The sequence below is a fragment of the Phalacrocorax carbo genome, chromosome 3 (assembly GCF_963921805.1).
Source record: "Phalacrocorax carbo chromosome 3, bPhaCar2.1, whole genome shotgun sequence".
NCBI lineage: Eukaryota > Metazoa > Chordata > Aves > Suliformes > Phalacrocoracidae > Phalacrocorax > Phalacrocorax carbo.
In genome coordinates, this window is record NC_087515.1 from 63118433 (window position 1) to 63190521 (window position 72089).

The 72089-nt window shown below is 40.5% G+C and overlaps 1 protein-coding gene across 1 annotated transcript; it reads left to right on the forward strand.

Annotated features, from left to right (window-relative positions):
- The first annotated feature begins 1249 nt into the window (after positions 1 to 1249).
- On the forward strand, positions 1250 to 23996 carry NMBR (neuromedin B receptor). Its single transcript, XM_009505518.2, has 3 exons — positions 1250 to 2010; positions 16811 to 17159; positions 20205 to 23996. The coding sequence occupies exons 1-3, from the start codon at positions 1595 to 1597 to the stop codon at positions 20604 to 20606; spliced, it is 1167 nt and encodes a 388-aa protein (XP_009503813.1). The 5' UTR covers positions 1250 to 1594; the 3' UTR covers positions 20607 to 23996.
- Positions 23997 to 72089: the final 48093 nt, after the last annotated feature.

Sequence of the window (72089 nt, forward strand, 5' to 3'; positions counted from 1 at the left end):
CCCACTTCAGCAAGTCCCCTGTGCGTTCATTTGCTTTCTCCATACACCTATCACAAACCCATAGGGCTTCAAGAGGTATGTTGTAAAGTATGAACAAGCAAGTTCACTGCAAGCTGCAAGCTCATACATCTTCCTTTTTGAGAAGAGGAAGAGAAAGAATCAGGCTGCAGAAAATGTTACTGGCAAATGCTGTTATTCCTCTGCCTTAGTTCTTTCTCTTGAAAACTTCAGTCCAGCAGGTCTGCCTCTCTTTCAGCATATTTGCACTGCTACCTACATTCATGGCTTCTGCTGGAAACAGATGTTTGGAAAGCCTATACATGTGCAGACACTAGGAAGTAAGCGATAACTACCTCACTGAAAAGCAAGAAACACTGGGGAGAAATGCTGCGCTTTGAAGAGGCAAACAACGTTTATTCTCCACTGTGTCATACCATTTGCATAGTAAGTCATGGATGAAACACATCACCTGCCCCCATTTCCACAGTCAAGACTAATGCGAAATGCAACTTTGCAAATCAGACCCTAAAACTTTAAAGGCGGTGGACGTCTTTGAGTAGGGTCTATTCTCAGAATCACAGGATCACAGAATCACAGAATGGCAGGGGTTGGAAGGGACCTCTGGAGATCATGTTGTCCAACCCCCCCCCCCCCCCCCCCCCCCGCTTGAGCAGGGACACCCAGAGCAGGGGACCTATTCAGAACCTAGAACGTATTCAGAACCTACGGCTGGATGACAGGAATAAAACCTCTTCGTCTCCAAGTCCCTCCCTCACTCCCCGTCACCCTGTATGTCAAAGCGCCGAGGTTTCACCTGAGTAAGAAGATGCTGGAAGACGGCTTTCCGTAGGCGATCCCACCTTCCGCGCGACGTGGCGGACAGCTCTGCGGTTTGCCGGGAGTGCCTCTCGGGGGGCTGCTTGCGGAGGGCGGCGGAGGAGGGAGAGGACCCCCTCGTCCCCCCTCCCTCCCAACGGTCCCCATGGCGCTCAGGGACCGGGACCCCGCGGGACGGCGGCGGCCCCACGCTGCGCGTCTCCCCTCCTCCCGCCCCGCCGCCGCGGGGCTGGGGCGAGGGCACAGGCGCTTGCGGGAGGAGGGGCGGGCCGGCTCCTCCCAGCACCAGGTATAAATCGGGGCTCCGGCTCCGGCGCCAGCGGCCGCGGGGCGGGCAGCACCGGCGCCGCTGGACAGCGCCACCCGCGGGCCCGCCACCCGTGGGCGCCCTCCGCGGGCGCGGGAGGCGGCGGCGGAGCCCCGAGGTGGCTCCCGAGGGCGAGGACGGGCTGCTGCCCTGATGGCGGTCGCCGCTCTCCAGGCTCAGGACGTCGCCCTTCCGCGCCCCCGGGAGAGGGTTTGCCCGAATTGCTGAAAGGGAGCGGCGGGGTTTTTTTTACACCCCGCCACACCTCCCCACCTGCGCCGGCGGACGGTGCTTCCTCGCATTCCTGCGGGAAGAAAACTCGGCTGAGAAAAAGGGGGAGGAAGAAAGGCAGGAGGGGAGAAAGTTTGTTGACTTGCAGAGAGGTGAAGCTTCCCAGTGATTCCCACCACACTTTGCACTGAAGACCTCCGGTCTGCCTGAAGGTGGAGGATGGAGGCAGAGCTGCCACCCGAGCTCACGGCAATGCCCCTCGGGGGGAATGGGAGCGCCCAGCTGGTGCCAGATACAGCCCTGCTGTCCCCAGCTCAGGGCACAGCCATGTTCACCGTCCGCTGCGTGATCCCTTCGCTCTACCTGCTCATCATCACTGTGGGCTTGCTGGGCAACATCACCCTCATGAAGATCTTCATCTCCAACAGTGCCATGAGGAGTGTGCCCAACATCTTCATCTCCAGCCTTGCTGCTGGTGATCTGCTGCTGCTGGTGACCTGTGTGCCTGTGGATGCCTCTCGGTACTTCTCTGAAGAGTGGCTCTTTGGGGAGGTGGGCTGCAAACTCATCCCTGCCATCCAGCTCACCTCCGTTGGCGTCTCTGTCTTCACCCTCACAGCCCTCAGTGCTGACAGGTAGGAAAGCTTGGCTGCCCCTTCTCAGCCCTCAGCAGCTTGGGCTAAGGCTAGCTGGAGCTGGTGTGAAAAATAAAGCACCCCTCTGATAAGGTATCCCTGGTTTGCAGTCCTGTCATTCCAACTTGTGAGGTGCCCATACTTCTTCCCTCACTGATGGCAAGGATGGTACTAACTTAAGTTAGTAATAAGTACCTTAAGTACCAGGTTTCTGGAAATGGGTGCACCTGGGCCTCCAAATTCCAGGGTGCCAGCTGCAAGAACTGGTTTTAGTCCTGCCTTCTGCACCTCTGGGATGGTCCTGTAACAGCCCAGATATTAAAATCTTATTAATTATAGGAAGGTTTTAGACCCTAAGGATAATCCATGACAAGCCACGGTGATATGTTGACAGGCAGTGAACGGCTCAAACCAAGTCAAGCACAGAAGTATTTTTAATAGATTTGTTTCTTTCTGCTGAGAAAGTCTGTGTGTGTGTATTTGTGCCCTAATAGAAGAGCAAGTTACCAGAGGTGACTGCCAGAACTAGTTCAGCTCTGGGAATTTGGAGGCATCAAACTGTTCTATTGTAATTGTCAGTCTTAAACTTTTGGTTCAAACTATTAATTTTGGCTTCTTCTGAACTTATAGAAAAGGAAAAAAAAAAGAAAGTCCTCCAAAAAAAACCTAGAAAGTAACACTTCCATCTCTGGTACTTGTCAAATTAGGAAGAAACAAAGAGCTGGATCCCAAGTTTTTCCTCCCAGTTAATGTAAATGGGTACTTCAGGGATTTATATCAACTGGGTGTCTGTTGGACTGTGCTTCAGGCTCTGAAAGACAAAATCTTGCAGTGTAATTGGCAATCTGAAATTAAATGAAACTATTGCTCTTTTCTTTTTAGCCAGAAATGCAAATGTTTAATTCCTTCTCTGTGGGAATTACCCCATTTTCTTTTGTTAGATTTTAAGCCAAACAAATGCATTACATTGGTGCATGATGTAAAGGCTTGAGTTTAGTAGTCTGTCTTCACACTTAAAGTTTCTTTAAAACTTGTAATCCTTTTTTTAATAGAGTATAACTCTAATTTATTTCTTGTATGTAGCCAGTTCAGTAAATCATTTGATTCCACCTGAGAGTAGCCTTCAGTGGCCATCAATTTCAGTGGTGTTTGAATCAGGACCTAAATAAAATACTTGTGTATAAAGACTTTGTAACTTATGAAAATTGATAATATTTTTTGAAGAAGAGCTTGCAAAACATACCTTAAAGTGAACATCTCTAACTGTCTGATTATCTCAGTCAAAGAGTATGTCAAAAATTGTCCTGGGAGAGCCAAGCAAACCTTGCAGTTTTGCTGCTTTATTTCCATTCTATCTTATTTGAAAAGGGAGCAAGTTATTTGCAAAGGAGATCCTATCTTTAGTGAAATGTAATGTGAGGGAATGATTGTGTCTTCATGTTGAAGAATTCATGCATTTACTTTATATATAACCTTTGGAACATTCATTGTTTGCTTTTCCATATAACTTTATATCCTTCTTTTAATATCAGTAAAGACTGAAGAAGTAATAATGCCGAATCTGTTTACACTGAATACGTTTAGAGTTACGCATCCTAGAAACTGGCTACAGATGGTGTGCTGTGACCATATAAGCTCATAATAAACACGTTCATCCAGCATTTTGGAGTCCACAGTATGTACAGATATCAGAAATGTTTATGCTAAGAATTTAACAACCTTGTTTCTTTAACCTCTGCAGTTACATTTTCAGTTACTGTGAACAAAACCCATTTCTTTTTCAGTCAGAAGAACAGCTACTGATTTCAGAAACTTATCTCCTAGGGGCCCAGGTCACCTCTGAGTGAAGCTGGCTAGACTGCCAATGGAGTTTGGGGTGGAGTCAGGTCTACTTTTTTGTACGACAGACACTTGTGTTGAACTAAAGGGGAGGCACTGGTGTGGAGCGGGGTTTTGTCGCACTAGTTTGTAGCCAGATTCTAACGTCTGTCATCTTGACTAGATTTGGTTATGGGGAAACTGTGTGTATAATTATGTTGGCAGATCAGAAGTGGTGGCAGCATCCTGCACCAAAGAGGTGATGAGGAGGCGAGGCCTGGCTAGGGGCAGTGTTATCTCCAGATACGCAAATCTATCATAGGATATTAGCAGTTTGGAAGCCGTGATGTCACTAAAAAGGCTCCATTATAATCCAGTACATATTTGGTCTGGTATACAATGTCTTCTCAGTGACCCCTTCTTTCACAGATAATGCTCAAAGTACATTTTAATTTATGATCATTTAAGCCTTTCCTGCTTTTTATTCCCTATTACCATAGGACTGTTAGAACTGCAGACATTGATTACACTAGGAGCAGATTTATAAATATTTAGAGTTCTGTCACAGTGTGCCTGCGTGAATTAGGATAAGGGAGGTTGTCTTGGTTTCCACAGTGTGATTAGCACTTATTGTTTACGTGGAAATTCTGCATGGCAAGTTGCATGTATGTGATACATTTAACAACAACAGCTACAGAAGCAGTAAACTCTGAATGATCATTACCTACAAACTGAAGCTGTAAGGAAGAAAAAGTAGTATTCATTGCATATATATCTTTTCTAGACTTCCTTTATTTCATATGGCTTTTTGTCTCAGAAGTGTCTCTCAGCCTCACTTTGTGCTTTCAGTATGGCAAATGTGCACCTTCTATCTGGAAGCTTCATTATTTAGTAGTGAGATTATCTGGGGTTTGCTTTGGGGTTTTTTGCGTACAAACATGATATGTAATTTGTAACTGTGCTTCCCAGACTTCCCTAGAGCACACTTTCAGATTGAAATTGGCAGCATCCAGCTGATCTGCCCAAGGTTGCCCATTCCCATCCCAGGAATAACAGCTGGTCCCATCAACAGCCCTTCCCATCCTTGAGCTCCTGTGGGTCTCCTGCCAGGGTGGGTGGTGGTGCCCTGCTGTGGCCCCACATATTTTGGGGTGGCGGGGTGTGGGAGGTCAGCAGCAGTGGTGGGGATGGTAGCAGCAGAGACAATGCAGTGGTGGCACTGGCAGTGGTGGTGCCAGAGGAGGGTGCAGTCTCCCTTTCCTCTGGGGTGCAGAAGGCAGCACAGAAGCAGTGCTGCTGAGCCAGCTCTCCCCTCTCACTGCTGCACAGGAGATGTTCAGGGACAGCACCCCTGCCCTGCATGGCCACTGCTCCTGTTGATTTTCCTCTATTGTGAAGAAACCAGACCACCTCTAGAAACCTTAATATTTATCTGGTTAAAAAAAAAAACCACAACACCACAAAAAAACAACAACAAAAAAGAAAAAAACAGAGGGTGGATTACAGAAAGAGAAAACCTAATATAATTACAGTGGATGACAAATGGAAAAAAAGAAGGAAGGGGATTAAGGGACAATGTACAAATAAAAAAAAAAAAGGGAACTGAAGGGGCCATAGGGAAGACGACCTCCAATAGCACTCAGCATACCCTGAGAGTTCCCACAGAGATGGTACATGATGGCCAGGGGTCCATTTGCTAGAAATGTAGATGGACAAGGAAATAAAAATGGGTCCCCTGTCTAGCTTGCTTCTCCAGGGTCCATGGACTGCAGTTTTGGCCAGGGCTAATGGATGTTGATGTGAAAGTCCCAGGACTCGGTGTGGTCTTGGATGAGTAGGGTAAAAATAAAGAGGTGAGAGGTGTAGCCAGAGGGAATGCAGCATTGCACACATGAAGAAAAGTTGTGCCAGCATCTCCTGACTGCAAAAAAGATAAGCCAGGGATGAACCTGGCTTGACCTGTGGCTGACTTGAACCATCCCATGAACTTGTTCACTGCTTCAGGGAGTGCTTTTCAAATTTATGTCCATGGTGGGCCATGCAGTTGGCCCAGAGTGCAAACTGGGGCCATGGGGCTCCTTACTCTCTTCTCAGGGCTGTTTTGCGCCTGGGAAGTTCTCTAGGGTAAGGAAGCGGAGCACAAGTACAGAAAGATGTTTCCAGGATGCCTTTCAGAGCTAGAGAGCTGGGTGACGAGTAAGCCTCGGTGTGGAGAGGTGGCTGGAGAAACTCAGGGGCAGTGGATTAAGACTGAGTGCTACAGTGTGCACCTCTGGCCATCACTGCATTATTGTGTATGCTGATGAAAAGCAGTTGTATCCAAAAAATGCCAAGAGACCTGGGGTGAATAGACTTTGAAGGAATGAGTGGCAGCTCCTTACAACAGCTTTAGATTTGTCCCACATAGTCTTTCCTTTTCTCTTTGGCTGTCATTTATGCCTCATTTTTTATGTGATCTGTAAAAATAAGATTAAATTTAATTCTGCTACTTTTTCTAGATTGAATTTTCTTTCTAATGAAGGGTTTAAATGTGTTAGCTCAAATACAGTCCTGCTGCACTTTAATGGAGTGAAGCTGAACAGTGGAGCAACTGGCCCTACTGCAATTGAAATAGCATCTTCTTTGTAGTCTTCCTAAAAAATGTGACAGAAAGACACCTTTAATGAGACACATATTTGATTAGCCAGTTAACAAAGTTATTTTTCAATAGTGCCGTGACTCCTTTCCCATATCTTATTTACAAAGGAGTTTGAAAATTTAAATTCACACATAAATAACAAAACAGTGCCTGACTGAGATGCTTAAAATGTATCCTATAGATTTGAATAGCTAAACTATTTGATCCTTTTTGTTTATTTGTTTTATTTCTTTATTTGTTTAATTTTTGGAAGACTGAAATCTGTATTTTTAAAAGCGTAAAGAGACTCAAAAATGTTTTGTGCAAGTTTAGTCTCTAGGTGCTGACTTCTGACAAAAGCCATTCTGGCTCAGTTTGCATGCCTACTGTCTCCTACTTTTTGGAGGACTCAGGCAATATTTTGAAGACATTCAGAAGTGTGAAAAGGTACCCTAGTAACTACTTTAGGATTTTTCATTAGTAAAATCATTCTTAATAAAAATTTATTTTTACTCTTCAGAATTTATTTAAAGTTTCTTCTTTTGTTATGTCAGGTGCTGATTCAGGCTGAAATATAGTGATTTGAGACCTCTAAAATCGTAATTTCTTATTACATATAGTGAGCAGTTCTGAGCTCTAATAGTTGACGTTCAGGGACAAAAGAGCCTTGACAAGGAAAGTATTAAATGACACCCTGAAAATTATCTATAATTAACCAAAGAATAAAGAAAAAATAATCAACTGTAAAATGAAAGCCTGTCTGTACAAGAGAAAAACAATGCCTTGACTGTATATAGTAGATGGGAAAACAAAACTATGTGGGACCAGTAGAACTATAACATCTATAAGTACATCTTGTAGAAACCCTAAGACTTGAGGTAAATGTATTGAATGAAAGACTTACTGAAGCACGTTAAAAGAAATGATGGTCCAGATACTCCTCTCACTGTAGGCTGTAGCAGTGTGGTTATAATTATGTGATAACAGGCAAAGCAAAAGAAATTTAAGAGAGATTTGGCAAGCTTTGTCTCTCACATTTTTTCAGCTCACCCTTTAGTTTATATGTGCAAACTTGACTGACAAAATAAAGCTCGCCAGAACATCATTGAGGAAATTCTGACATTTTTTTGTCAAGTTAAACAGTGAAGCCAGTCCTCACCTACCCCCACCTCAAAATGTTTTAGTTAATCGATATCCTTTCTGTACAGCTAAAGGGAATATGAAGGAAAATATTCCAGAAAGAAAAAAGGGATGGGGAAAAAAATCCACACAACAATGCAGGAGAAATTTTATATCCAGAGTAGATTAGGGAATTACCTTTTTTAGGGTAAGTTTGTCCAAGTCAGGCAATTCAAGTCAGCTGTTGGAGAAGTTCCTCTTGTGACCATCTTTACACAGCTGAAAAATCACTTCTCAGCAAATAATATTTTCCTCCCAAGTTAGGCAATTTTTTCTCAAGCTTCATACAGACACACACATCTGTTAAACTCCTGCCTTTCTGCCTGTGTCCTGTGTGTGCTCTTCAGCTAATACGGAAACTGCTTAGTCCTGAGGATGGCAAAGTGAGGAACGGCTGTGGTGTTTACCCTTGTCACTGATCAATGCAGTGCCTGTGTTGTGCTGGCGGCAGCCAATTTTGCTTTGATTAATGCAAATGCCAGTGTCCGATAGCCTTTTGTACGTTGCAGCCTAAACCCTGAGAAGGTGTTACGAACCCATTGTTTAATGGTTTGACAGTTACAAAGCTGTTTCCTGTTTCTTCGATCAGTTCAGTAAAAGCCTGTGCCTTTGGCAGACAAAATAGCTGCTGAACGGCAGATCTAGCTGAATTCCTACCAAGCAGGCCTGAATGTAAATCTTCATACATTTATTTCATTGTTTCTCCCCATAACATGGTACACAATTCCCTTATACGTTACATTGCAATGGGTTTATCCGAATTGGACTGTTGGAATCCTCAAGTCTGCATTCAGCAGGTCCTCAGAAGTAGTGTCAAAGGTCAAATATGCTCTACTAATGCTCTCTCTGGGGGAAAAGATTTCACGTTTTCTGTTATGATAATTTTGTTAGAGAATAAATAATAAGTATCTTTTATATATGTGCAGAGTGATGGATCTCTCAAATATTCTTCCTAAAAGGGACAATTTCACTGAATGCTGATTTTAAATAGTTTAATTATAGAAGAACTGGTATATTTCTCATATAGGTTTTGCTGCAGGACCATTCTTCCAGACTATATATTCCTAGCGCTAGGTTCTTTTTGTCTTTTTATATGTACTAATGAAACAAGGCATATGCAGTGACAATCTCTGTGTACCTCCACTAGTAACTACTAAACCCATGCCGAGATTCAGCTCAATTTGATAGCGTGATTACAAATAGCAGGTAAGTTCTGACAAGTTCATGAAATTTGTGGAAGGTAAGAGGAAACCTACTTTGGTGTCCATTGAAGAGAAGCGTGTTTTGGAATTAACTTGGCACAACTTGTTAGATGTCGGAGAGAACAATACGTACAAACCTTGGCATAATTAGATCAGCTGCATGTAGATTTAATTGTATATTTCCAGCTTTGTATGAGCATATGTACAAATAAAATTGTGGTCTGTGTATGAGTATGAAAGAAATTAATTATTCTGATATGTTATCATTCTGTCTCATATGACTGTCTTTTGTCCTTCACATGACTATCCAAATATTGTTTCATTTTTTTCCAACTTATTTTCACAATATTTTTTTTAACATAGTGTCATGTTTGTGCTTTGGCTCTAAGTTTGTTTGATTGTTTGTATTTTAAGATGCTACATTAACTTTTTCCTCTGTGGTTTTTTAATGTTTCTTTTTTTTTACTGTGGTGAGTAATTGTTTCTTTTTCCGTCTACATTGATTTACATGTAAAGTTACAACAGAAGTTGCAAATGAAATTTAACTGGAATCAAGTTTAAAAGTGACAGAGTGGAGCCTTCCAAATTATGATAATGGAGCAAATAAATTAAGTTGCAGCTTTCTGAATTTAGAAATTAGAGATTTGGTGTCTAGGTTCTCAAATGGTAAGATCTAAGTCTGTTCCAAAAACATTAATAGAGGTCTGGTTATTAATTCTTCCTGGCTTCTAACATTTCTGAAAATCATCTGACCATGTAATGTTCTCCTCAATAGTTATGTTGTCTGCCATGGCGTGGACTATTACAGAACTCATCATGGAAATGGGAGGAATGATTTTGTAACAGCAACAATTTTACGAAGGTAAACAGGCACTGAGCATATTTACACTAGGGATTTCTGCTTCCAGGCATTTTAGTTTCTGTAACTGATATTTTTATTGACCTTCTGCTCCAGCGGTGATGATGTTATGAGATCTTTATTCAAGTATGTGTGAATATCATTGATGGGAGTCATGCAGTAAGCATATGGTAGATATGCAGATAAGCATGCATCTCATGTCATCAATCTAAAGGCAGGGGTAGCAATGGGGTTTGGGTGAAGCCCATTTGGCAAAATGTTTCTCTTTCCTCAAACTCCTTTGACCCTTCAAGATTCAGAATATAAACTCTGAAAGAATAAGATGAGGTTAGGTATGGTTTTCTAAGATTATTTTTTCTTACAATAGATTATATTGAGGAAAAATGTGATATGACTAGATGGAGAACAGAGCACTAGGGGACAAAGCCAATCAGTATGTAAGCTTGTCTGGGCTAATATTGCAATGCCTACTCTCTAACCTAACTGTTGATCTTCCCCTCCTCCTGTCCAACCCTTGTGAGCAGCATCCAAAATCCATAATTCCAAATTAGTGTTGGAATGAGGTAAATGCTCCAGAAAGTCAATAAATGCCAAGAGAATACACACGCTAAGCTGTCTTGTACTTCCCAGTTGGAAATGCTAAGTCCAGGGGTTTGTGTGATACAGTCTGGTAAGAATAAGGTTCTGTTGTCATTGGGAAAATGTTAATTTTGAGCCACTGTCTAGCAGGCCTGAGTAAAGACTCCTGGGCACCCTGGCTGAATGAATGCTCTATTTTGTTCTTGGAGAGGCAGGTACCAGAGCTGCCTTTGCCACAGCTATTTTGTGAAGCCTAATGACTTCAATGTACTCCAGCCATTATTTAGACCCAACTTTGAGATCAGACTCCTCAGCTTTACTGTGCTTAGTTTCAGGATCCTAGTGATGCTTAGATGCAAACCGAGTGGGTCTGGTCAGGGGAGTTCCTGGCATGCGCAGCAGGGGAAGTACAGCTACTTGCATAATTTGAAAGTCAAGAAAGGAGTGCCATGGCAGGCTGGGGCAGGCCAGCCATCATGCGAGGCTTCTGGGTGGTGTTCTTGGGACTAGGCACCTGAAAGTGTGTGTTTTCGCTATGTGCATATGTTTGTATGCAAAGATATATGTGTGTATATATTAATATATATATAGATATATATGCACAAAAACATGTTCAACAGTGCCAAAACATAGGCCTGAGCACTGGAAGTCAACTGCTTGTCAAACTGCTAGAGTAGCCCATGGTGTGGTTTTGACCTGGGTCAATCAATATTCTCCTAAACATTTCCTAGGCATGATTCAGGATTAAACACAAGCCCAGGGGTCATTTCCAACAGAACTGTAAACTGCCTATCTTGTTTGGATGTGGTGGTCTCATATTGGGAGATTAAAGAGTTTAATGGAATGGTCACGTGTGTCCAGCCAATGCCACGTGGCCTCCGAGAATTGGCTCTGCCACTCTTTAGTTTGCTAATGTAGATGTAGCATAAGTTTTTGTTATATATGGCTTCTGGTTGCCCTCTCCTCTCCTCTCCTCTCCTCTCCTCTCCTCTCCTCTCCTCTCCTCTCCTCTCCTCTCCTCTCCTCTCCTCTCCTCTCCTCTCCTCTCCTCTCCTCTCCTCTCCTCTCCTCTCCTCTCCTCTCCTCTCCTCTCCTCTCCTCTCCTCTCCTCTCCTCTCCTCTCCTCTCCTCTCCTCTCCTCTCCTCTCCTCTCCTCTCCTCTCCTCTCCTCTCCTTTTTTCACAATAGAAACTTATAAAAACTGCAACTCTGCTGAAGAAGTATTTGTCTATCTTAATATATGTAAAAATATATTCATCCGTGACTTGGCAGTATCAAACCTAAATATAAATCTATTGGGAATATAGACATATGTGACCTCTTCTGAATAATAGTCAGTGTAACAATTTACTATTACTGCTCTGGGGAGGAGACTTGAACAAATCACTAATGGTACTTTTAACTAGTGCAGTTATATGTAAATGGGCTTAGACAAGTAAGACCAAAAAGCCAGACTGCAGGCAGTGAGCTAGCATTGCAAGGTTTGTACTAGCTTGTAAGAAATATATTTAGCTAATGTGAGGGGAATAACAAGAGAAAGAAGTGGCAAGAGAAGAAAAAATGAAAAGGAAAAAGAAAATTTATCCTCTGAAATGCTGAGTGGAAAGGACAGGTAATATATTTCATGCAGAAAAAAAAAGCCCAACCTGGGAAACTTTTATTTTGATTCTTTTCAGGGTGGAGAAATCATCATCCAAAAGACTGAATCAGACTTTGTTGTTGAAGCATTATTGATAGTTTTTGGCTCAATAGAGCATATTTCTCTAGAGGGGAAAACTTTTCCCACTTAGGAAAATCTTGGGATTTTCCTCCTGAGAAACACAGAACGCATGCCACTGACATTCATTTGAACTGTGTTTACACATGGTCTGCTAGTCTTCATTTCAAACACTATTCATTATATTCAGCTATCAGACCTCTGAGATCCTCATTGCTGGTCAATGCAGTTCTCTGCACTTAGATAAAATCAGAACAAAAATATTAGCACTAACTATAAAAAACTTTAAGAAATCTACTTTAAATTGCAAGGTTTTAAGAGAATTAAATCACATAAATGCAAACCTCAGACTGTGCATTGTGAAAGAAGTTCCTATGACACTGGACTTCAAATGATTCCACGTTATCTTTAGCTAGATAAATTATTCTCCTCTTAATGATGCAACTGGAGTTGAGACAGCAGAACTTCCCACACAAGGAAAAGGGATTTGGCCTCATCTAAAATTTCATTCTACTTTAGTGGAGCGGACTACAACTGAACATGACGTTTTCAACAAATATTGAACTATTCAGATATATTTATATCCTTTTATATTGTTAGGCTAAATGCTGTCTTTTTGCATTTGAAATCTTCATGCAATGACACAATCAAATGCTAACTTAGAAAGGTTTTGGTAAACAACGAACAGAGTTTTCAGGAAATGCAATACTATGACACAGCAACATCACTTAAAACAGAAGCTATATAATAAAGCCGATGATACCAACCCCTCCAGCTCCAGGATTAAAATGGAAATTAAATCAAAGTAGTATGGATCTGCCCTGCCTGAATTAGGTTTCTGCTTGGTTTATGACACTTCATTATTATATTTATTTATTTGCATTGGGATGGTTTGTAGGAAACTGCACGATAAATTAGGGTCCTGTTTGTGGTAGGTGCTATATGAACAGGAACAAGAAGGAAGTCTCTGACTTGAAGGGTTTTTAAGTAGCGACAACACAAGATAGAGAAACAAAAGGGCAAGGAAGTACTGAGGCATTTCTGGTTAGAATGGTAGGCTTTAATCACAGTCCCATGGCTGCCTAAATATTGTCCTTTTTTTTTGTTTTTCTTTTTAACTTGTTTTTGAAGGGGATCACAACAAAGCACTCTAGAAAGATGGGTGGCACTGCAATGGAGGGACAGTTTAGGACTAGTCATGAAGCAGCTTCTTTTGAAGTCAAATGTGTGGGAGGGGAATAGCATTGTGGACACAGCAGAGACAGGAATAGAGCTTCCCATACTAATTGGGAGCTGAGAAATACCTTTGTGAAGGCCTTTGAAAACAAAAATGGGGAGGAATAGATAAGCTATGCTGGAGTTTAGAAGGTAGCAATATGTTTTAACTCTGGAGGAAGAGGTTATTCTTTCTTTCACCAATTTTTTGTGGGTTGTGTGGAAGGGAGGAGATTGCTTTATAATGAAAATAACACTATACAAACAAAACCAGTAGCTGCAGAATGGGCGAGTTAGTGCTTGTGTCTGTTGGCAGAAACCACAGCTCCAAAGAAAGGAAGCTTATTATAAAAGTATTTCCTGAGTTGGAATGCCTTTGTCAGCAGTGATAATGATAGAGGATGTAGGAAGACAGAATTTACATGACGGCTTTTAATTAAAACCAAATGCATATTTATAATTATTTCCTGAACTTCGTGGCAACCTATGATTTTCTTTTTTCATCAGCGAAGTAAAGGGAAAGATGGATTTTGCTTACTAATGTGACTAGATAATTGGCACCCTTACCCTGATTTACTAGTGTTGTTTTATCGATAGAAGATATGAACTTTGTAATTTGAATGGATGGTGGTATGTTTTAGACTTACACTGGTTTTACACAAAGGAAAAGGCTAGGTATTCATTTTGGGAACACTTCTAATTTCTCTCAGTTTATATTTGATTTTATCTGTAACCTGTCTCTTTCTACTCTATGTCTTTTCAGAGATATAAACAAGATGACAGATTTTTTAAAGCACTTAGTGCCTTTTCCTTCCCATTGACACTGACTAACTGTGCAGGGCTGAGTCCTGGGAAGAAGAGTGCCATCTTCAGCTGAAGGAGCAAGCAGAATTTTGATAGGATTAAAGAGGAAGCTTTTTGGGCTGAACCCAGCTGTTTTTGTGAAAAGCGGTGCTCTCCTCCAATGCCTTCCAACTTGGAGTCAGTTGTTCCTCAGGGAAAGGCATGCTATTCGCTGAAGCAGCAATATATGTCAAGGCACAAATGTATGCCACATTTTCTGCTAATGTAAAGGCTTCCAAAGAGGTTTCCTGTTTAGATATTAACCAGACCAAATGCTGCTAAAACAATTAATTGTACACGGTCACTGTCTTGGGGACAGGACTGTGGTCAAAATAGTTGCAATAGGAGAGGAGAGGAAAAAAACCCCTGCAGTATGAAACATGATTTTTATCCAACATCCTCCCCCCTACAAAGTCCCCAAGCTAGCTCTTCCCCAGCAATGTAAAATTTTAAAGAAATGAGCAGATGTAAGGACTTGACGTCACCTCAGTTGAATGAAATGAAACAGAAGGTCTGTCTTTATGTAATTAAATCAAGGCAAACAGCAAGAGGAAGGAAATTATTGAATAATAAGGTCACAATTTGTACTGGAGAGCATTAATGCTTTGTGCAGAAGCTTCTGTCCTTCCCGTGGCAGTATAAAGGATTTCTTTACACCTTGGTGTCCAGGGAGTTTCTCATTGTGTGTTAGAAGAAATGGTAAACATGAATTAACAGACACAGTTTACTGAGTTTGATTTTCTATTCCATAATAAGGCTGAAGACGTAGTAGAAATCTGCATTTTGAATTCAGAGAGGATACGGACATAAATAGCCGCTATTTGTGATCATTTAGTGATAAGTCAATTTATCACAGTCCTGAGAAAGAGGAATCCAAAGCACATTTTGACTCATATATTCTCTGAAGAAAAAATTTGCTAGGGTACCAAGATAGTACTCTGCTGCAGACATTTTCATGGCATAGCCATTTCCACTGTTGGTTTCCAGCAAGATCACAGCTTGCTGCATGGGGGTAACTTTTATCTGCAGTTCCTCAAACACCTGCTCAAGGTTTTGAGGGGTTATGACATACCTGTCAGGACCTGCAAATCAGCCATAAAGGGTATTTGGGATCATAACTGCATTTCTCAGCATTCCCTTCAGCAACTGTTATATTTAGCCATAACCTGACCCAGGGTGTGTATTTAGACACCTGTTCCTACCCATACATATTTATATTTCTATATGCATGTATATGTATCTACATGCACAGATAAGGAGCTTTATCACCACGTAGAGATATCTAAGTTACAGTTCTTCTCACTCTTAGCTATAAAATGAGCTTGGAGGGAGAAGGTGATTCAATGCACCTAACCCTGATTCACCCTTTGAAAGTACATCTCCACTCACTAGAACGACCTTAACATGAGTAAAGTTATGTACCTAGAGTATGAAGCTCTCCCGCGTTCCTTCTACCTGTTAAACTTTGATTTAGATGTTAAAGAAAAATAATTTTTCCATTTCTCAAAACACCTGCAATTTCAAAAATAACCCTCACCCATCCCAAATCAAAATGAGAAACAAAAAATTGAAGAAACAAAAAAAATCAGATAAAGCAAGCTTCCAAACTACAACTGCTTAGACAAACTGAAATGTTTTGTTCAATGCTCAGTTTTTAATAAAAACATTAATCTATAATTTGCTTATATTTTGAAAAGAATTGTTTTCAAAATAAATGTTTGGAAAATAAATGTTTTCAAAATAAATTAAAAATCTGAGCAAAGCGTTAAGGTATCCTTGAAATATTTTCCTCAAAGTACATTTGGCCTTCTAAACCTGACCTTTTTTTGTGGTAAGTTTCAATCTATATCACCTTCAGCAATGAGTTTTTTTTAAGAAACGAATTCCTGACCAGAGTCTACTTCTATTCGTTTATTTTACTTTGCTGTAGTGTGATATTTTCATTCTCTGCAATAGTTTCTCTTTTCATTGTAATGTTTATGAAATTATCAATTCTGCAAAGGTTTATGTGTAATCATATATTGTGAGACAGTTTCCCAAAACGTGGTATAGAGCAGCAGCCTCCAATTTTTTATGTGGAAATGTTTACTTTCTTCAAGAGTTTAATACTTCTGCACGGGCCGTTGGGAGTCATTCCTGCCTGACTTTATGAAGATGCTTATATTCCAGGCATTACAGTCAGGACAGTATATCTGTGTGCAGAAAGGTGCGGTGCTGGGGTGGAAAGGCGAGAGCCACCACAGCAGCGGTTGTTGCTGGTCTGGCAAGAGGTGGTGAACGCTGATTATTGTCCGGCGCTCTCAAGGGAGCTGGTGGAGTCCGAGAGTGGGAAAGCTGTGGTGGCAGACAGGAGGGAGTCCTGGGCTGCGGGAGCTGAGGAAGGAAACAAACTGCAGTGTGCATGAGCTGGTACGAGAGCGAGGTGGAAGTATGGAGGGAGGTAGGCTGTGCATTTGTGGGTTTGCTGAGAGGATGCGGCCAAAGAAAGAGCAGAGGCATGGCTGCTTCCGCGCTTTCACCAGGCTGGCACAGAATGGGCATCTACAGCCACAGGTTGTATCCAGGGGTCCTTTTGCCACTTCTGGTGGGCTTCTGATGAAGCTGGAGGTTTAGAGAATGCAAATTCAAGAAAGATTACAAACCCATTGACATTATAAATAAGACCAAAACATAGCATTATTTTAATCAAAGGTATAAAGTAGCCTTATGAATCACACGTTGAATTTAAAACAATAACTTGTAATTTGCATCTGCATTTTGATCAATTTCAGGTACAAAGCAATTGTAAATCCCATGGACATCCAGACCTCCAGTGCAGTGCTATGGACCTGTGTTAAAGCCATTGCCATCTGGGTAATCTCCATGCTCCTTGCAGTTCCTGAAGTGGTGTTCTCTGAACTGGCCCACATCAATGACACGAATAATGCCACTTTCACAGCATGCATACCATACCCCATGACAGATGATACACACCCAAAGATCCATTCTGTGCTGATTTTCCTTGTGTATTTCCTTATCCCTCTTGCCATTATTAGTATCTACTACTATCATATTGCAAGGAGTTTAATAAAAAGTGCTCACAACATCCCTGGAGAATACAGTGAGCATTCCAAAAGACAGGTAAGCAATTTACTTTTTACAACCCGATGAAAGATTTTTGTGCTGTATACACTTATAAATTAATGTACCGGAACTATAACATCCAAACTGTTGGATTTCACAGATTATTAGTTCAATTTCCACATGCAGGCACTCACTAAGCTGAGGATTATCTGAAAAATCTCCTTGTTTTTACAACGACTCAGTGTTAAGCCCAGTATATAAATGAATATGAGCAAGGAAAAATATGAGTTCAATGTCATCAACGCACATTCATAACAAGAAATAGGATTCAGATACGTGTTCGTATGTGGTGTTAGTGTAACAGTTACTTGTGTCCTTACTGAGGAACAATGTGTTTGTAGTTAATGCTAGTGGCTTTGATATCCTGAAGAAAACGGAACTTTTGGAATTTTCCGCTAAGCCATAACAATGAACTCTGCCAGCCTGGCAAAACAGAAGTTGAAGGCCAGAGCCAGGAACTGAGAGACAGGGAAGCACTTGTTCTATGACTCTATCCTTGAGGAGAGCCGAGAGACTGATCAAAGCAAACATCCCGCCTCAGGAGCCACTGAGAATGGGGTGATAAAGTGTATAGTCAAGGAGAACAACTAATTGGGATGTTGATAAGAACTAAAACAAAGTGCCCAGTAGGGGAAATATCCTCATTAGAAGATTAAAAATCAGGCCCATAGGCCAGGAACCACCCCCCCCCCAGCAATAAGTCCCTTACTCTCTGAGCATGCATGGTAAATTAGAAGTGATCTGTACTGTTACATCCAAGTGAGAAAGAAATTAACCAATTATTAGCTGAGGCGTATGAATATTAGCTGTGACCGACATGTTTAACTGTATAAATGCCTTGTAGTTTGTCAGTGAGGTGTGCTGGCTTTGTGGGGGTTACCACCTAGCACCAGCCTTTGCACAAAAATGAATTAAATAAAATGCCTCCACTCTGTGTGCTGTTTGGCATTTTGCACACAGGGCGAATGAACCCACTTTTCAGGATAACAGCTTCACCTATTTCTATGGGCAGCCATTTTGGGAAAAAATCTTATATGAACTTTTTGAAAATTCTCCCAGATTTATTTGTGCTTGGAAATGAAAAAACTGACATAGGTGGGGAAAATTTTTCTTAGGGGATCTAAGGTTCTTCTCAGTCCAAGGAGTGCTGAAAGTATGAACACAGGGAATGAACTGATCCTTTTTTGGCTTTCTTAGTAGATCTTTCTTGGATACAATCCTGAACCCGCACTTTTCTAATACCCTTTCTATTATAGATGCCATAAAATTTTCAGTATAGGTTCTTTATACCTTTGAGACAAAGCATTTTAAAATGCTGGACAAAGCCAACTTCCCTGTAAGTCACGGGAAGCAATAAGATAGCAACAGTCTGTTCATTAGGAGGAACATTTATATATACAAACAGCTTTTGCAGTGAAAATGCCTCAACCACTTTACAAAAGCATTAGTATTGATAGAGAAAAATACTTATGCCCATTAAAACAATTTGGATGGGTTTTCTCTGCCAATATTTTAGAAAATACCTTTATACTCACTGAAATATCTTTGCATATATAGCATATACATATTCTTTTAAAAAAAAAGACCACATTCCCTTATGTCCTTTTTGCTCAGCATTTCATTTCTACTATAGCCTGTTTCTTGTCAAAAATACATACATATTAGCACTTCATGTATTATTTTATTTCCCTGAGAAATGTAGAGAGCCTTTTGGCTGAACCCTCAGGATGGAAACAATATTTAATTTATATCACATTTCTGAACCCACATGTATTTTCAAAGTAAGAACATATTTTTTCATTCTACTTAGGTTTTTTATTTTTTTGTTAATCTATGACACTCAGAAGAACTGAAAATTCTGGTGTACTTGCATATCTCCCAGCAAGAGGAAGTACATTCAGACTATTGATATCAACTCACGTTTCTTTAGGCCATAACACAGAAATGTAATATTCACCCTATACCTCTGTACCTTTTAGTCTGCCTTTGCAAGCTGTCTGAGTGCAAATCCTACCAAACTGGAATGGTAGACTTTTCCTGTCTTTTGTGAATTCCCCACTGGTTTTGGTTTAGACAGAGCCAAGAATACTACTTAGAGATTTATTTCACAGATTTTGAAACACTGTTAAAATAAATTCACTTGAATTTTTCAGGTTGCAGTTGATAGAAAATTGAGCAAAGCCAGAAAACTTTTCTGTCTCTGCAAAACTTTGGTATCTGGCATACATAATAGATCTTTTATGAGGAATATGTAGAAAGTTGCTGCCTCCCTTTGGTGCCTTTTACCTGGCCAGTTTCCGTCCCTCTCTTAGCTTGGAACCACTGTGTAGGCTCATTTTCTGTCAACTTTTCAGCCACTTTTAATATCTGTCTTGTAACCCAGTTATACTTCAGCACTGCAATTAAGGTACATTAAGGTACATTTCTTTCATGTTATTATTGAAGGTTAACTGAACCTTTCACCTTACCCTGGAATTAAGGTGCTTCAGGCTGTGCAATGCAGTTTTGGTGGTTTGCCTAGGAGAGAGGTGCAAGCTGAGGCATTTCAGGCAAAATAATGGGATGCAAGTGCCATCATACAGTTAACAACCTAGCAATGTCTCTACGTTTAGTTCACAACGTCTCTACGTTTCAAAGCCAATTGTTTCTAAATAACTTTTTAACTAAAGCTAAGTTTCAAGCCAAGCACTGAGATCTCATCAGAAAAAGGTTATGTTTCATGACATCCTTTGGTGCGTGCTTTCAGTCTAAAAGCCAATGTTTACTCGGATCATGAATCACTCTTGCTGTGTGTATCATATAGAAAGAGCAACCTTCTGTAACTGCAAACAGCTCAGGTCTGTCACTGAAAGTAAACTGAAAGTGAAAAAGGAAAGTAAATGAGATAGAAGAAGTAAATCAGCCCCTGAAAGAAGCATTTTTACTGGCCTTATTATAATTGTTAAAGTTAATATAAAGCAAAATGCTACCTGTTTTAATTAAGTTTGTTATGTGGAGTAGTTCTATTCGTTGTTGTTCATTGGTTTCTCTTCATCTTTTTAGATGGAAACTCGGAAACGTCTGGCAAAAATTGTCCTAGTTTTTGTTGGCTTCTTTGCTATCTGCTGGTTTCCTAACCACGTGCTATACATGTACCGATCTTTTAATTACAATGAGATTGATCCATCGACAGGACATATGGTTGTTACCTTAGTGGCTCGAGTGCTAAGCTTCTGCAACTCTTGTGTCAACCCATTTGCACTGTATTTTCTCAGTGAGAGCTTTAGAAGACATTTCAACAACCAGCTTCGCTGCAGGAGGAAAGCTCAGCAAGAGAGATCCGCCAGCTACTTGCGCAACTCTTCTGCCATTCAAATGACTTCCCTGAAAAGCAATACCAGGAACACAGTGACTAGCATGACACAGTTGAATGGGCACAACTTGAAACAAGAAATGTCATTATGATTTAATAGGTGTGATTTTTGACTGTGGAACAAACTTGAACTTTTTCTTTGCAGTTTGTAACTTACTTTTGGCTCTCATATGCTTAGACTGTCTGAGTCCTCAGCAGAGAGGATCTGTTGAAGTCTGGCCAACCTGAGGTTATTTCACACCTAGTCTTACTTTTAGATAGAAGTGAAGAGTATGTTTTATTGAGAAAACAAAACTGACTGGCTTCATATTGTACTTTAAAGGAGATGCTATATGTTTAACCTGTAAGAAAAGAAAATAATATTAATGTAGCTGATCTAACATTGCTTTAAAAAGTATAGATTTTGTGATCTGAAAAGTATGTATTTTTAAATGAATATTGATCCAAGCTTATGTCTTACTGTAATAGATTTTGCATGATTTTAGCTGTGCTGTGTGTACAAGCATTGCTCATTAAGACTGGTAGGCATTTTTTTTAACCAATTAAGGAGCCACTGCAATGCATAGGCTCTAGTTTCAGATTAAAAAAATATTCAAGTATCTAGTGCCAGATCTTTATCTCATTTAAAACTGCCTTGTTTTTTCACTCTGGCAGACATAAAGATGAGAATTTACTTTTTTGGGGTTCTGTTTGCGGTTGAGGTTAGAAGTTTATCTGCTAAAATTACATTCCTTTTGAGATTTTCATCTCAAAAGAAAAATGTGTGTGCAACATGCAGATTTTCTAGAACTCAGTGTCTGAAAGCTCATTTCTTTGATTTGTTAAGTCATTGGTTTAGAGTGTCTACATGCGTTATATTTGCTACTACTATCTGATCTTGCTGATATCAGTACATAGCTAAGAAGGACACTAAATGTAATGGGATGGCTGAACATTCAAAGAGGTAAAGTTCTGAGTGGGCTTTTCCAAGAGGGTCTGTGGCAAGGATTCCTACACCTCAGAGCAGTCTCAGAGTGCAGAACCCAGTTTACTAGCAGACAAAACCAAACTGATGTGTGCCCTACAGGAACACACCTAACATACGCTGGTCACTAATGGTTGTCCAGCCCATGGGACCAGACAAGTTCTAGTCTGAAATAACCCCCAAGTGATGAAACATGGGTAGCTGGCATTGGTTTCTCAATACCAGCTGGTTGCTGTCTCCTCCTGCACACAGCTTACTAGTCTAAACATAGCCTAATTACTGTTGAAAATCTCAGCTTTAAAAGACGCTTTTTCTTTTCCTGAAAGCCCTTGTGCATAAATTGTCAATGCACTTCTGAAAATCATAGCAGGGCTGCCTAAAAGAAGGATTTTCAAGTGGTTTTTTGTGAGTCATCCCAGTGCCATGGACAGTGCACAGGTATTTGTCAGTATTCCCAGGAGGAAATATTCAAGGTACATGATCAGTGCAGATCTGGGATTAAACCAGCTGGAACGGTGGGTGAGGCTGTAGTTAGCAATTCAGGTCCTGTCCAGAATAAATTTGCTAGGAGGGCTTACTGCTCTCTCTCGTCATTCACACTCCTCTGCTGGGGATACCTTATGCAAGGCTTGCAAAGCTGTCCTTCAGACCGCAAGAAAGCAAGCAGTTCAGCTTTAAAATGCGTCTTTTTATTTGACTCTTTTTTTTTCTTTTTTTTTTTTTTTCGTTTTTAAAATCAGTTCACATGTCAACACAAGTAGTTAAATAGACACAATGACTGAAGCTTGTTGTGGCAAAAATTCATGTAAGGCTACTCATGTAAAAGTTTTTAGTCTGTCTCAGGGCTGTACCAGCTCTTGCTGAAAGAGCTGGTGGAGTAGGAGCTGATTCCCCCATTATACAGCTGCATGCTGCTGGAGTAATGACCATTCCCCAAGCCAGGTGAGAGGTTAGCTGGGGCATGGTCTGTTCTGGGCCTGAGCTGCAGAGAGGAGATGCTCACAATGTCCTTCTTAGGAGAAGAAGCAGTAGTGACAGATGATGACACCTTGTGGAAGTAGTTTTTATGGCCAGTTCATGAGCCAGATGTAATTTTAAATAGCGTTTTCTTTCAAATTGGGTGGAACTGCTCCAGCACAGATCTCTGTCACAACACTGTAGCCTGTACTTCTGCAGTGACTTCTCTAAGGTGAACAGTAGAAAGTACACTAGAAATTTAGATTGGATTTCAGGATTAGTTGCTAGTCTTATAATTTAAAAAGCTGAAGTGCTAATACAGTGTGGCAACTTATAGGTCCTTTTGTCCTTATTAATGCACTTGCTGTTAATTTACTTCTATTTGTAACTGTGGAACCAGCTGAGGTTCAAAATGTCTTTCCCAATTCCTGTACCTTCAAGGCTAGTTATCCTCCTACCCCAATTACAAACCTGTGTGCAGCATTCAAAAGGCAAAATTTTATGAAGTTCAGTGTGGACCAGCTCCATACTGCCTGCCCTAGCTGACTGCAGTGGCCCTGTGGCTTCAGTGGCTCCTTGGAAGACTGTACATGAAGGAGCAGATTGACATGATCATGTAAATCTATCTATAATAGTTTAGGAAGTGTCATCCATAACTGCCTTAACACTGCCTCATCCTCCTTTTTTTTCCATTTCACCTCTACTCCTCTCTCTCCATGCCTTAATTCTGTGTGAGCACACATGTTCTCAGAACTCCTCTTTAATTTTATGCCACTAATTTTCCTGGATGCCAGCCAGAGTTTTGAATCCCTCTGCTCTGATCAGTCTTGAATCATTTTTACTCCCGGATATTTTACACCCACAAAACACAAAAGCTTAAAACCTTCCTTTCTCACTTCTGAATGGTGATCATTGACTCTGATCAATTTCCCTTTTATTTCTGCAATTTTTTTTTCTGGTTCCCTGCTTCTCATTTTGTTTGGCAATCTCTCTACACAGCATAACATTTAATAGGACTTCTAAATCCATTGTGTTCTTTATTTCCTGAAGGCATTTGTCTGATGTGGACATTACCAGATGATACAGGTACCCTACAGGAAAAATAGTAATCTAATTTATAGCAGATTTGATGCTTATGTTTGATTTATACTCTTCACTCAGTGTCTTAAATTTCTATGTGTGTGGAATGGACAGCAGGAGTCTGCCTTCTGGCAGAACAGCAAACTCTTGTTTTTCATTGTGCATGGAAGGTATTCCCAGGTAGACTGTAACTTCTTCTTGTCAGGAAATCAGCACAATTTTAGTTCATTATTTCCCAGGCCTAATACTCAAAGCCTGTTTTGAGTAAGTAACCTAAATTGTATATACCTCCCCTCAAATTCTTGTAGCGTGGTGTGGAGGAATTAGCTCTGGAGCTTTACTAGGCATATTGCTAACCCAATATGCATTTTGGAAGTGTCTGTTACAGTGCTTTTGTACGCATTGTATACAAGTACATCTGTATGTATGATGTTATTTCCAGACAACATGCTTGCCAAGAATTAAAAAATTGTTTGTAGAATGAATTATATGAAGTATTTCTTCTAACTCTGTAGTCAAAGAAACAAAGGAAATCTGTAAATGAGATGATGTCAACTTTTCAGATGCTACATTGAGATCTATGCCAAAATGCTTGTTAAAATACCATTTAATTTTTTTTTTTTCTGTTGTTAAAACTTTCTTATTTCAGAAACATCAGTTAATTTCTATCTTCCTCTCCTGGATTTTGAGTTGGTTTCTTTCAATAATATTTTTGCAATGATTGAGAAACTACCACCTATTCTCAGTCTCTGAAAAATGAGAGAAAAAGGGTAATTACTGCTTCCTCTGTGTAAGGCTTTTTTCCCCTAGACTAGAACTAGCACAAAATAAGCCTGATAGCACCTTGTCACCCCACCCTGCCTGTAATAGAAACATTACAATGCTGAATCCTGAAGTGTCAGTACAGTTGGATTCTCAACAGACTTGAGGTACCTCGTTTAGTGTTACACTGTGAAGGGATAATTGTCTTCAACAAAGCCACTTTGGTTACCAAACAGAACAATGTCTACTTTTCACAACACACCAGCCCCACAGGTATTTTTCTTAAGTCAGTCAAAACAGATTCACAGAAATATAAACACAGGAAGAGTTAATCTGGGACTAAGAGAAAAAAATCCTTTGACGTAATTTAAACAGATCCATATTAAGTTGCAGTGTTGATTTCCAGTAACATTTCTTTCTTCGCTTATTTCTAAAATATGGGTCTGTTGCACGATAGTCAGCCTTTCAATGAAATCACAAATCAACCTCACAAAATCACTGGATGCTTTTGAAAATCCACCTCCATATTTGTAGTACTTGTAACAATCACAGGGCTCTACATGGGGTGCTCAATGTTACCTGCTACTGGCTTCTGCCTTCTTTCTGGTACCATGATGAGTCTTATCCTGCCCATGTAAGGCTACAGGGGCCCCATTCACTGTGCCAGAAGAAGGTATGAGAGGAGGAGGAATGAGAACGAGGATAGATCAAAAATATATGTCTTCAAATGGTCTTTGCTGGCTCAAAGATTGCCAGCATGGCTGCATTTTGTCAAACACAGTCTGAAAACATAAAAGTTTTAATAGGGGAAGGGTTCCTTGGGAACTGGATGGAAGAGAAAGACATCTAAAAATGTGCGTGCTATAGCTCAAGAGCTGTACCTTCCCAAAGAGGTTTTGTATTTCAAGCTATGGAAATATACGACAAAGTAGAACCAAGTACAATTCACGAGTACATTCAGACACTTCCGGGATTGGTCCTGGTCTAGTGGTGGGAAGGGGGAAATCTGACTGAAGAACTTGACTCCATGCTTTACATTCCAGCACATTGTGCAGCCACTAAACTGGCAGGTTGGGACCAGAAGTATATTGCTTAGCCAGGTTTGCTTTTGATTTGCCATTTAATTTAGACAATTGTCTAATTCAGTTTTGAGAAGTTGCCTTAATTTCTCATTGTTTCTGACTTATTTCTGACTCCCAATACCACCACATTCTTGGTGACTAGCAACAATGTAAAAGAATTGAATTTGCTTTTAACAAACATCCATTAATGACTTTTATGACCAAAGTCAACAGGAAAATGACAATATGCTCATTTTTCATTTAGGGGGTATAGTTGAGGATTGTCAGTGTACAAGGTAAATTAAAGTTTTCATTTTGTATTACAACATGATACAGTTAGTAAATTTCTATAGCATTAATTTGGAACAGAAAAGGGATAATATGTGCCCATGCTTAACTAATCTGGTGAACTGTTTTAATCTATCAGGAGATGGATTTCATTACTTCATTTTTTAAACAAGGGGCGCAATTTGTGAGTCAGAAGCTTTGTGTCATTGCTGGCTCTGTGCACTGCGGATTCACCTTGTAGTGCATATTTGATTCAGAAAAGACACTTCTATTGAGTGAACACAAGAAGATATCAATACCGTCTGTCTCCCAAGAGAGACGGTACCATAGTGTGGCTGTTTTTAACCCTTCCTGATTCTCAGCTGCTCCATGAACCAGTCTGTATTACTGCTGCCCGATGCCTACAGACTGCTTTTCTCATGCATCTCCAGCAGCCTACCTCCAGCAGACCCACTGTGTGGAGGTGGGCTGCAACTTTCTACCTTAGCTCCCATAAAGCTGGAGGGTCCCATCTACATGGCATCTGAGACAAGATATCCTTGTTGACATTACCAGTTTTTCAAGACCTTTCTCTATAGCAGACAGCACCTGCAGCATTCGTACCATGTGATACATGTAAGGTCCTTCTCATTTCAGTCCTCTCGGCATCTTCTCATTTCATGCCCCAGGGATGTAGCAGCCAGATTCTCACAGTAGCTGGGGATTGGAAAGGGAGAACAGGAAAAGGATGAGAAGGAGGTGTTTCAGATGTATTCTATACATGCTTGTCCCCTCCCTATATGCAAAGGGGAACACCTTTGGAAAACTAGCTCTGCTTAATGTAACTGACTGTGGTCCCTCTGAAAAAATATATATAATATATATACACACCATATATATTTTAGGCATAAAAGGCAAGTGCCTGAGAACTCCGTGTGCCTTCTCTCTGTGCATTGTGAATGTCACTCCTCTCGCTGTAAATCCCAGACTTACGTGAAACCTATAAGCGCATCCCAAGATTTGTCTCCTGCTGCCAAAACTCTTGGCAGCACCTGGCCTGGATAACTAGCCCTTCTCTGAGTGCCATGACTGCTGTTGTCAGAGCACCCCTATTCCCAGTGGCACGTACTGCCTCTTCACCTTTTTGTGGTGCTCTGCACATCTGTGAGCAGCCTTTTGCCTGGGCTGAGCTGGCGAGGGCATTCCAGCCTTAAGTTATGCACAGCCTAGGACCGTATATATTTCAAGAGTTAGAGTCTGGAGTTATACTTAGAGCTAAGGGTAGATGATCTCAAGACAATGAAATAAAATCAATATAATCCAAAAGCCCTGCCAGTTCTAAAATGACAAAGTACCCTTACCTTAGAGCATCCCAATGTCTGCAACAAAATTCTGCCAAGCCCCCACCAGCTTTGCTGGTCTGAGAGCAGAGTTACTTAACTTCTGTAATAGCGCAGCATTTCAGAAAAGCACAGCACATCTTTGGGCGGGCTTGTGAGTTTACAGCAGCTTCCCCAATCTGATCCTGTAGCTGTGGAGAATGGAGCTGTCAGCAGCAGGGAAAGCATCCATAGGAGAGAATGCCAGCAACAGCAAATGTTATAGGCTTTTACTGTGCACCAGCCTCAATTAAATGCTTCTCCCATGTCTAGACACTGTTTGCTTTCATTTCCTCTCTAGGCAAAGACAGATGTATTCGCCATGTTTCATCACCACTTTCCTACAGATTCAGTGAAGAAAATGGAGGGACTGTAGCAGTGGTCACTCAGTGAAGGAATGCACTGTTTTAAACCACCTTTGTGGTGGAGCTGCATGGGCTCCTGTGCCTCAGTTTAACATTATGTCCATGGTGGCTCTAATGGTCTGGCTCAGGTGTTGAACCTGAGCATTGACAAAGAAGGAAAACCTAAAATCACTGGTGCCTCTCGCTTGTGTTTGAGGAAGACATCAGTGAGGTTGTTGTTGCTTCTAGGACCACAAACTCTTCCACTCCTGCAGGACTTCTCTTTATTCACTGCATAGGGCAGGAGCTGAAGATAGCAAGGGTCACTGTAAATCCAGCATTTCCTAATTTTGGAGAGCTTTGCTTTACTACTTAAATAGTGACATTTTACTATAATTTTCTTGAATGTTCTGTGTGACATTCACAGAACAAAACCGGTTTTGTGGGTTTGGCCTTTATTGAAACAAAGTGGCTGGATCACCCTGACAGTTTGTATCATAAGAAGTCAGGCTTCATTTTCCAGGATACCGGACAATATTAACAACAGGCTTCAGAACACACATTTCAATTAAACATCAGAGCTTCGATCAGCTTGTACCTGAACTGGATTTATCAGTGCCTGACCAGAAAAGCAACTAATACAGATGCATTTCCAAATAATATTATTAAAACCTGAGCAGATGCAAATTCGCCGTTTGACTCTTTTGCCTACAAATGCAATAGAGAACAGAGGCTAGGTGTAGAAGAGAGGAAATGGTTACCTTACACAGTATGTGCGGCAGGGCCAGTGTGCGGATGGTCACATCCTGCGAGATTCCCAAATGAGCAAGTACGTGCTCGGAAGTTAACCCACTTCTCAACTACTTTTCAAAGAAGAAAAGATGCTTTATGATGATTTTAGAATGACAGTAGCAGCCCGAATTGGGTTAAAAAAAAAAGGTATATTGCTATAGAGTTTTCTACCTGTTAACAGTGTGTAATCAAGCATTGAATGTTGCAGATCAATGACTGTTTTCATGGGAGATCGTAGAGTCCTGCCTCCTCTTTAGGAATACCCATTAGCTTTCTGTGGCAGCGCTTGGATGGTGGATGCAGGTGTGATCTGAGAAGTTACATGGCATTGTACAGTATCAGCATTCAGTAACATTTAGCGGCCAACAAGCAGAACTGTTGGCAATTGCCATGGTGTTGTCAGATCTGCAATCAGACTGAGTAGCTGACTGGGGAAAAACAGATACAATAAAAGTATTTTTAATCCTCTTGTACATAAGAAAATGAGAGGAAGTAAGAGGATCTTTCTGTTACAGAAAAGAAAAGATTTTTTAGGTCTTAACAAACCACTTACTTAGTACACTAAGTTGGTATCTTAGTGCCATTTGGATAGCCTGCAAAACCTGATCATCACATTGATCACATAGAAAACTGTTTTTTAAAACATAGCTTGCTATCTTACAGAAGCCATTTTGAAAATACAAAATGATCTCTGGAGAAAATAATTTTAAAATAAAGTAATGGTTTTAAACTAAAGGAGGGTAGATTTAGACTGGATATAAGGGAAAAAATTTTTTACAGTGAGGGTGGTGAAACACTGCCACAGGTTGCCCAGAGGGGTGGTGGATGCCCCTGGAAACATTCAAGGTCAGGCTGGACGATGATCTGAGCAACCTGATCTAGCTGAAGATGTCCCTGCTCACTGCAGGGGGGTTGGATAGATGACCTCTAAAGGGCCCTTCCAACTCAAGCCATTCTATGATTCTATGAAAATAACTTGAGCTTAACAAGCTAGCCTAAGTCTACATCAAAATTATCTTGTGGGAAATGCCAACACTTTAAGTAACTGATTACCATTTAGTCATTAACATTCCCTGTTAGATATTAAAATGTAAGCAATTGCAGCTATTTCTGACTTGAAATGTGATCAAAAATTATTTAGTGCATGAGTCAAGAAGGGCCCTTTCTGCAGACCAGCTGTTCCTTCACTGTTTTTTACCCTGCCGATTCTCCATTGCCCTGTACCTTATGTTGTCCCTTATGTAGAGAGAGCATGAAGATGTTTTCTGCTCTAAGTTCTGATCATGTAATTAACTAGTAATCTCAGATACAAGCCCTTTAAAAGCGTCAGGAATTCCCTGAGATGGAGGGTAAGAAAATAGTCTGGTAAAATATCTCTGCGTGTTTTGGGATTTTTTTAAACTTCTATGTTATGTATCACCATATAGCTTAGAGACGTTTGTTAGACCTCATTTTAAGCCTGGAATAACTAGAAATCATGAGTTCAGAAACATTATTTTGGGCTCACAATGTTGTAAGTGGGTAAAAAATAGGACACCTTAGTCTGTATTTTCTAGGAAGGGTTTTCTGTACTAAAGAAGTAAGGTGATACTGATGTTTCTAAAAGATTCACTTACTTTCCTCTTTACCATTGCAACAGAAATTTTAAGGTCCTAAAATTTAAGATTAATTTATCACAGAATCACAGAATGGTAGGGGTTGGAAGGCACCTCTGGAGATCATGTCATCCAGCCCCCTGCTTGAGCAGGGACACCCAGAGCAGGGGGCACAGGACCGTGTCCAGGTCGGGTTTGAATGTCTCCAGGGAAGGAGACTCCACACCCTCCCTGGGCAGCCTGTGCCGCTGCTCTGGCACCCTCACAGGAAATAAGATTTTTCTCATGTTTAGGCAGAACTTCCCATGTTTCCGTTTGTGCCCATTGCCCGTTGTCTTGTCACTGGGCACCACTGAAAAGGGTCTGGCCCCATCCTCTTGACACCCGCCCTTCAGATATGCATGTTTATTTTTGGCAGCTGTAGTAAATATATAGTAAAATAGATTCTTATATAACTTTGTTTAGAAATGTTCTCAGATATATACAAAGCAGCCATACGATTCTTATTGATATTAATAGGAAATCTATAAGAATATAGAAAGGATAATAAGGTAGTTCTTCAAAGTGCTTATGGATTATAAATCTGTAGCTGTACGCTTCTGCGGGAGAACTTATCTTGGGCCGCATACCTCCGGGACACAGGGCTCTGCCCGCCCTGGGGACAGTGATGCACAGACATCAACATGATGGATACAAAATGTCCGTTTATTTGGCTGCGTCACACGCTTATATAGCTCTTGCGGTTCCTGTTCCTGCCACTCCTATGGGGAGGAGTCTATCTTTCCGTTACATCCCGTAATCTTCCGGTCGCCGATCCCTGTCTATTCCCCTACATCTCCCCCTCCCCATGCTACTAAAATTCTACGAAGCTACTTGCATAAGCGGATACATATTGCGGTCAGGTCTATATTCATGTAACGCTCGCAGGCGCTCTTTGATTTGTCTTATAACACAGCATAACAATGGTAGCCCACAAGTAACCATGATTACTACACACAACAAGATTCCCCCAATTATTACTATCCAGTTCCAGTTTATATCTCTCTTTTGCCGCCCTTTCCCAGTGTCGCTCTCGTTGCAATATTGCTTGCGATCTTGTCAAGGAGCTCATTTCTTTTCCCAATGGTATGGCTAGCGTGAGGATCCATGTCAGCAGACCCTGCAAAGAGACAGCTCAGAAAGGGATTATTCACTGCACATCCTTGCACAGTTCTGCTTTCACACACTTTGCAGGCACCCATTCTATGCGCCCTTCATTCTCGACCGCGGCGTAGCCCCTCCCCAGGCATCTCAGTTTCCATCCTCTCTCCCATTGCTCACTGCCCGGGAACCTTACTCGTACCTGCGGATAGCGCTCGCCTGCTTGAGCTTTGCCAAAGTGCTTCTCCACTGCTGTAACTTGCTCCTGCCCGCGTATAAAATGATTAAGCGAATATAGTGCACGCATTAAAATAGCTTGCTGAGCTGCTACGGGTATAGTTCCCTTATACCCCTCCCCCTCCCCAAGCTGTATTATTTTTGCCTTCAAGGTGCGATGAGCGCGTTCTACTATAGCCTGCCCTGTGCTATTGTAAGCAATGCCGTGTTTCAATACAATATTCCAAGCCTTACACCATTCTTGGGTATTTCGAGCGCGAAAGCATGGTCCATTATCTGTTTTTATCTCGGTAGGCTTTCCAAGCCACGCCATCACCGTGGTCCAATGCGTAGTCAAGTGCGTTGCGGTCTGCTTCCGATGTTGAGTAGCCATGATGACTCCACTATAAGTATCAATCGTAACTGCCAGGTGCTTTCCGGGGGCCAACTGTGGGCATTCAGTAAAGTCAGTCTGCCAGATGGAATTTGCTTCCAGTCCTCGAGGGTTGACTCCTGCCTCCCACAATGGCGAGTGCTGACAGTAAGGACAGGTGGCTACTACTTCTCTTGCTGCTCTTATTGAGATGCCACACTCCTTTGCCAAGGCTTTAGCACCCAGGTGCAGTTGTTCATGCAGTTTCTTTGCCTCCGCCAAGGTCCAGACTCCCGCGGCTGCCTCATCAGCCATGCGATTCCCCTCAATCAGTGGTCCAGGCCCTGTCTGATGACTGCGAATGTGAATTACTGTCACTGTTGCTCCTCGCTGTGATAAAGCAATCTCTAGCATCAAGGCAATTTCTGTGTGTGGTACACCCTCTCGTTTCATGGACATGACTAACTTATACACATATAAGGAGTCTGTGCACACATTTATATGCCGATCTATATCCTTTCGCAGGGCCATCTCTAGCGCTTTCGCCTCCAGCCACTGCACACTTTTACCTTGCTCCTCATACGTCTGTCGCATCCAACTATTCTCTTCTTTCCACACTACCGCCGCTCTGTTTGTCTTTGAGGAAGCGTCTGTGAAATATGTTGGTCCTGGGTGAGGGGTATCCAAAACTCTACTATCCACACTCAAATCTACCACTTTGGCTGTTTCGGCCCACCTCTGTACCGTGCCTGTGAGTATTTTCCCTGGGTATGAGTATACTGCCAATTGGATATCCTCTTCACTCTCTACCACCTTCTGCCACTTCTCCCCATTCCACGGCACTGTCAGCTTATCTGGCTCTTTCCCAAAAATTACCTTGCTTTCCCGTCGCAGACGCCAAATCATCCCCCCGGCTACCTTAACTTTTGTGGAGAATGCATCCTTGGGAACCTTCTGATATACCCATCGCAGTGGTTTTTCTTCCCCTGCTCGTAGTTGATATAGCAATCCTAACCCTCCACAGGCGGTCAGAACCCAACCTGCAATTAATTCCTCCTGGGGGTCCCACCGCCATACTCCTTCCTTTTGCATTCGACGTTCTATCATCTGCAATTGCTGGACTGCCTCAGCGTCTAAACTCCTGGGCTCCCATGGGTTGATCCCTTTCAGCAACGCATAGAAAGGTTGCATCTCCTCACCGGTGACGCGCACGAATGTCCGCAACCACTGCAGTGCTCCTACCAGCTTCTGGACATCGTGTAAATTTTTAACCTTAGGTGTAAGTTTAATAGGCTGAGCTCGTATGGAATCCCCTTCTATTCTAGCACCCAGAAATCCACACACTGGTCCTCGCTGTACTTTTGCCTCAGCTATCTTGAGACCCTGTTCCGCAAGGCCCCTTTGGGTGTCTGAAAAGACTTGTTCACACAGCGCCTCGGTGGGCGCAGCTATGAGGACGTCATCCATGTAGTGGATCATGTAGATTTGCTCCTGATACTGCTGCCTTACTTGCTGCAATGCAGAAGCTACATACCTCTGGCAGATCGCTGGAGAATTTTTCATCCCCTGCGGAAGTACTGTCCACTGCCATCTACTACCTGGTTCTGTGCGGTTCACCGCAGGCAGAGTAAAGGCAAATCTCTTTCTATCATCTGGATGTAGCGGAATGCTGAAGAAGCAGTCTTTGATATCTAAAACAATGACTTGCCATCCTCTTGGGACAGCACTCAGATCTGGTAGGCCAGGTTGGAGAGGCCCCATGTCCTCCATTTGCTGATTTACTGCTCTAAGATCATGCAGCATCCTCCATTGGTTTTTATCTTTCTTTCTTATAGCAAATATAGGGGTGTTCCACGGGCTCATTGAGGGCTCTAAGTGTCCTGCTTCGTGCTCTCGTTTTACTATAGCTCTTACAGCCTCTGTTTTCTCTGTTGTCAGGGGCCACTGCTCCACCCAGACGGGCTGTTCGGTTTTCCACACTAACTTGTGCTGATGAAGCCTCTCTGAGGCAGTGGCCCTTATGATAAATTTTTCAACCCGATCCCCATCTGGGCAAGGGCGTCTCGCCCTAACAAGGGGCTTGCTACCCCATCTGCTACTAATATGGTCACTACGGCCGTGAGGAGCTTCCCTGCGTCCTCGTCCATGACTTCGAGTTTCACAGGGCAAGTACTTGTTCTCGTCTGTTGCTCTCCTCCTACCCCTATTATACGTTTCCCCATGGCGAGGGGCCAAGTTGATGGCCACCGTTTGAGTGACATTATGGTGACATCTGCCCCGGTATCCACTAACATTCCCAGGCATATTCGTGCTGGGTAACTCGGTTCTTGCGGGGTAATCATCACTGCTGCCATGGGTCTCTCATCACAGTCTATGACCAAGGCCACGCGGGGGCTGTAACCTGCAAATCTTGCCCCCCTGCGTGACAGTTCACTCCCTCTTGGCTCGCTACGGTGGGCCAAGCCCCTGGCGTTGGCACCGTGATGGGGGTCATTTGACTCATAGGAGGCGCGAATCCCCCTTGCTTCGCCCTCCCTTGGCCGTTTCCCGGCCTCGTAGTTGGACAATCTCTTGCCAGGTGTCCTGGCTTCCCACACACCCAGCACCTCCCTACTGGGCGTGCTCCTCCTCCATTACGTCCTCCCCTTTCCGCTAGCGGGCACCCAGCTTTAAAGTGCCCTCGCCGGCCACACAAGTGACATATCGGCCCCACCCCGGCTGCTTGCGCCATTGCCCTTTCTTCGCTTCCACAGTCAGTGTTCTGGCAGACGTGCGCTCCCGCACCGCCATGCTGGGTCAATGCTTCCTGGCGCAAGACATGCCTGATGGTTTGGCCCAATGGCGCCCCTACCGCCAGGGTGCGGAGGATATCTTGTGTTTGCGGATTTGCCTGACTTCGGAGGCAATCCATAAGGACTGCCTCCCTGGCTGCTGATGGCAAGTCTGATTCCATAATAGCTTTTTGCAACCTATCACAAAACGTTGTAAATGGCTCTGCTAGACCTTGCTGTATCTTTTGCCAAGGTTCTGCTTTTTCTCATACCTGCCCACTTCACTATACGCTTTCCGGGAACTCTCCGTTACCGCTTGTAGCTCCCTGCCCCTTAATTCTGCTGCTTGCAACTGCGAGGTTTCCAGCCCACGACTTCTGCCAGTGAGCCGGTCAAGGGTGGTCCCCCGCAGCGGGTGGCTCGGAATTGCCACCGCTTGCTGTACAAGGGCATGGCAAGCACTGTGCATTGCCTCCTTCCAAAGTATGTACATTGTGGGAGCTAATATTGCTTTCGCCAACTGCTTAGCATCAGAGGGGGTCAATGGCGCTGCATGCGCAGCGTCCAGCAGCAATCTTACTCCTTCATCTTTCAGCCCCTTTTCTTTAATTTCTTGCCATAAAGTTCGCACTAGTTTGGCATCTATCGGCGTCCACTCCACTCCTCCTCCTGGAGCTAATCGGACAGGGAAGATCCCGGGCATCTCTATCCTTACTCCATCGAGGCTACAATCTCTAGCTATCAGCCGCCAGTTAGGTAACTCAACTGATTGTCGCTGGGGTGCACCCCTCGTTAAAAATCCTGGCTGCAGCCGAGCTACTTCCCCTAGTGCGCGCATAAACTGCCGCAGCTGCCGCAGCACGTCCTCCGGAGACCCCTCCGGAGCTGCAGCGTCCCGGACCTCCCCTGTTGACGGTCCCTCTCCTCCCTCCTTCTGATTGGTCCTCCGAGTCCCTGCTGTTTTGTGCGTCTTTTTTGCGCGCCGCAGGCAAGCTGCTCTCTCTCCCCACATACGGGCATCGGTTTCTCCCTCAATTTCTGATTCGCTGCTACTCGAAGTTGTTCTATACTCCCCCTGCCCTCCCCTCCAGGCATCCCAATCCCCCTCCTCGTCCGACTCCCATCTCAAGGGTTGCCCCGGGAGCCAGTCTCGAGGGTCGGGCAGAGGGCTGCGCCGCTGCCGGCGCTGCTTCCGGCGCCGGTCATCCTCCTCCTTCCGCTCCGTCACTCCCGCTGCGTCTACTGCCACGTCACCCTCCCCGCGCGCGGCCTCCCGCGCGCGTACCAAATCATCCCAGGGGTATGCGGGGGGGGACTCAAAAGGCCCTGTTGGCCCAACAGGGAACACCGCCGCTTCCCGATCCACCTCTTTGGGAGCCTCAGACTGAGTCGCTGGCCAGGCTACTCCGTCCGAACTCTCCCCTTCTTTTCCATCCCCCGCGATGCTTGCCCCTGTCTGCGTCCCCACCGCCCCTCCTGGGTCTCTTTCCGGGCTACTGTCGCCCGTAACACCGTGCAGGCACTGCCGCGCCTGCCGCCACGTCTCCTGATCATCCCGAGCTTTCAATAGTAATCCGTGTATTTTTCCCCAGACCTGTATGTAGTGGGGTTTCCCCATCATAGCCCTTTCGGCTAACTCCTCTTTAATCCTCACCCACTTATCCGTATCAAATATGTCTGCGGGACCTCGTATGAGCCCCTGCGTAATCATCCATTGGATGGCCTTTGAGGTAGGCGTCTTCGATATCGAAGTACCATATTCCTTCCCCAATCCCTTCAGTACCTTCACGACTGAATCCATGGCGCGCCCGCCGACCTGCGGCTCCCCGTCCCGCCCCTGCGTGCCCCAAGCTCTCTTTCCCCCCGGCGAACCTGCCAAGCCTCCCCGCTAATCACGTCGGGGTCACCACTTGTAGCTGTACGCTTCTGCGGGAGAACTTATCTTGGGCCGCATACCTCCGGGACACAGGGCTCTGCCCGCCCTGGGGACAGTGATGCACAGACATCAACATGATGGATACAAAATGTCCGTTTATTTGGCTGCGTCACACGCTTATATAGCTCTTGCGGTTCCTGTTCCTGCCACTCCTATGGGGAGGAGTCTATCTTTCCGTTACATCCCGTAATCTTCCGGTCGCCGATCCCTGTCTATTCCCCTACATAAATCAGACCATATGGGACCGAGTATTCATTGCATTACCTCAGCAGTTACTTCAATTTCAGTATAATTGGGTTCTAATTAAATTTTACTTTTGAAGAAAGGCTGCTAAAAAATTAAATTTTAAATGCTTTATTTTTCAAGCTGAGAACATGTTGGCAAGTGTTCATTGTAATAAGCCTGTTAAAAATCCATTTAGTCATCTCATTTAGCCTCTATAATTCCCATGGAAGCATAAAACTAACAAAGAACAACTGAAAACCAAACTCAGGTGTCCTGAGTGACAGTTTTCACTAGGATTGTCTGAAAATGGAAATTTTCCCCAAGAAAAGTAGTTATACAAAAAACCTCAACATTGTTTACTTTCAAGTGTCACATTTCATGTGAAAAAAATTAATTTTATATCTATCAAGAAAAATGACAGTTCTGTTTGAATCTAAGCAAAAAGCAGAGAAAATTCGGATTTTATAGTTAACACCAGCGGTTTTCTGGTTTTGAGGAGCAGAAGAACCCAAACTGCCCAATTCAAACTCTCTGGCATTAGCTTTAAATCTAGGGACCTGTTTGACAGTCCCCATGCAGCAGTGATATGTGCAAGAGGTCAAGTTTTAAAGGACCTGTCCTGCCTACAGATAATTTTTACTAGGGAATCCCTTTTATATTTAGCTAAATTACATATGACTTTAATTTCCTGTGAAAGATATTGATATGAAAAAGCACAACATAGTGATTTGACTGAAAGGCAGAAAGTAAAAATGTCTATTCCATCAGTCTGTCAGGTGAAAATAAAGATATTTTCTGACAAAGTCTTATATCAGACAACGCATAAGGGAAGCCATGGCACATCAGAACCCTTCAGCGTGTTCCCAGAGCTTGCACAATGGCAGAACCAAGATAAGGGTTTGATGCAAAAGCAGTTTCTCTTCTTACTGAAGCAAAAATATGCACAGTAGATAGAGCCCTTGGGTACACCCTTGAGTCATGTCAAGTAGATTAAAATATTTCCTTTTTTGTAAATTGTCTTTCATGAAATCTTGCTGGATCAATGACTGTGCACAATGCTTATAAAGAACAAGAGAAAATTTCAAGTCTACGACTTCTTAATTCTCCTGTGTTTTCAAAAATATGGTAAATAAAGTGTTACAAGTGAGCAGAAAATACTATGGGTGGTGTAAACAATGGGAATATGCTAATTTTGCAGTGCATTTGTTTTGTGCTTTCTTTGCTAAGAGGCAAATAGGTTTAGAAAGATACAAAACCATCACAAGCTGTAAATACCTAGCAGAGGACCAGAGTAATTCCCATAGCTGATACTGCTACACTCACGTAGGCCTGCTGAGGGCTTCTGTACCCTTCAGAGATTGTGTTGCCTTATGGCATTGGTCAGAAGAGGGGATAGCTAACAGCACAGGACTCACTCATCAGGAAAATGGACTTGACAAAACCCCACAAAACCAGGACAAGATCAGTCTTTAGATAAATCAATGAATATATTAAATATTATTTTAATTTTAATAAAGTTAATGTAAATATTAAAGGCACACTTCACCTGGGTGTAAGTATTTATCCAAATGTAGGCTAAACACATCTTCCAGAACTGTTGCTCATTTTAATTGCAATCCACTCCTCCTAACACAGCTGTGTAATTCACCTTCTACAGAGTGTGTTGCACTGTAGATGTCTCAGCTCTCATCCAGAGTAATGCACTGACTGAATGCCTGGATGTTAATACTGTCCTGCAACTAAAAAGAAGGTGTTTGCTGGGTAGTCACAAATGAGCACACTCTGGCTTATGTATGCAGTCCTCCTTTTTCATCATAATCATCATAACTGTTGCAAAAAAAAAAAAAAAAGTGGAAATCCTTCCTGGTTTTCAAGACTTGATAACAGAAGAACGCCATAATATGCAAACAATGGTGTTCTGCCAGGAGAGAAAGGCATTACCTCTGTAAGGCCGGTGCTGAAAGCAGTGGGTGGGTATCTCACAGAACACTGTACCATGACCATAGTGCCTGCTTCGCTGACTGGCCTAAACGGTAGCCCCCCTTCTGTGGCTGGAAAAGATAGCTTGATCAGTCCTGCAGACTTTCCTGCACATTCAATAGCTACTCAGCACACAAGTTGGGCATTATTACACATACTCTTACCTGGGTGCTACAGTGGCAGGCTCACCCAGAAGGAGGAGTTCCTCTGGGGTGGGATGGGGAAATAACAGGGAAGACGACAATACGAAGGTACCAGAGAAGAAGCTCCTAAGGTTTCCCAAAACAGAAGACATTACTCTGGAAGCCTGACTTGGTTTCATCCTAGTCCAAGAGGAAGCGGACACGTAATTCAAGGACCTCATCGTATTTTCTCAGGGTATGGGGGACCAGAACAGGTCAATGCCATATAGGTATTTGTACATCTTCCTGGTAGGGGAGCCCTTGCTATAGGAAGAAACATGGGTACAGTGTGGCATGAAGACAGAATAGAAATCTGGAAATACATCCGTTGTCAGGGATTTTGGACAGAGATGGAGCTTGTCTTGCTCTCTTTCACTGAGCACTTCTAATTGTGTATTACAATGTCATATACACACAAGGATTTTCCATTCTCTCAGGTATTCTGATAGTTTGCACCATGGGAAACATCTGGACAGTTTCATATGCTGCAGTTTCTGCTACAGCAGTTGAGAGATATTTTTTCTTTTCCTATTTAAATTCAGTGAGTTTTTCAGCTCCACAAGAGAAAGAAAAAACCCCAAAGCCAGAAATTAATCTTTCATATAGTAATATCATGATAGAAATGCCTTAAAAGAAAAAAAAAGGAGGAATACGATATTCTGAGTCTGTTTTTATGCCCCCAGGCTATGGTGATAAATAGCATTTTGCTTTTCTTCTCCTTCCCCATTCCTGTGGCAGTGTTAGTGTTGTTCCTTGTGGAAAAACTCCATGGTGCAAATAACAAGATAAAACCACTTTCTCCATGGTGGGAGTTGAAGATGGAACATTAACTTGAAAAATCAATGGTCCTCATAAGATTATAGTTTTATAGAGTGGGGAAAGGAGACATCTGAGACCAGCCTTTAAGTCTTAAAAGGTAATATATGAGTCTTCACAGACTATGCAGTACTAACTTTACCTACAGAAAGTTTATGGTGCTTAGGAAGGCAAATTACTTAAGCTGCCTACAGACCACTGCCTGTGATGTGCCGGGGAATGTAGCACGTGCCAGGTCTTGTGTCGATATGAAGCGGGGATGTAGGTAAGGCATTCACCCAGACCTGAAAGCTGGAAAGTGTCTAGTAATACAGACTTATCCTTACAGAACCAGTATGCCTTTCAGGAAGAAAGAACACAGCATTGCTGAGGTTGGTCTCTAAACCGATTACCACATATACAGAGTTTTAGTAAAAAGGAAACTTCTCTTTCTTGCGATTATCTTAAAAAAGAATGGTAGTTCTTTGTGGTAGGACCCTTACTGTGATTTGCGTGAGCACTTTATTAGAAGTACAGCAGAGAGAGAGGAAAATAGCTGAGAAGGTAGGTAAAAGGACCATAAAATACTATTATTTACTTTTAAAAGTAAATCCCAGCATCCTGTATCGACAGAAGAGATCTTGTATTTGTTTTAAAAGCCTTACTGAAGGACACTGCTACCTCACCCCAAGCAGATAAAGGAAATTTCAAGGGGATCATGTCCGGGAATAATGCTCAAATTATTGTGGAGAGCAAAAGCTATCTCAGTATCTTCTTTCCACTCTGTACATTCAAAAACTGCCTGGTACTGAGGCCCCACAAAAGACTGAGAAGCATCAGACTCCTGGTGTATGAATGTGTCTTTTGAGCTGACCAGCCTGACCTTGCTCTGAAAAAAACAGCCTTGGGAGCGTCGGTAACCAGAGTATGTGCCCCATCGTGGCCACCAGCTGAGAACTCCAGCGTGAGGGGCAGCTTGTGCTCAGGACACTCCAGCATGCAAGATTTGAAGGCAGCAATGTGCTGGTTCTCTGGGCCCTCCAGGGCTGAGTGGGCAGGCTGAGTAGATCTTACACTCCCTACAAACTTCTTCTATATCTTGACTTATGCACAGATTGGAAACTGCTGATGGATATGCTACACCTCCCTTAAATCCCTTATAAATGCACACCTGACTGTGATGGGCTTCCTTTTCTATCTCTGCATGTAGAGCAGGAAAACAAAATCATGGTCCATGACAAGAATCTGAACATGCCTGTAACACACACATGCCCATGTATGCACACAAAAAAATACTCATAAGAGCTAATACTAAATGGATAGTCCTTGTGAAAATTATGATCATCAGCAAATCTAATAAGAGATGTTAATTTAAAGTATTTTTACTTTGGTTCTATGTGCTTGTATAAGTGCACTCTCCTAGTCATTATCCAGTCTCAGGCAGGTTTAGGTGCATTACAGTGTAGGTCACCGCTAAGATGTTGCACTGGTCCAGCGTGATGAACACGGACATGACAATCACAGTGGTGAAGTCTTTTCCTGGCCACATTGTAAGATAAGTGGTCCTCCATTTAGTTTGCTCTTCTTTCACTGGCTTGTCTATTTATCCTGTAAACATGTGTATATACAGGTCCTTTGAAGGTGCCCAGTCTTTATTGGTGTTTTAAGCATTAGCATAATGAAGCCAATGCTAATAAAAATAATGTCGTGCTATCTGTTTCTGAAGTCTAGGTGTAATGTTAGACACATGTTTTCATTATATCCTACTCAAAATATCTACTTCACAACTCTTATTCTTCACTGTAAATGCTGATGTAAAAAATATTTGCTTTTTGTATACTCTGTGACACTCAGCGGTTTACCATTTGGGACAATAACAAGGCGAGGTTTGAGAGCCTGAATTTTACAGGTCTTATGGTTTATTTCTAAAAGAACATTTTATAAACTCAGACTTACTGTCTCCTGTACTCAGCAGACAAGTAGATGTATCATTAAATTATATAGACATTAGTTTACTTTTATTTTCTGGTGTGAAATATTTTCTTTTTTTTTTTTCCCTATCTTGGCATGATAAATACAATCTCGCTTAGAATGGACTATGTTGGTCTGAACTATGCATCTTAGCTCTCATTTGAAAGTATTTTTCATAAAACTGACATAAAGTGTGTTGCTTGTTTCCTCATTCCCTCTCGCTAACACTGTTTCATCCAGCTGTTACAAAAGGTAAGAACAATATTGCACAAAGGTGGTTAGTACGTGAAAAAGAAGGGGAAAAAGCAGAAGCCTAATCACTAGTCTCAGTCCAATACTGTGCCTCTCCGCTAATGAGAATATTCACTACCTAGAACATATAATAAATATTTTGTCTCAGGTGGACCTCCTGTTTCCAAAAACTGTCAGCAGCTGCCTGGTTCCCAGACTTTGTGTTCATTCAGCTGTCGGCGTATCTGTAATGACTGCCAAGAAAAGGGTTGATTGGTACATACTGTGGTAGCTTTTCTAATTAAGGCTTTTCTCTCCAAGGGTGTGAATTTCACATTTTGGTAGTAAACCAGAATGGATTAGACTCCTTGTTGACATGGTTTGAATGGAAATTGAGGTTTCTTAATCCTGTAATGACTGGCCCCTCAAACTTTTGCCAGTTTGCTTCCCCAGAAGAGTATTTCATAATATGCAACCTCAAACCTCATTTGTTCAGAAGTTTTCAACATAGTACTTTTAAGCAGAGTTGTTACTTTGTACTAGTTCTTGGCAGATATTCTGGCTCTGCAGAAAATGTAATCTATTTTGATGCAGGGTTTCCAAAGGATTCACGTACTCGGAACTGACCAAATAGGTATTCAAATATATATTTCTGCCTGAAATAGTTAATCCTCTAGCTGTTTGCTTAAAGCCAACTATTTTTTTTTTGTGCTGACGATGTTTCATCAATATAAACATAGAGAAGACTTAAGCTTCTTAGGAGGAAAAAAATGAAGCCAAAGAGTCGAACTTGCAAAAAGAGAAAATTATCTCCTTGGGCAAAGGGATGCTCTTTTGGTGTGTCCACAGCAACATGACTGAGTGTAAGTAGCAATGGACCAGTCTACCACTCATGAAGTGGCTGCAATTCTGGAATTCACACACAAAAGCATGGCCTTACTTGAGAGGAATTGTTCACTGAATTCCATATTTGGGGTTTTAAAAATCAGGAAACCATCAGAATGAGTACTAATGGGGTAAGTAGATGAGGAGTTGAAACCTATGAGGTGAGTTTCAACATCTAAACGTTGTTCACTAGTATACCCTACCAACCCACCACTTTATCTGGAGATTCACAATGAGTTTAAGTCTGGTAATTCTCCAGTTAGATTTCTGATTGACATGCATAGGATATACTCGTATCCTATCTTCCATCTGAGTCCCATCTGGTTTACCTTTTCTAAGGCATGTGTTCCAGTAAGACTGCCAGGGAAGCCAGTAATCCTAGCAGAGTGTGGGCCACTGGCAGTTTCCACACACTACTGAATGGTGGATCCTAAATCTGAAATGAGACTTATCTGCTGGAATGAAGATGACAATCTGCTCACGCGCACCTTGGCCTTTGAGTAAATGACAGGAGCAAATGGGAGGAGAAGGAGAGGGAGAAAGTGATTAATTTGTTTGCCAGTGTTACCCAGAGCAGAGCAGTTGTTAGAAGACAGGCTAGCTGTGGAGAGTAGGGAGATGCCAAGAGGCTGTCATACAGTAATGTGAATGTGACAGGACACACAGGAAAGGCTGATGTAGGCAGACTAGACCAAGTGGTGGCTCGGGATCAGTTAGCTTGGAGGTAAGGCACTGCAGGGGGAGGAGGCAGCAGGGAGCTGGGAAGCAGCGAGCTGGGTTAGGGGAAGCTGAAGCTACTCAGTGTGTTTGCCAGTAGGCTGCTGTCACACATGCCTTTGGCCGTGCAGAAGCTCTCAATGCTTCAAGGAAGACAGCTGCACTAAGAGATCACGGCTCAGTGATAAAACCGTGCAGCACGTGTGGGACTTCTGGCAGCTGCTGTAACAGCTTGATTTGTTTCCAATTCACTGTATGTTTTCTGTGAAAAAGGTCTAGCTGAGCAGCAAGGAGGAAGGTTGCTTATTTCTGGGTGATGCTGTCTGGCTCCTGTGGCACTCTCTGGAGGCTTCCTCTCCTGAAAGCCACTGGATAACATGAGGAAATAAAATGTTTTGCGTGATGGGATGCGTCAGTCAAGCAGCCTGCAGTTAGAAAGTAACTCCTGGTGGGAGTGAGGGGAGCTTTTACGGTAGAAAGACACATAAGTGTCAAAGAGAAAGAAATCCAAGGGACCAGAGGGGAATGATGGAAATTACTGGATAAAAGATCTTGTCCTTTAAGGAAAGAGTAGGAATGGAGGAAACTTGCAGGTTGAGCCCAAATCACATGATTCCTTAATTACTCTAAGGTAACTAAGAATGTTGATTCTAACGTCAGGGATGTTGGCTTCTCTCAGTACGTGGCCAATGAAAACCAGCCAGTCCAAATCCTCCAAGACCCATACTCCAGGGACCGTTCAGGTATTTTCTGCAACAGCTTCCATGGCACAGACAGAGGAAAGTACACCTGAGAATATCCTTTGGAGAGGCAGGTTCAAATAGCAAATTGGAAGGAAGCCTTTGCTGAAAGCTCCAGATCCTGGCTCGCTGGCAGCTACTCACTATCTCTGCAAGTTGCAAAGTCACTAGTTATTTAGATAGAACAAAGTGTTTGGACTTGTACATGTGTCTGCCTAAAAAACACTTGCCAGGCAGCTGGCTAATAGATAGCTAATAATCTTTGGACAGTATGTTGCAGGGTCTCTTTTCCATTTCAGCTCATTTTTTGAGGCAGTACAAGTTAACAGAAAGCTGCTTCAAATTAAAAACTAGTTTAAAGCCGCTCTGGGTAGCATCCCTGTCATTGTCAGTTGCAGTGATGGAAGGGTCTGGCACAGAAAGGCAGTGTAGTTGTGTCCTCCTAGTTCTTACCTGGTACAGCCTTAAGGACAGAAGAGATCAGCTCACAGCAGCAAGGAAGCCATAAATGATACCTTATAGTTTCTAGTCACCCTTCCCTGAATAAACACTTTTCTGTGCAAAAGGAAAAAATCATGCTAAACGTAAGTGTCAGGAAATGATTATGACTAAATTATGTAGCACATACTAGCAACAACGCAGCCACAGTTGTTTCCTGTTGCCTAAGCTAAGAGTATGATAAGGACAGCATTATTTTTTAAAGTTCAGCAAAATTCAGTTGACTAATTAAATGCCAGGTTACACAAATGACAGTATAAATATGTGATAATGAAAGTTTCTAGCTACCAGATTCCTAAGTGTCAATAGGAGATTGTTTTCTGTGTATCCACTGTGTTGAAATAATTCAGTCCAAAGCTGGTGGGTGGTGTCATCTGTGACCATGACAGTCTCATAAAGACAATATGTGGGTACAAAATGATCTAACAAGTTAGTTTAATTGTCAGTGCATTGATGTTGATATCTCAGACTTCATTATTTCAGTTTTGAAATTTTAACACTTCAGACAAAGGTTCAAATGAAAAAAAAATCACAGTATCAAAACTTAGAGAAGCAGTGTGAAGAGAAGATAGGTAGCTTGTTAACAGAACTAAGGCCACTTATTTACTTATCCCAGAGGTGTATTAATGATTTTGCAAGGAAGTCTTTCTGCCTTCATGGGAGATGGACTACATTTTTGAGTAACAGAAAAAATACATTTTCTTGCTCTATTTCACTCTTGCTATTTTATTTATTTATTACGGCAGACACTTAGTTGTGACCTAAGGCAAAACCTCCAGTTAATAATGGCCACTGAAAAACGTGCGATAATATAGGTGTAACACGAGTAGTTCTTACCAGGATATCAGCTCAGGGTATATGCTTAGTTTCCTATCAGTCTTTACTACAGTCTGCTAACTCACATGACAGCTACAAGGCCACTTTTCCTTCACTAGGATTAGTTGCTGTATTTCAGCTGCCACACTGTGAAAATGCCTTTTTCTCTTCATGAAAACAAGGCTCAAGGAACCAGTAAGACAAACAAGAGAACTTAGGTGTTCTCTCCTCCCCGAAGTGCTGCAAATAATGATAGAAAGGTGGGCAAACTCATTTTCAGTAATGTGATAAGAAAGAGCTAAATTAATGGATATGCAATTAGAGAAAAAAGAGGATGATTATAAATGAAATATCTTTAATTTAGATCTGAATATATAGGTCCGCTTTGATCGGCTAACAAAATGTATTGCCTTTTCAACACAATATTGGTTCTTAATCGTATTAAAGGCATTTGATGTCTTTGACTGGGAAGAAGGCCAGTCCTAATCACAGGCATCATAAATACTTGTCTAATCCCTTTCTCTGTTTCATCTCCCACATATTAGTTCAACAATACTTTTGCATGTCTGGTTATTTATTTGCGTTGCTAATACAACACAGTGTTCTAGAAGGTATGCTATTTTGTTCTACAAATGCTCAAAAAAGGTTGCTGCAATCACCTTATTAATCACATGGACACCACGGGGTTTCTGAAAGAGCATGAGTTACTATTATTCACTACAATTATTGTAACCAAGAGTGAACAGAAAAAGAAGTGGAAGAATAGCCAGAAAAAGGATAGAAAGTGACATAGAGAATCATCATAATAAAAGGAAAACAAAATAAATTTTTAAAATTTGTTTTATCTATTTTATTTATTCACCATGTATTCACAGGTAATTGACTTACATAATTTTATGGGAATTCAGGCATAAGGTTAAATCATAAGGAAGAATGGTTTGCTAAAAATACATTTAATGAACTTTGCTAACTTGCAGAATGATTTGTATTATCAGAAAACCTCAAATGCAGATTTCTCCGAGGCTGAAATAATGCTGTTTATCTTTTGGGGTGAAAGGAGAGGTGGACAGAAGAAGCCTGAAATAACATGAATTTAAAAGAATTTTAAAGGCCTGCTCAGCCAGTTCTCTATAACAGCAAGTTTAACCACTGATATTTTGTCTCCAATAAAGAGTTATGAAGTGTAGCTTGAAATAAAAGGATAATTACAGTCACTGTGGTTCCATAGCCTGCCTTTCCAATGAGCACCTTTGACCTGATGTTTGATACACTGGCATTATCGAGCGTCCCTTCTAATATTTAATCTTAATATTTCTTCTGTATATTTAAGAGGACAGTAACTTATTTTCTCCTCTGAAGTGACTAGAGTAGCTCATTCCTGTCCTAAAGTGCTGATTTACATGACCTTTGTCAGAACTGTTTCTCATTCCTTTTTTTCTCTAATCAAGTATTAAGTCAGAGAAGTGTCACTAAAAAGCCCTCTGATCCCTTTGTCACTGTTGTGGTTTAACCCCAGCTGGCAACTCAGCACCACACAGCCACTCACTCACTCCCCCCAGTAGGATCAAAGAGGGTTAAAGAGAAAACTAGTGGTTTGAGATAAAGACAGTTTAACAGGTATAGCAAAAGCCACGCACACAAGCAAAGCAAAACAAGGAATTCATTCACCACTTCCCATGGGCAGGCAGGTGTTCAGCCGTCTCCAGGAAAGCAGGGCTCCGTCATGTGTAACGGTTACTTGGGAAGACAAACGCCATCACTCCAAACGTCCCCCTCCCTTCCTTCTTCTTCTCCCAGCTTCATATGCTGAGCATGATGCCATATGGTGTGGGATGTCCCTTGGGTCAGCTGTCCCAGCCGTGTCCCCTCCCGGCTTCTTGTGCACCCCCAGCCTGCTCGCTGCTGGGGTGGGGTGAGAGGCAGAAACGGCCTTGATGCTTTGTAAGCACTGCTCAGCAGTAACGAAAATATCCCTGTATTATCACCAGTGTTTTCAGCACAAATCCAAAACACAGCCCCATACTAGCTACTATGAAGAAAATTTACTCTCTCCCAGCCAAAACCAGCACAGTCGCTCCTTAGGAAATTATTCTTAACCTTCTGAATTCATTAGCGAAAAAGTTGGCTTAGACAACTCCTCTATCTTATTGAATTTAACTTAAAAAAAAGAAGGCAGTTCAGAGGAAATTAAAAAAATAATCTTATCATGATATAGTTTGGCTTTCACACTAGAAGATCCCAAAGTGGTTTTCATTTTAATTTCCTAGAAGTCACTCTTATGAGTAGCTGAAGTGCTGCTAGGAGCACAGTCTAAGCCATTAAACATTTCTACACGCCATGGAAAATGCATCACACCTCAGCAGGTCTACCAGAGGAGATATACCTTAGCAACGAAAAAAAACTTTAAACTGGAAACACCTGACTGCGCTGACAGAGGAGTGTCTTTTTTAATGTCCTTCTATTCCCCAGGGCTTTTTTCACTGTAGTTACAGATACACTTGTATCCTGTAAAACCTTATATCATCTTGTACAAATCTGCTGCTGGCTGTTTGTGCAAGAAATACAAAATCATGAAAATGGGATTCTAAGGAGCTGCATGTTCAGGAGGAAGGAAAATTAAGGCACAGGAAGTTACCTGAGTTAATAATTATTTTATGTCTCTTGGACAGTAAAATGGAAGTCATCATGGACTTAACACACATTTGTCATCTCGTGTTAAACCTAAACAACATTTGGGAGGATCCAAACCGTAACTGCACAGGAAATAACTGCATCCCGTGATGCCCGTCCATGATGGCACACATCTAATACCACCCAAATGAGATTGGAAATGAAGGTTTTTGTACTAGTACTTACATTATATTAAAACAAAATATAAATATTCTGCCTGCTTAGCTAGGAAAGGGAAAACTATTTACCATGTTTTTTTTAAGGGATATGGCTTATCTTCTTTTATTCTGAAGGTTTGTTGACTTTTAAAAAGCAAGCTTTGCTCATATCACCATGTTAAATACGAAGACAGAACAAATTATTTAGGTGCTCTTTCTGCTCTGATCTTAAAACCTGTGACTTTCTGAGACGCATGCTAGAATATGGTGCAAAGGAAACAGACTAACTTTTCTTACACCAATACATTCAGCATTTGTGTTTTTCTTTGTAATGAAAACAACTGTTTTTTATCTCACTAGGGGTCAGCACCTCCAGCAGTGAAACACCTTCTAATCTTTTTTAGAAAATACATTTGCGTGGAGCTTCTTACAAAATGAAACTGTGAATAATACCTAATGCCAACCAGTCTGCAAGTCTGAATGCTGGATTACACTTAATTACATTAATCAATGCAGTTCTATTACTGTCTCCACTAACAACAAAATCTTGACTTATCTGCTTGAATAATTGCTGGCTGTGATCAGGCATCTGGCTGAGCTTTTGAAGAAGAATGCCCTTTTACAAGAAGCTAAAGTGGATGTTTGCTCTTACTGATGCTTGTGTAAAGTTCAGCTCATGAACACGTGCTCTCTGATTTGCTTCCTGAGAATTAGTCTTATGCACAGTCTAGCAATGCTTTCTAATGCTGTAGTGCTTGCAGGTGTTATGAGTCTAAGTCTAGCACTGGAAATTAATTTCAGTACCTCACATGGCTGATTTAGTTATCAGCTGTTCTCATTTTGTGTCTGAAGATAGCACCATCTTCTGATGGCTAGGTCTGAAATAATAAGCAGGCTAGGCAGATACTATAAAGGATTATTTTAAACCTTTTGAACATTTTGGAATGCACTATTATCTCCCAAATTATGTTTAGATTTGGTTCATTTATCCCTAGGTAATAGTAATCTCCCTTAGAAATATAGTCCTTCCTTTCTGGAGATCCCTGCGGCATCCTGTCTACTTTCTTCTGCATGGTGGCCTGTAGGAAATAACTTTTCTCTCCTCTTCTGACAAAAGTTGCAGCTCTGCATGCTAGCATTAGGACTTGTTATCACCAGCAACAGCACTAACATTTTACCTTGTGAGTACTCATCCGGTCCTTGCTTCACTCCCCCCAGGGAGGAAGGAGGAGGGCAGGGAAGTGCAGTGGAACTGGGCTCCTATCCTTCCAAAGTCCATGTTTCATTAAGACAGGGAGTTTAAACTCTTCCCTTCTGCTTTGAAAAGCAAAAGAGACTGGTTATCTCATGTTTTCTTCCTCCTACTGTTACTCGCAGTACTTTTAGGTGCAATTGCAGTATGTGCTAGTGCATTTGAGGGATTAAAGTGTGAATGGAAAAAACACAGCTTGAAATCTGTAGTTTTAAAGGTGTGCCTCATTTATGGGGCCAGTGTTCCAGGCCAATACAGTAGTGGAGCTGTATATGTATGAAACAGACTAGCAAAATGTTCCCTGCAGTATCATTTTTGACAAATGTAATTCCTTCTCTGAGAGTAAGTTGTTACAAACTAAACCTAATATTTGCTAGAGTGCAGGTGTATTAATTTGCACAGTCAAAATATGATTAAACATCAAAAAGTGAATGCAACCCCTTAGTGTGTGTCAATCAATGCTTTTATTTCCGTGTCTGAATATCTATAAATCTATAGTTGGCTCTTGTCTTAGATCGCACAAAAAGGAGAAGCTGTCCTTTTATTCAACGTGTACACACAGCCACAGTTATTTCCTATTTATGACTAAGTTCTCATATGATGAAAGGCCCCAAAACTGAAGACAGTATTTGAGGTGTGGCCTTGCCAGTGTCAAGTACAGGGGCACGATCACGGCCCTGCTCCTGCTGGCCACACTATTCTTGATACAAGCCAGGATGCTGTTGGCCTTCTTGCCCACCTGGGCACACTGCTGGCTCATGTTCAGCCAGCTTCCAACCAGCACCCCCAGGTCCTTCTCCACTGGGCACCTTTCCCAGCCACATTTCCCCAAGCCTGTAGCGTTGCATGGGGTTGTTGTGACCCAAGTGCAGGATCTGACACTTGTTGAACCTCATGCAATTGGCCTCGGTCCATCGATCCAGCCTGTCCACATCCCTCTGCAAATCACTCTGGCCCAACTTGGTGTTGTCTGCAAACTTACTGAGGGTGCACTCTATCCCCTCATCCAGATCATTGGTAAAGATATTAGACAGAACTGGCCCCAGTACTGAGCCCTGGGTAACCCCGCTTGTGACTGGCCGACAGCTGGATTTAACTGCATTCACCACCTCTCTTTGGGCCTGGCCATCCAGCCAGCTTTTTACCCAGCGAAGCATACGCCCATCCAAGATATGAGCAGCCAAATAATGGTACATCCATTGATTAACAGGAATGAATCCTGAACAATGTAAAGCTAAATGCTGGTCCAGCTCAAAGACATTTAGTCCCATTTGCATCGCCTCCATTACTGGAATGATTAGCATATCAAGCTGACATTTGCCATAGCTTTGTGTCTGTAAATTGCCTTAAGTTATGCTAGCAACAGCACTCAAATATGTGGGGCTGGATGAATAGAAACCCCAGAACTGGAGTCCAGTTCCAGACTTCCTCATCTCTCCACCAGCTGAAAGAAGGAACAAATGATATACCCTCAACATATATAGATGCCTATGCATCTTCACCTGGATTCTGTCAGTGAGCATAATTTAGACTCCTGGGGTATAGCCTTTTCATTCTAGGCTGATGCACAGTGGTCTGTAGCAAAATAGTATCCCTGTATTTTTAATAGAACAACAACTTTTTGCAATTGCAGTATTTTTATTTAAATGCTATCAATTCAGGAGATGTAGATATCTTGTAAGTGTTATTCCCTAATCCATGAATTAAGTACTTTAGTTATATCAGATTATATCAGTATTAAGTACATCAGACAGTAATGCAGTGTTGGCTTACAAAATTTCTGTAGAAACAATAGCCTATTTTTGCTTTTTGCTCAGTTATGGGGTGGAAACCTAAAATATTTGAAGGTTTTCTTTGATATCTGACTGTTGTATTTTTTTTTTCTAATAGTGAAATATGAAAATAAAAGCAATTAAAATGTTACTGTATTTCACTGCACCTACTCCAATACCTTAGTTCTTTTCTTCTTGGTTCTATCTGCAAAGAAAATAGGAGAAAACTAAGTTTGAGGTGTTCTTTTCATATGCACCTTTATAATAAACTGTTAAGTACAGTGTCCTGAGTTCTGTTTGATTCTTCTTGTTTTTCTTAACTTGATGAAATAATCTTTGTTACATTCCAACACAGCATTTTGATAAAGAATAGTACTTGTTTTAAGGATAACCACACGTATTTGTAGTTATCATCACCACACATAAAGCTATAATTCTCTGCGATTTTAAGGCAATATGTTCTCAGCAAGAGACTGAAATATCGCAAGGAATAATCTCCCGGTGAGAAGCAGCAAAAGACAGATTTCTCTCAGCAAAATGCAAATTCTTTTAATGGGGCTTTGCTCAGCATAACAAAGGGAACCATAGCAACATAAGTAAGCATATACATACAAAAGCTGTAATTGACTAATAGGGTCGAGACAAAATTAAAGAGCAAAATGACTAGTGTTCAAAGTTTGCAAGCAAAGATGCAATGATACTTTAAGTTTTGTGTTTGGATTCAGAGTTCATACAAATTCAGGGATAAAGATCATGTATAAGTAAATTCGAAATCTCTGGGTTGCATTTCTACTGACGTAACAAATTTTAGTAACTAGAAGGTTGCCTTGTGAAATGCAAGGGTTTGTGCAGTGTGTAGGATGCTTGGTGATAACCTTCCCAGTTACTGGAGGTTCAGTGAATTAGAAAGATAATCTTCCATGCTGACTCCTATTGCTTGTATTATATCGACCAACAATCCTGATTTTTTTCTGTAGACAGTCTCTCATGACTCCAGCACCAAATGCTGTTTTACTCCTGCAGATTAGGTATTATTTTGCTTGGAGATTCATAGTCTTCTTGGGAACAATAACAGAAAAAACCAAACTGGATTGAATCCATAAAGAAGTAGAGAGAATATTGTTAATGGCAGCCACTGTAGCTTCCTGTGGGGGGTTAAAAACCCAACAACCCCGCCCTCCCCAAAACTGAAAAAACCCGCAACAACACAGAGCACAGCTGTTTTACAATATATATCATCATATTAAATTAAGATAATGAAGTTGACTGATGAAGGCTCTGTAAAACGTAATGTCTTTGGTAAGCAGTTTGATTTGTACTTTATGACCTTCAGATGGAAAACTGGAATTTATGCACCTGATAAGGAGATGATAGCCAACCTGGAGCTCTTAAGCCTTGTCATTAATAAAAAATAACAGATGAATGGAGTTTCTAGTGCTGAAGTTTCCACTGAGGATTTTTCAAGGAGTGACCCAATATTTTCATCAGTAATCAAGAACTAGATTAAAAAATATTAATACCAATGTACACATTAAACAAAGATGCCACTGATTGGCAAATGATGAAGGGCAGATAGTCATACTTACAAGCTTTGTTAAATAATTTCCAAAGAAAAGGATGCATGAACATCACCAGACCCAAATACAGAAGTTGCTGCTACACTTCTGTAATGGCAGAATGCATTTTCCAAAGAGCTACATAACTAAGGATAAAATCACAATGTTGCATTGTAGCAAAAAGTTTAGTGTAACCTTTATAGAGGGAGGGAATTAGCAAATAGAAACATGGCTTTACCTCTGTAAATGGATTTTTTCCTATGGAAAAAACATACTGAATCCCGTGGCTCTCCACATTTTTAAAAGGATGATGAAAAATTGCACATAGGGAATTGCAAAGACTAGAAGTGATGAAAGTTCTGTAACATGTGGATTTCTTTTAAAGAATAAAAGGATTCACTTTGTTTAGTATATCAAAAGGAAGAGACACAGGCAATGTGAATCAGTTATGGGAGTACCTTCAGGAGGAGAAAAGGCTAGGTTTATTAAAAATTTTTTCAGCTCTCTAAAAAGTAAAATGTGATGAAAGTCAATGATCTGGAATTAAAGCTGAATAATTTAGATAAGAAATTAAGTACATTTTTACAAAAGCCATAATCACTCAATTATACAAACTACCAAGATAAGCAGTAAATATTATAACAAGAACAGTATTTTTATTATCACAGTTATTATTAAGTTCTTCAAATGAAGTTTGAATTATTTCTGGAAAACATGTTGAGCACATTAAAATTACCGAGGATAATATGAGAATAACTGAGAGAAATTCAAGGCACACCAGCAGTCAAAGAAATTGCTAGTTCTTCCCAGCTTTCAGGTTTTGCACCAGCATTTCCAGGTATATCTTTTAAACCAACATACTGTGTATATGGTAGCAATGCACAGAACAGACATAAGGGATGTGTGTGTGGAGAGGAGTAGTGGCGGGGAAGGGAAATCTACTTCTGTACATTTCCTGCAATACTTTGCTTCTCCATCTCTTTCTCCCAAACTCTCAGGGTAGTTTCCTAACAGTAAGCTTGCATAGAGAAGGATTTATCTTAGGATAAGAAAGCTCCATGGAGATAATACTTAGCAAAACACTTTTATGTCAGAACTGCCAATAGCACTTGCCAGTACAGCTGATAAATTCATAAAACATATTGGAGGAGATGGGGCGAGGCTGATTCACATATCCATTCAAAACCAGCTGAGATAACGAATATAATCTGGAGAGTGGTAATAAACCTCACTACTTCTAATATGTGCTCCAAAGTGCAGTAAAATGTAATTTTTAGAACCAAAAACTGAGCAGATGGATAGTCAGAACAACACTGTAACTGACATCAGGACCTTGCTTATAGCACTGGAACTCTGTGACCGTGACTTGCTAATCAAAATATTTGCAATGCAGAGTTAGCCTCTATTCCCACAGATAATGCTTCTAGATCAGCCTTGACATTTTTTCTTTTTTTTTTTTAAGCAAAATTGCAGCATTCTAAGGTGCTGATTTTCAGAACAACAGCCTAGGATTAGAAAACAATCCTACTCAACCAAATACTACTTCATGTAGAAAGTTACCTAATTCCTTTAGTTAGGGAGGAAGAAGGCTTAGCCCAAGGAGAAGGGCAGTCATTTTGCAATGGGCAAGCCTCCTCAGCAGACTGGGAGCAGATGGAGATGCTTGGCATGTTTGTGTGGTTGTGATGAAACCTTCTGATTAATTTAACATCTTCAGAAGCAGCAGATATCATGGGATATTGATGTTTGGGATGCCTGAGAGCATGCTCACAGTACAAATGGAGGCCACGGCAGAGACCCTATAATTTGACACTGGACACCAGTTCACACTGTGTGGCAGACATGCCTTGCAGGTGTAGCAGGTCAGATCCAGGTATGGTCAGGAGGTGCTCCTTCCAGGCAGGGCGTGTTAGCTTAGAGGCAGTCTTAGGTGAACACAGCTTCCAGGATTAGCTTTGGTGCATTGAGTAATAATAGCAATAGTCTGAGGGGTCTGTTGGCACTGAAGTCTTTGGGAAAATTTTACCTCAGCAGTGTACTACACCGAAGCATCAGCTTCAGTAACATACTACCTACAATCTTAATAATTATGCTGAAATTTCCCTCTTAAATGCCCATGCACGTAAAATGGATTGTTTATGGTGCATGAGAATGCCTTGTCTTTATCACAAACTGTGTAATATATATGTTTTTTCTCTTTAGATCAGTACCAACATTATTTTTGTAACCTAGTTTTCCTTGCTCACCTTATTTTTCCTCCTTGTTTTTCCATGACAGAGCCAATCCCAGGCTGTTTGAAGTCAGCAGAAGGACAACTACGGACTTCAAAGGAACCTGAATGTATTTAAGTACATTTCAGAATGAGCCTTCTCCTGTGCTGAAGGATCATTTAACTAAGAGGATATGAAGGGCAAGCAGAGCCAGTACCAGGCTCTGTCATACCCCATAGAAAAGGATAGTTCTTCTAAGAAGAGCAGCTCATTTGTGCAGATTACCTGTCATGTTTGGGGAGATATGTTGAGGATGGTATTGAGCAGTCTAAGAAGACAGAAACCATTTTCATCTGTGACTGGTGACAAGGCAAGAACAGTTTATAAAATTAAAAATCGGCTGGTGGAAATGCCTATGCATCTTGTTCCTAACACACCTTTGCAATAAAAGGTGTCCTGGTTTAAATCTGATTTGATCTGATTTCAGCAAATCTGATAGTGTTAATTTGCTTATTCCAGAGCCCCACACTTCCTCCCATACAGCCTGGCTGATTTCTAAGGCAAACATAATGCATTTCTCTTTCCCACTGACACATTTCGTATGCCAACTTGGTGTCTTAAACAACGTGAAATTTTTACTAAGCAGAGGTTCTGATTGCCGCATCTGGAATGGAAGGAATCATTGCCAAACCAGGTTTACTTTTTTCTTTTAAATTTATCATACCACGAATGATGGCTACTTATGTTTATTTGCTTTATGTTTTGCTAGAGTGTCCAGATATATCAGCTATTTTTCTCTTGTACAAGGGAAAATGCTCTATCAGTCTGCTCTGCAAAACGCATATAGATTAATCTTCCCTGCAAGGTTAAAATTGATGAACTTATTGGCTTTGGTTGATTGTCAGCAAAACCAGCTAAATGTATCCATGCTTTTTCTGTTCTTATTGTCCTATCAGTTGTGACTCATATAATTATCTTTGCACTTTTTGCACTGCAACTGCCTTATCACTTGCCATTTATCCTGTCTCATGCAGTAGAATACATTTGCTGCTTAGATTTACAAATGGTTTATGAAGCAAGATCCCATTAAATCTGTGTGCATACTGGTGTCCTCCTTCATTCTTATCATGCCTCCATCTCATAATAAAAGGGCACAGACACTGCTGAGGGGATGACCGCTGCAATTACAGACACCTGAAGATAAATAAAACCTTTTTCTTTAACCACATGGGAGAAACTTCCCTCTTTTAAGTGTGCATAGGAACTTCTGCTGAAAGGATAGCTTAGGCCAAATTAGTAATTATTTATGTTGTGAGCTGAAATAGGATCCAAATGATACATTGCAGAAGTACAACTATTTGCTTGAGCCTGAGGCTACCGTGTTTCCCTGACTGGTGATGTGACTCCGTAATCTCTGTGTTTTAAATAATGTTATCCATATAATTAATATATATTGAGGAGATGTCCAGAATTCTAATTAATATGGTAACTCTTGAGCTAAGCAGATAATTATATCAGAAGGAAAGAATTAGCCAAATTGTGCTGGGTTTTGGCAGACACTAACATTGGATAACTGTATTCAGCTTCATCTGTCCCCAGCTGATACAGGCAATCCAGTCTCCAGAGATGAACAGACATACACAGTTCACTCTGTCACCTGTTCACCATCTTCTCATGTGTTGTGTTCTCTCTATGGCAACAAGCTGCTGCTGGTAGAAATTTGGCACAGAGACTTGGGAGTGAAGCATTTATGCATCTATCTGAACACAGAGAAAGCTTTTGAATTACTGCAATATTTTTCAAAGTTCCTTTTTTTTGCCCCTTACTTTATGTGTTTTAATAAATCAAAGGACTCTGAAGTCTAAGGCTTAAGGCTCAGTGGAAGCTCATTATTCTGGATTCAGCTACAATTTTAGCCTCTTGGAAACAGTTAAAATTACTGTAAGTGCTCTTAATTTGGAAGCCTTTTGATGCCAGTAGTCTGCCTGGTGTCTCTCACTTTGGTCTTGGCAGTTTCAAAGTACACACCAGTTTAGTACTTGCTTGTAGTGCACACCAAGTAACTAAAGATTATCACCAGCAATAATGTTAGTTAAAATTATTTTTTAAAACTATGCCAAAAATATTCCTCATTTGGCAAAGACCATATGCATACATTTTATGAAAATATAAAGGTCTCTTCCAATATTTTAAAATCCCCAGAAACAGGGACTTACACAGAGGCAAGTCTTTTCTAAAGAAAAGTCTTTGATCAAAATTTCATAGACGCTCAAACCAAAATGAAGGCCAAGATGTCAAATGTTACAAATGCAGTATATATGTGTGTGTGTCTCTCTCTCTTTCTCTTCCTATATATTATAGCATATTATTTTTTTTGTGGTTTGTTAGAGATCATGTAATATAATCAAATTATATGTGTATGTCTGTATAAACATGTACATGCTTGTCTGTGTTATATGTGTACACTTTATGTATAAAAATATAATATGTATAATATAGAAAAATACAAATATACCGATATATAATATTATGAACAAAGCACTAGGCCCTGAATATTTTTAAGATTTCCTAAGTTTATTACTTAGTTTATTATTACTTCTTACTTCTATTGTTTCCTACCTTTATTCAGAATCACCTATGAAGCTACTTGTTCCACGAAACCTAATGAACATCTGTTTTATTGTCATTACTGCCACTACATGACCTCTTCAGGTACTTGTGCATTTCAAAAAAAGGTGTTGATTTTGGGCTGCAAATATAGGCTTGGAAAAAATATTTGTGTTCTATTTACCTTAGTTTTCTCCTGTTTCTACTTTCACACCTTGTTTGGTAAATTAAAGGACAACTTTCATGGTGCTAATTTTCCCATAAGTGCTTTTGTATCTTTCCTTGTAATGACTCACAACTTTCTTTGTAGTGTGAGATGAAATGTCCTACAACTTCCTCACTCCAGGGAATTGCTTTTTTTTGTGGATTCATAGAACTCACCCCAGTAGTGCCTAACTAAAAAGGACAGAGATACTATGGCTGAAAATAAAAACAAAATTAAAAGAATTTTGCATTTGGTGTGTGCAGAGTCATTCTTCCTTGGCAGTTGTTAATAGGATATGTATGATACAGACCTTAAACATGAGCCTCCCTTCTGGCATCTTCTGGTTTTGTCAGGTTTCTATCAAGTGGTGTATATTTACTTTCTGTAGGAGAAACAATTGAACTCTACTTTTTCCTGAAGAGTCTTCATTTTATTAAAGTTATGCAAATAGAAAAAAGAGACAGTTTTCAGTCTTTTCATATTCAAGGAATATTAGGAGTTATTCAGAACAATAAATACAGTTTTATTCAACCTTTTTTCTCAACTAAAATTACTTCATCAAGTTATCAACCCTTTTTATATTTAATACTGTTCTGACATCTCTCACTTTTATTTTCTGACTAGCATTCCAAGTAAGGGAGAGTCGTGATTTAAACCACCACGTAGGCCAAAGAGTACTCTCTTTTAGGAAAGTACTACAGGGCTCTTACTGAGCATTAATGCTACTGAACATTGTGTCTTAGAGATTTAAATTCTGTGCTTTCAGACAATCTATGTGATCCAGGTAACAAAAGGTTCAATTTTGCTTTTTAAATGGAAAGCACCTGTGTATAAATGATGCTTGCTAGATATAATTCAGTAGTTAGGAATTTTCTGCAACATGAATGTAGATAATACCATGAGGTCATAGACGGGTCATTCAATTTTTATTTTCCATTTTATTACATGGGTAATATATTATATGACATTAACCACATAAAGCAGATTTTATAATAATAATTGTTTTTAATTTGTAAAACAAAATACTCTATTCCTTACTGGTCATAAAAAGAATCTTTTATATGTCACAAACTTTGAAGTGAAGTCTTGTAAATTATACTTACCTTTCTCATATGAATATCTTTTCTATTGCTGAGAAGTGGTATCACTTTTCTGTTTACAGTAACTGTATAATCAATATAAAGAAGTAGATGTCAAGTCCAGACTGAATATAAATTTACAAAAATCTGTAAAGCAGTTGTCTATATCCTCAGATTTAATCTGCTTACTTAGATGATGTAAGAGGTCCGGTTTTCTTTATACAGAACAATATTTAATAAGTAACAGTTATAATTTTTTATGAACTGTCATCAGGCATAACATGTTCAAGTGCACACCTCAAGTTTCATGTCTGATATTCAGATAAAAATTCCCAGCACAGAAATTATTAAAAAGAAATTCTTGGGTTGACCACAGTTCTTCGGCAATTCTAGGCACCATGAACACAGCTTAACTACATAGTTAAAGTGAGTTTGCATCATCAATAGATCATAATGGAGCATGAGTAGATAGAATTTAATCTTCAGTGAGTCTTTGTCTATTAAGAAAGGCATGAACCTTAATCAAAATGTAGGAGTACTGCGTTCAGACACACTCATCAAGATATTGGTTTTTTGCAGTCTTTACAAACACACTTAGCATGAGAAGTGTGAGAAAAGGATGGTTTCTAAAAAAATAATTTGTGCAATAGAGATCGTGTCTGCACAGGACTGAAAACTAGTTTGATTGTTTCCAAATCACACTTTTTCAAATTTAACAATGGAAGATCTAAAAGTATATGCATTTAAAACTAAAGACAGGAAGGGGATTGAACATTGTGATTCAGGTTCTCAATACTAGGAAAATATTTGAACCCACCACAGAGATCAGAAAATTTGTAACACTCATATTTCTATTAATATGTTTTATGTCCTTAAACCTGAACACCTTTGAATCAAAGGTTAGCTCTAGTCTCTTTCAGCAGCTTGTGGCATGGTGGGGTCTACTACACTAACTCCCACTTTGACTTCCCTCCTGGACAGCACTGACTCTCCCACGGAACAGGGAAGTTGGGGAATTGAAACAATTGCATATATTCGGTGGTTTGATACCCAAATCCATTTAACCTCCATACTGACACTTGCTCTTAAACTGTGACACCCATGAAAGCTTTCTACTGATTTTAATGACATTTGAATCAAACCCCTGGAGTTCTACTGGCTTTGAATTTGATTCACTACCACTGTTTCAGAGTCTTTTCGGCAAACAAAACCAAACCCTCAAAGACACAGGAAATTCCCGGTAAGGTTCTCCATTAGATGGTGAAATTTATATGTAGTCTACCAGTTTAACAACTCCATGACTCATGGAATGACATGCATGATGAGTTTATAAAATTAAACTTGTAGCAAAGAGGCCAAATGAGAGGTTTAATTAGTAAGCCAAATAACTGTAATCCCTACACATCGTTCTGTCTGTGCAAAGTATTTGTGTCATCTTTCCATTACATAATTATGCTAAGCAGAATTTTTAGCTTAATGAACTCCCAGAGTATCTCATTGACTTCCAATGGCTTTCACTACTGGCGATGTTCAAATATCCTCAGAGATGGTAGTTAAATAAATATTGCAAAAACCTAGAAACTTTGCAGTTACATCAATAAAAACCTTTAGCAGATACAGTGTTCTACAGAAAACCACTAATGCTTGAACTCCTTGTCTTGTTATCTTTATGAAGTAAACTCAGGCAGCTGCTGGGACTGAGTGGTGGTCTACACTAAAATCCACAATATTCTTTGGGACAGATTGTTTGGTCCTATTATGAACTTCTTGTAGTATTACATGTGCATTTAGACTAAAGTATTCCAGACAGGGTGAGTCTAGGACCAACACATCCTTTGAAGGTGAGGGCTCAGTGCAATTATGGTGTAAACTGTATAAGACATAGATGGCTCCCTTATATCCCAGGCAAACAGAAAATTGTCATCTATATGTTCTTTATTCTATGTTCTTTATTCCCTTTAAACAGATTTTTTTTTTCAATTTCTTTTTTAAAAGAAAATCAACCATAGACAAAAATTCAGTATTATGTCAGTCTATGGTTTGTAACTAAGTAGAAGAATTTCAGCCTCTCATCCTTCTTTTCTTCCATACACACTGCAATCACAATCACCTTTCCCTCATTTTCATGTCAAAATATTAGGAGAAATGAAGCAGAAGAAACTCATCATGTCTTGCTTGTCAGGCATGACTAGTGCGAGATTCTATAGTCTATATGAATTATCTGCCATTTTGCTCTAGTCTGGAAATTAATTTGCAACTGCTTTTAAAATTTCTAGTTGATCATCAAAATAAGTTAACATTCAGAAGTACTGAAATACAATGAAACAGAAAAAGCAACAATACTCTTCCTATCCTCTTTTGCACTAGTTGCAGTCTGATCTCTGATATGGTCCTAGCAAGCAGAAATACTGATTTTAGCTGATACTGACTGAATACTGAGTTCTTTAATATTGAGCATCTTTTGTCAGTTTTCCAGCAGTGTCAGAGAATTAAAATCTGAAACCAGAACAAACTGCCTGCCTTGAGTCTCTGCTCCACTGACAGAGCCTCTGAGTCTCTGTACTGGCTATTTACTGTGACCCTAAACTCAAAGCCAAGAGCTGTAAGATGTGTTTTTTATGGGTTCTGCACAGCATGCCTGGAGGTCCCTTTGGGCATCAAGGCAGTCACTGATATCAGGCTCATTGGCCTGTGCTTGGCTCAGCTGCTCCCAAAGCGGAGAATCTGTACTGCTTGGCAATCTTCAGACACCAAAATCTCATTGCTAATTTTGTGACTTTGCCCTGGAGTGGGAGGTGCTCTGGAGCTGCTTGCAAGCTGCAGGAGATTAAAGGCCTACAGATCAGCTGTCTTGCACCATATCACTCAGTTGCCCTAAATTGTATCTACATCTGCTCTACTTGGTGACTGTTAATGGGAAAAGGAAGTGTTTCATTCCCAGCCCTCACCTGATGTACATCGGTGTCACCGATGTGAGAAGAGCTGTAGCAGCGTATGCTGGCCCATGCTGTGTTCTGCTCCTCAGAGTCTATTTTTCTCTACATTAAATTTTAGGGACTCTCACCCAAACAAATTATTGTTATACTCTACATTACCAAAATCATGTTTTATTCATGTGTTAATAAAGTCCTAGATAATTTAATATAACATATCCTTAACTTGCTGTTTAATGCAAATAACATAACTATCATAAAGAAGCACACATAATTTTATGCAAAGAGCATTCCAGCTGTCTATTCTTAGTATCCACATGAAAAGCTGCTACTATGATGTATCTTCTGGGCTAAATGTTCATTTAGAGCCACTTAACTGTATAAAAAAAGAACAAGGAAATGTATTTGCTAAATTTAGCCCAATCACAAAGCTTTTTCTAAAAATGGTTTCTTTCAGAACATACAGAGAATTTGTGCTGTTTGGTATTTCAAGAAGAAAGAATGGTCTCTAGAAACTTTCTCCCTTTGTTGTTTTCATTTGTAAACCTACTCTGTATCTTGAAAACATTGTTCTGGTTGTACAGGAAACTATTAATTTCCTGTCTGTTTCCATTTCTCATATGCTTGGTCTGTGATTTTCAGGCTCTGTTGCTTCCTTTTAGTTGCACTACTGTTTGCAGGGGAGAGGGGAAAAACGCTGCCTCTTTTTATTATATACTTCACTTCCATTATCTCTGCCCTGTTACATTTGTGCAACTTGTGTCTCACCTGTTTCATACTATTTTTTCTCAGAATTTCATTGATATGAAATTTAATAGAGTATTTTAATTTTTTTTTCTTAAAAGAGATTTATTGTATTGTTAAAAATTTACTAGTGAAGTAACAGATTTATCCAACAGGATCTAATCTTCAAACATATTTTCTAATTAAAGGATTAGACTGAAGGCAACATCCTCTGGGGAAAGCCGTAATGTTGACCTGCACTTGCATTTCCCTACTATTGCAGAAGAACGGGGAGGGGCAGGATAGTTTAATGTATTTCCACTTACTCATTCCCAGTTTCTGCTACAGAGGTGCCATGGAGTGGATCTTCAGAAAAGCGATGGGAATGGGGGATAAATTAAGTCAGGAATCCTGACTGAGGGTACCAATGTGCCGAGAGCTGAGTGACACCAAGCAGACATGGGAAGGTCTTGTACCAGGTCTCTGGGTGCATTTTAAATGCCTACAAATGGGAAAATGTGTCAAGCCATCAAGGATGAGGTCAGAGTATCTGTTTCCAAATCAACCATGTCAACAGCATTTGATAATGCTGACAGTCCTATGTAACTGTGAGTAGTTTGTGTATTGCGCTATATTGCAGTTATGCGAACTACAATTATTTATTTATTGAGAAACCTTTTCAAGAAGCAGAAGGAAATTACCTTTACTGAATTTGACTAATAAGGCAAGTGTTTCACCTTGTATCTGTTAGCAGAGAAAAAATTCTGCGTACACATGAGAAGTTCTGCTTTGCTGGGTATTGCAAGGCAAGAGGCATATTAGGGATACTGACTCAAAGCAGCTGTCTCTGAAAGATCCACATCCCAAAGAAAACTGAGAATCGGTTGTAGTTTCAGAGAAATTCAAAAAGACACTTCAATACAGATAATTAGAGAAAGTGGCTTAACAGTGACCTCATACAGAGGAGTAAATAAGGAATAAATAAGTAACATTTGCAAATGTTACACTCTAAAATTTTCAGGAAATAAAAAATACTGTTCCAACTCTACTTTCAAAGGTCAGAAATCACAAATGAAAAGTCATTCCTGTAAGTTTTCTTAAAGCGTTGAGTGATATTTCACTCTGGGACATGGGTAATGTCAGAGGTATGGCTCTTAATTTGGGTATATTGAGGTCCAGCCCCACAAAGAGCTTTTTTGGTCACATCTTTCCGAATGTTTCCCTCCTGGCCCAGCGAGCCCCCTGCCAGCCCGCTATATATTTAAAGATGGTCCAGTACTGAGATTGTTTCTTATCATGCCTGGACTGTCTGGGCAATGATGTTTACATTCACCAAAGACATAATAAAATTTAATGGGAATGAAGAAAAATCGGTAGCTACAGGAAATAATCAGTAATGTATCATAAACTATCAGAAGATAGCAGAAAGGCTCCAAGCTAGCCAAAAATGAATCCTTCAGGAAAAGCTGGTATTTAGTTCACATAATACTTCTTATGAAACATTTCTTAGTTTGGTGTCTGTGTGTGTTTGTTTGTTATTAATACTTCCTCTGCTTTACCATCCTATACAAACACAGCTGTGTCTCTTTCCCTGAAAACAATCTCTTGGGAAAAAACTGGGGACTTGGGCAGAAGTTAGATGGGAAAGTGAAAAAGAGTGTCAGGAAGTTTCAGTTTACAACTAATTAAAAAGCAACTTTAATGCTCATCTTAGGAAGGGCAGAGCGCGCTGTTTACTGTGTTCCCTAGAGCCAGTAGCAAGCAGTGGTTCTCCACATCAGTGTCACACTCCTACCACAGCACTCTGCCACGACAGCAGTCAGTACTCCAATAGGTGCAAATACTGAGTTTTCTTGATATTTCCTAACACATTTCCAGAACTGTCATCAGACCGGTCAAACCTATGCGCTTGATTGCTTTCTTCCAGCAGGTCCCCTGTCAGCTCTTGTCACACCTGTGCTTGCATGGCACCAGAGAACTGTATCAGGAGTGAGATACTTCCATCTTCTTGTACCAAGGATGAAAATTTCGTACCCTAACCTGCGTATGTGGAGCTGGAAGATGCAGTAACATTACAGATCTCCCTGTCTTCTCATCAAAACGCACTCTGTTGTTCAACTTGTACTAAGATTAATAAGTGTTTGACTATTAGGAGCAGCCAAGGTTTGTAATATGTATAAGCAGTCATTAAACCCACAATGCTTTCTAAATCCATTTGTAACTCCCACATTTATCTTGGCTTCCTTGTAATTGCCATGAAATAGGGTTTCAGATTATTATTTACCTGCTGTGTTACAATTAGCATCTTCCTCATAGCTTCAAAATGCAAAACTAAAGCTGAACATCTGAGCCTAATTAACAGTTCATATCGCACATTACAGGAACAGATACTTGTTGCTTTTGGCAGAGTTAAGAGCAAATAGAATAGCATGCATAATGGTCATATTAGGGTGCCAAGCCTAAAAACATAATTAGTAAAATATGAATGTAATTTGATTTCTGGAGAGAATGCTATCTGAGGAAGAGGGGGATGTTACATTATGTTTGGGTGACTGATGCAAAGGAGAGAAAACGAGCTTGTATTCTTCACAGTGCAAATTAAAATCCAATAGAAAGCTGATTAATTTTCATCAGCACTATTAAGTATAAAGATCACACAGAAGGTTTATCAAGGGAGCATGAAAAATCTCTCATTTGGATTTCTGCAGCTGTAATCTCTCATTTGCATAGGCAATGATGGTACGGATATCCCCTGCATAAAGTACTTTGGGAATGGCAAGTGGCTTCCAGTTAGCATTGTCAGTCAGGCACAGAAATCCTGATTCTTACTTCTCTCAGGACTTCCTTGAAGGGTTAATTAAACTGTATTACTGAAGATCATCTGAATCTCTGTCTGGGAACTGTCAGCCTTGTTCTAATTAAATAGGAGCCTTGGAAGAGCGTTAGTCTTGAAATTTATTACAAGGAGTGAATTCTTCATTCCTTTTCATAAATAGGTGTTCTTGCACCTAGCTGAAATACTTCCTTCCTGGACCTCCTCTGATAATAGACTTATGGCTCTTCACATAAATCTGCTTTCTCCTGAGGTTGGTATTAACTTTCAGTCCTGCTTTTTCCACTCTTCCTCCTGTATACATTTTAAAAAATGTTTTCTTTTATTTCATACTTTCCATATGGCATCCTTGGATTTGTCTCTGCCTGCTTCACTGACTTTTTTTTTGGGGTGGGGGGAGGGGGCAGGGGGCTAACTAGCTTTTTTTTTTTTACCTTACAATCACATTTTTTTCCTATCAGTCTTATGAGAAATGTTGTTTCAATGTTCCTATTTAATAAGATACAGGTTGGCTATTCCCAGACAGAGATCCATGTGATCTTCAGTGATATTCTCTTGTTCCTAAAGAGAATGAAAGTGCTAAAGAATGATCAGATGGTTTAAATATCAGGAGTATGAGGGGGGTTTTGATGTTCATCACTGGAGTATGTTCACAGTGGGAACTACCCTAGGCAGATGAACACTGTGTGAGTGCTGGGAAAAGAGCCTTTTAGATCTGACATGATTATAGGGAAGTTCTACTAAAGCAGGAAGTTGGGAACTTATACCTGAGAAGAGGAAAGTCAGGTATACAAAAACTAATAATGCATGAAAGAGTAACAAACAGCAGGAAAACAAACCAGAAAAAGTGTGAATCTTCATAAGAGTAACAGAAAACTGAATAATAGTTAGCTACATGACTTCTTCCATGGGAATGAAAAAAGGGATAATGATCAATAATATACAGCTGCAATGCTTCTAAACTTACTTCATAAAACAAGACACTAAATTAGAGTAAGACAAAATATTTCTGAAAAATACGGTAACTGGATATTGTGGGACTTGCAAAACCACCAATCTACATGTCATTGAAGATAACACATGATTTATATGTATTAACCAATAAGTTTAATTTGCAAAACAGCAGAGGTTTTGAATTGCCAAATATGTCAACCTTCATTTTGGTAAAATCTTCAGATGTTTTCAGATGGAACTCAATCCATTCACCAAAAGGGTTATCGCCATAGCTGCTTGCAACAAGAACTACCTGGGACTTGTTCCATTTTTGTTGTTGTTGTTTCCCACAAATGCACACCAAGTCCACGGTCATTAAAATGAACAGTTGGAAATCCATCAGATTTTTCAGTTATGTACCCAGGAAACTCCAGGTTTATCACTTAGAACATACTTGATCTTGGTCTCAAATATAGACTCTCCAGTCATTCACGCATTTACACATGTGCAAAAGTCTGGCAAAAACTTCAGTAGAGATTTTTTTCCTGACGATATCAGTGGGTTTGGCTTGTCACAGACCAGCTATCTGACACTTACCTCTTCATGAGCACACTGTGAACATTTTAATCCTGACCTACAGACATGTCATCAGCATAAAAAACAGGACACTTGAGGAAGGAGGTCCACCTTGACCTGACAGCTCTAGACAGCCTCTTTCCCTCTAGAGTTATTTGGACCTTCAGCTGCTGTTCCAGACTCTCTATCTCCATCTCATACACTTGCCCCTCTGTTCAATCTATATATCCTTCCAGTTCTGCAGCTTGGCAAATCCATAAACCCACACATCTTATCTCTGACATACCATCAGATTCCTGCACTGACCTGCCCATTCATCATGCTTACTCTTTTAAGGAGTCCTAACTGCTCCATCTCCTGAGATAAAAGCATAATTCGAATGTGTTCATTGGGTTGAGTCTCTAACCTCATAGATCCAAGTGATTCTTGGATCACAGTCATTAGCAGCTTTCAGTATAGTACTATTTGTAGAAAAGTTTTCTTACTCCCACTTTTTTCCAAGAAGCCAGCTAGTTAGGATTTCTACAAAAACCAAACCAAACCAAAAGAAAACAAAAGCCCCTGTAAACAGTTTAAGCATCCATTGTTAGTTAATTTGTAAACCTATTCTGGTGGGCAAAATGGATTAAAAGAACACATTTTAGTTCAAATATCTCCTAGAGAAAATTGGAGTTATTTCAACCTTCCTGGCTTTACTGGCACACACAGCACTTCTGCCTGACAGCTTCCGCTAACTTGTTTTTAATTCTCCCATAACTGTTATGATAAACTGTAAAGACTGAATTGCTTCTTCTGGGTTACACTTGCAAAACTTTTTAGCAGAACTGCTTTATCAAAAAATAGAGATTTAATATCAGTGGCAATTTCTTTCTATAATCAACAGATTTTATTCTCTGGGAACATTTTGTGAATTAACTCCTAACCAGTAACAGCAACTAAAGGAAAGATGGTATGTCTGTAGCTTTAACGTGGAGACCATTAAACAGGCCTGTCTCAGTACTGGATATGAAAAACATAGAGGCAATGGAGAGAGTGGAGGGAATGCCTTGCACTTCAGTTATAAATGGCACAGAGATGGGATTTTATCCGGTCATTGCAAAGATGTACCAAGTAGCTGACCACTGGAGGGCTGCACCTCTAGCCATCTCCAGTGGGAGAGCCACGCTGAGACTACAGAGATGCTACTTTGGCTTTCTCTCCCTGCATAGATTCAGACTGGCACAGTAAGGTGGCTGCTGTATATCTCCCTCATCTGTGAGTGTGCCATTTACTGCCTATCATTTTAGCACAGTGTGTTTGCAAGGCTTATGTGATTTCTCCCCTTATATTAATTCACTTTTCAGTGGTGTTTTCTAGCTTGACAACTAATCTTGTGATCCCTTCAAGTCTGCTCCTTCATTGTGAAGTTATGTTGCACAAGAAGCATGCAGCAGTGTTCTGAAGCATGAGAAGTAAAATCTCTTGTTTCTGTACTCTTTTTTCAGGATTAGAAGGCTTTTGTCTTCAGTGTGGTTTTCCCAGCTCTCCCAAATTAGTTTTAAAACATCCATGACATGACATGTTTTCACTGTTTCTGTTCACACCTGTGTGTTATAACACACAGGTGTTTCATAGCAAAACCAAGTTATTTTCTGGGTCAAAGAAAAGCAGCATTGTAATGCTGTCTGAGAATAGCCTTGGGTAGAGCCAGAGCATCCCAGTGCTGTGCCAAGGTGAGGCAGACTTCTCTTCACACTGTTCCGGAGTTAAAGGCACACTTGGACTGATAGCGAGAGGGAAGGGTAAGAGAGGATTTCTGTTTTTATGAAACAATAAAAAAGGCCCCTGTATTTCTTATTTTTCCTCAATTTCTTTTTCATTACATTGCTGAATCTCTCCTCTGAGTTCTTTTTCTGGGTGAAATTTTCAGTTCCAGAGGCCTCTTATAGCACATGCTGTGCCTGCTATCCAGATATAGGAATATACTTCTTACTCCTTCTCACCTCAGGATTTAAAGGCAGCTGAGAGATCACTGCAAAAACTCATTATTCTTTGCCTTCCAATATATAGATTAAATTATCACTGTACCTTTTGCCACAACAGAAGTCACTGAGGAGATCTCTTTTACAAGACAATTAGTTATGGTGGCAAAACTGTCACTTTTCTAGTGACAGGAAGTGTCACACTTCTGATCTTCTTTTAAAGTTTTTTGGCAATTTAGTATGCCTGAATTAGTTCCGTGGCTTGCAACAATATACAATGTGACCTCACAGATAGAACTGCATTTTTGAAAAATGAATCCTTGTACAATGATCAGCAGATCCGTCAGCTTTGCTAAGATCCACCTTACATGTATGTGAGCTGAGTAAGATATTTCTGCTTGGTCTGGCCTTGCCACTGGAAAGAAGCTGAAGCCAAATAGCATGTTGTCATTCCTAATTCTGAATTACAGTAATGTATGGTATAATACAGGTCCCTGTTCTGACTGAATGAATACAGTTTTTAGAATAATTATTGTAGATAGCAAAGATCATACCCAATGTATTTTCTGATGTTATAATTCCTTTTCAGATCTTATAATGTTACTAAAGTCTTTAGTTGGTGTATTGAATGAACGAAGAGTCACAAGCTAAAATAATGACGTGAGATGATATAATTAAAGATTGTGTCCAAATACTCACGGGGGATAAGTTAAGACTGCACAGATCATCTTGAAGTTTTGTAATGTATTGTGAGGTAGGAATAAATTTCTGTGCTAATTCTAGCAAAAGATAGTTTGAAAACTGTCCTTGGTATGTGACTTAAGAGAGTGCTAAAGCTGTCCAACATCTCTAGAAATGAAGCCATTCAATCTCTGAATACATAACATTGGATTAGAAAATTTAGACCCATGTACCTGTCTTAGAATCAGGATTCTTGATTCCTGGTTCACTGCTGAGGCTAGCTTTAGTTTAAATAGCTGTATACCTCCTGCGTCTCTCTTGCTTCCTGTACAGTGTATTTTTAGGACAGAAGTACATGGTGCACCACTAGTTCATAAAAGAGACTCATGCTAGAGCAACCAATGAGATGCATAATGCACAGGGCTGCACAGACCACCTCAAGTATCTGGAAAAGCAAAGAGGCCTTTCCAGGAGATAGGAGAACAGTAACTATGAGCATGCTTGTGGCATGAAACGCATCATGGTGAAGATATACTTGTAATGGGTAGAAATCATCTGAGGCAGTAAATTTGTCTCTCTTCCCTTCTTAACAGTGTGGTACAGCACTATGCAGACTTATATGCCTCAGGCTAATGGCTATGTACTTGCAGATTCATGATAACAGCATAGCAGGTACTACACAAATATATTTATACTGTATTTAGACCACAGATAGTTTAGGTGTTACCAAAGAGAATATCTGCACACCAGCATCCCTATTTATTGGGTATATGGAAAAAGCCGAACTGGTTCTCTGTGTCTGTGTGATTCTAAGCAGAGCTAAGGTTTTTGTTGTTTTTCTTCATCAGTTATTTAAATCTCTGAATCCCTGTATTTAATAATCCATGAATGCTACAAACCTCTTCGTTTTCATTTTGATTGTCTTCCACAAAATAGACTTGGCTAGATTTTGGGCAGTTTGAATGATTTAATTGCACGTGTGTCATCATGATTACACAATCTTTCTCTAATCTTTTAATTAACACAGATATAATTCCTCATAGTGCATTTATTTTCATTTTCTTTCAAGTGATGCACATGATTTCCTGGGTGACCCAGACAATTTAATAAAAGAGCTAACTTTTGTAGTTTTAAACTAATAAGACTGTTCTGCAGCTAGCTAGCTGGGTTTATTTTAAATAGGTTTTAAGCAATTTTTACTTTCATATAACAGTTTACTTCAAATAACAACTACAAATATATACACAGTCCAACATCTCATTCCCAATTGATTTTCTGTTTGTCCAATATCTGATTCAGAAGTTCCAGTTCTGCTTAAAAATTGCTAACTCCCTCTGATGAGTGTCTGCTATATATACTGGGAATATGATCCTTGGCCTTAGTACAGAAAGCAACATCTGCTTAGGTTTTCACTAACACAAACAGAACCAGATTGTTTGTGGATGTCAAGGACAAGATTTTAAAACTTTAAAAGGCACAATAATGCCAATCTTACAGAAGTTTTCCATGTTAACTTGAATTTGTCTGAGCTTTACAGGGATCTATGTACATTTATCTAAACCATGGGCAGAAAATGGAAGTGAAGATGACCCTTTCATTGCACCAAGCTGATTTTTGAAGAAGTTTTTGCAGATTGGAATAGTTGCATAAAGTATTGCTCCAATAAACCTAGGACACAGCACGGTATTAAAAAGAATATACCACTAGGCATTGCTGAGGACACTTCCCATTAGCTTGCAACAGACTCTGTACTTCTATGTACAGTACTCTAATATTTTCCTTATTTTTTTCTTGAATAAAAGTATTGCTGATGTATTGAATAGCTAATTAACTAGATATAATAGACCTAAAATTACTTATGTTTTATCCTTGTTTTTTACCAAGCCAACTTTAAAGGTTGTTAATTTTAAAAAGTAATGATAACATGATATTTTTTACTCCATCAGTTTAGCTGTATATACCATTATAAGTAATAAAGCTGTTTGTGGAAAGCAATACTAGTATGGATCAGTGCCACAAGTCTTTTAAAAGTCACTAAGCTACTGAACTCAACCAAAGTAGATAATTAAACATTCCAGTAAGCCAGTATATCCTTATTGTATGTACTGCCCTATCCAAACCATTCAGGTCTTATGGTGTGTTGGTGCTCCTTTGCAGTGCACCAGGGTCCCATTGTACTAAGACAGAAGTGGAGACACAGAAACAGTCACTGCTCTACTAGAGTTTCCAGTATGAACTACAGTTAAATCTAGACGTGCTGAATAGGAGGAGGAAGGTAACAATAACAATGAAATGCAAGAATCTCTCCATATTATTTTAAAAAGCATAAAGCTGTAGTTCTATTCCCTTGAAAACATGAAAAAAGCACCACAAGCTGTATAACTTTCCATATGGAAATTCATGGAAAGGATACCAATATTGTCCAAGTTTCCACAGTATCTCTGACACACCAGAATGCCAAAATGTAAATTCAGCTGTAAAGTCAGTTTCTGACATGGATCAGCTAGTATATCCTGTCTATCTTTGCTCACTTAAAATATAATTCAATTAAATTATTTCAATATAAAAGAGAAGAAATTAAAACCAAATGGAAGTAAAAATATCTATTATACCTTCAGACGAGAATTAGATGATTTTGAATGGAATGAAGTGGTTCATATATGTATGAAGATCAAAAACCTCTGAGGTAAAAGCAGTCAAGTATATCATTTTAGTAGAAAAAAAAAGAGGATTTGTATGATTAAAAGTA

Coding starts and splice junctions, on each gene's coding strand:
- NMBR (XM_009505518.2), top strand. CDS start 1,595: ATGGAGGCAGAGCTGCCACCCGAGCTCACGGCAATGCCCCTCGGGGGG. Junction 2,011..16,810: donor ACAGCCCTCAGTGCTGACAG/GTAGGAAAGCTT, acceptor GATCAATTTCAG/GTACAAAGCAATTGTAAATC. Junction 17,160..20,204: donor GTGAGCATTCCAAAAGACAG/GTAAGCAATTTA, acceptor TCATCTTTTTAG/ATGGAAACTCGGAAACGTCT.